The 69,473-nt window shown below is 44.8% G+C and overlaps 6 protein-coding genes across 12 annotated transcripts; 4 read left to right on the top strand and 2 right to left on the bottom strand.

Annotated features, from left to right (window-relative positions):
* Positions 1 to 22,766: 22,766 nt before the first annotated feature.
* On the top strand, positions 22,767 to 24,114 carry LOC100281889 (PRLI-interacting factor A). Its single transcript, NM_001154809.2, has one exon. The coding sequence runs from the start codon at positions 23,007 to 23,009 to the stop codon at positions 23,799 to 23,801; it is 795 nt and encodes a 264-aa protein (NP_001148281.2). The 5' UTR covers positions 22,767 to 23,006; the 3' UTR covers positions 23,802 to 24,114.
* Positions 24,115 to 24,943: 829 nt separating this feature from the next.
* LOC100382929 (uncharacterized) lies at positions 24,944 to 29,290 on the bottom strand. Of its 4 annotated transcripts, none has more exons than XM_020547868.3 (10): positions 28,835 to 29,279; positions 27,670 to 27,803; positions 27,496 to 27,559; positions 27,316 to 27,398; positions 26,682 to 26,765; positions 26,434 to 26,586; positions 26,058 to 26,234; positions 25,812 to 25,879; positions 25,512 to 25,645; positions 24,944 to 25,427 (listed from the first exon to the last, which is right to left on the bottom strand). In XM_020547868.3, exons 1-9 carry the CDS (start codon positions 29,100 to 29,102, stop codon positions 25,549 to 25,551), a joined length of 1,128 nt encoding a protein of 375 aa, XP_020403457.1. In that variant the 5' UTR covers positions 29,103 to 29,279; the 3' UTR covers positions 24,944 to 25,427; positions 25,512 to 25,548. The 4 variants fall into 4 exon arrangements, with proteins under 4 accessions (XP_020403457.1, NP_001169087.1, XP_008668368.1 ...); NM_001175616.1 differs by having other exon boundaries at positions 24,960 to 25,431; positions 28,835 to 29,205; XM_008670146.4 differs by having other exon boundaries at positions 24,974 to 25,431; positions 25,507 to 25,645; positions 28,835 to 29,290.
* Positions 29,291 to 30,138: 848 nt separating this feature from the next.
* Positions 30,139 to 33,238, top strand: LOC100272585 (Nudix hydrolase 23 chloroplastic). Its single transcript, NM_001147048.2, has 7 exons — positions 30,139 to 30,421; positions 30,893 to 31,024; positions 31,299 to 31,375; positions 31,785 to 31,920; positions 32,011 to 32,151; positions 32,254 to 32,312; positions 32,533 to 33,238. Exons 1-7 carry the CDS (start codon positions 30,233 to 30,235, stop codon positions 32,591 to 32,593), a joined length of 795 nt encoding a protein of 264 aa, NP_001140520.1. The 5' UTR covers positions 30,139 to 30,232; the 3' UTR covers positions 32,594 to 33,238.
* A 2,842-nt stretch (positions 33,239 to 36,080) lies between these two features.
* On the bottom strand, positions 36,081 to 41,950 carry LOC100191463 (UTP--glucose-1-phosphate uridylyltransferase 1). Its single transcript, NM_001136896.2, has 21 exons — positions 41,728 to 41,950; positions 41,586 to 41,633; positions 41,406 to 41,497; positions 41,188 to 41,278; positions 40,105 to 40,165; positions 39,940 to 40,017; positions 39,748 to 39,798; positions 39,571 to 39,644; positions 39,208 to 39,280; positions 38,656 to 38,713; positions 38,511 to 38,557; positions 38,373 to 38,438; positions 38,134 to 38,166; positions 37,968 to 38,020; positions 37,824 to 37,899; positions 37,642 to 37,698; positions 37,468 to 37,551; positions 37,262 to 37,360; positions 36,969 to 37,073; positions 36,694 to 36,765; positions 36,081 to 36,485 (listed from the first exon to the last, which is right to left on the bottom strand). The coding sequence occupies exons 1-21, from the start codon at positions 41,802 to 41,804 to the stop codon at positions 36,459 to 36,461; spliced, it is 1,422 nt and encodes a 473-aa protein (NP_001130368.1). The 5' UTR covers positions 41,805 to 41,950; the 3' UTR covers positions 36,081 to 36,458.
* A 362-nt stretch (positions 41,951 to 42,312) lies between these two features.
* Positions 42,313 to 46,045, top strand: LOC109944071 (uncharacterized). 2 transcript variants are annotated; one of them, XM_020548552.2, is made up of 3 exons: positions 42,313 to 42,805; positions 44,545 to 45,289; positions 45,380 to 46,045. In XM_020548552.2, exons 1-3 carry the CDS (start codon positions 42,423 to 42,425, stop codon positions 45,443 to 45,445), a joined length of 1,194 nt encoding a protein of 397 aa, XP_020404141.1. In that variant the 5' UTR covers positions 42,313 to 42,422; the 3' UTR covers positions 45,446 to 46,045. The 2 variants fall into 2 exon arrangements, 1 of the variants encoding a protein (XP_020404141.1); XR_002267331.1 differs by lacking the exons at positions 44,545 to 45,289; positions 45,380 to 46,045 and adding an exon at positions 43,832 to 44,492.
* Positions 46,046 to 60,230: 14,185 nt separating this feature from the next.
* Positions 60,231 to 63,625, top strand: LOC100274474 (putative protein kinase superfamily protein). Of its 3 annotated transcripts, none has more exons than XR_004855894.1 (4): positions 60,231 to 60,625; positions 61,145 to 61,933; positions 62,103 to 62,746; positions 62,880 to 63,625. XR_004855894.1 is itself a non-coding variant. In XM_008669393.3 (4 exons), the coding sequence occupies exons 1-4, from the start codon at positions 60,416 to 60,418 to the stop codon at positions 62,933 to 62,935; spliced, it is 1,155 nt and encodes a 384-aa protein (XP_008667615.1). In that variant the 5' UTR covers positions 60,231 to 60,415; the 3' UTR covers positions 62,936 to 63,625. The 3 variants fall into 3 exon arrangements, 2 of the variants coding, with proteins under 2 accessions (XP_008667615.1, NP_001142305.1); XM_008669393.3 differs by having other exon boundaries at positions 62,103 to 62,202; NM_001148833.1 differs by lacking the exon at positions 62,103 to 62,746 and having other exon boundaries at positions 60,322 to 60,625; positions 62,880 to 63,606.
* Positions 63,626 to 69,473: the final 5,848 nt, after the last annotated feature.

Below are 69,473 nucleotides of genomic sequence, written 5' to 3'. Positions count from 1 at the left end.
TGCGCCCAGACCAGAGGGCCTACGGTTGGCTATTTGCCCTTTTGTTGAACCCAACACTTGGTCATTTTATTGGCTATGTTGTGAACCTTTGACACCTGTATAACTTATACACTAGAACAAACTAGTTAGTCCAAAGATTTGTGTTGGGCAATTCAACCACCAAAATTATATAGGAACTAGGTGTAAGCCTAATTCCCTTTCACCTGCTGCTTCAGAAAGTAAAGCACAAAAGGTAGTGGCTGAGGTGCATGATGAAGCTGATGAGGGTCTGAGAGATTTGGAATTAGTTTACTATCTTTTACCTTTTCTCCATAATTGTCCTAGGCAGAGTAGTTTTTCTTTTCTTTTGTAGTCCTTGAAAAACTGCGACTTCTCTTTTCAGGATCTTACTCCTGTTGGAAGAGATGCTTTGTCACGAATTAGAGGTCGAGATTTTGACTCAGCATGTGGTCTTACTGAGGATACTGGGGCCTTGGTTGTATGGCAAGCACCACCCATCTGTTCATGTAATTTCTTTTGTATTATCTTGGGCTGACAGTAGTACTTTCTATGATTGAAGAAATGGATTCCTGTTAAGGAGAAATTGGTTGTCCTCAAGAAAAATGCGGAACCTTATGTACAGAAGGTATCGACAAGATCAGTGAAGTTTTATGAACGGAGGGAGGATTTTCTATCTCCGCTGTTTAGCCTGGAGTCAAAGGTAAATTTAATTTCGTCTAAACAGTACATTATCAATTTTCTACAATAGACTACTGTTGTCCCATTTTTTGTTTTTTGACTCACCACGTGGTGTAGTAATGCTTACTCCTTGGATACAAGCTTCTCATCATTTCGGAAAGTTTCAGTGGTGCAAACTTTTGCTGGCCTAGCCAGTTGGATATTTCAGGTTTTTATTTGCATCTTTAGTTGATGCCAGTAGCCTAATATCGAATACTATACTTCTATATTACTCCCTCTGATTTTTTATTTATTTGATGTTTGTTAGTGTAAAGTTGTACTTTCCAGCGTCAAATAATGTTCCAATCTCCTAATGCAAGAAGGTCGCTGCCCTTTTTTCAGGAGGCAGAAGGAGATGAAGACGAGTGAGATTGAGAGGATCAACGAAATGCTGCTGTCTAGGAAATGCTGCCTTTTTTAGAGAAAACTAGATGAGTGTCAGTTTATACGAATCACCAAGTTGGCTTTGTTGTTGAGTGTCCTTAATAAAGATTTTTGCCCCTGTTTCTAAGACAGCGACATTCTTAGATATAAAACACACTTTGTCACTGCACACTTTTATTTCACTGTAGCACAGGGTAGATTCAGTACTTAACTATTTCATGTTGTCATGATCAAATGTGTCAATGACATTTGATATTTATTCTAAGGTGGTCTTCAGGGTTTTATCCATCATATCTCATTTCAAACTTCACTTTTTAAACATTGCTATCTACAGTATCGCCACGTCGACCACCACGACGCCCTGCGATGGGAGGGCGGAGTCGCAGAGTAAATCTTGGTAGGGCGCCCGTAAGGGCGCCGCAATATTCTAGTAGAACTGCAAACAAGCCCCGAAACGTAGGTCGCCTGTCTTGCCAACGACATCGTCCATGAGATGAGCACGCATAGCGCCTCGGCACCACCGCGCAGGGAGGATTCCATGGTCGCGGAGAATGAACGGCTCGGAAAGTTCCATGGCGAGCTCCTTCTCCTCCACCGGGATGTCGAACGGGTTCGTGGCGGCCACGGCCAGGTAGCCTCCGTCCCTGGTCTGCGCGACGGGGCCGAGCCCCTTGCCGAGGTCGCCGGAGATGTAGCACGTGGCGTCGACGCCAGAGCAGGGCTTCGAGCCGGACTTGAGCGAGGGCACTGAGGAGCCTTGTTCCAGCAGCATCAAGAACTCTAAGGCTGTGTGCAGCGGCGTCCGCCAGACCGCTCCCTCCTCTCAATCTGGCGGCTACAGAAGTCCTCTACCACCGCAACGACATCCTCTAAAAGGCTCCCCACGCAGCAGATGTAAACAGCAACACGCTGCAGTGAGCGTGAGTTCGTCGTCCCCCTTCAACTGTGCATTTGTACGGTTGTTTTTTAATAGGTGAAGAAAAAATGGTAATAAATGATGAATATGATTGGATAATGATATTTTATAGTTATAGTGGGTATAGGGGGAGAATATAGGGGAAACCGCTGCGGGAGATGAAAAAGTAGGGGATGAAATGTTGATGATGTGACGCAAAAAAGTGATATAGAGGGAGAAATTTAGAGAAAACCGCTGCGGACAGTCTAAAACTCTCTAGTCACTTCCTCCTCGTCGGCGTCGAGCACCGCGACCTCGTTCTCCTACCGCTCCAACGACTCGGCGCCAGCACATGGCCGTGCCCCGTGCATCATATTCTCGAGGGCCACCCAGGCTTCCGATCAGGCCTGGTCGGTGTGCTCGGTCTCTGCCCGTCGGTGGCGGGGTGGGCCGTGGGCTAGTACTTGGCTCCCTGTCGCGGTGGGAGTTGGGACTTGGGACGAGGTCACGCTGAACCGACGCGTCCGTTTCTTTTAGTGTAAACACTATACATTATATAGTGACAAATAAAAAGAAATGGAGGGAGTAATAGAATGTGACGAAACTGGTGAGATGCGGAAGACTGGAATCGGCTTCAATTCTACGAAGAAAAGGTAGAATTCGTGTCACTGCCAAACGTAAAAACTGTGAGATGTTTCAGTCCTAAAACAATTAAGAAATCTTCTTTGAAACTCGAAACGTCGAAACAATCAAGTAATTTTTTTATTGAAGTTGTTCTTCAACTAAAAGAAATCAATGCTTTTTAAGAAAAAAATCATTTTCTATTTAAATATATTATTTTGTAAATCTGAATCCACACTAACATTCAAATACAATTATAGAATAACTCTAACTCTTTATCCGAAACATTTGCACAGATAATTTAGGTCCAAAACATGTGTACGAGAATTTGGATCCGTGTCAAACATATCCCCACTTGTTGCGGGTATTGAGCAGATCTGCAAACATTCAGTTTTGCTTTTGCGAGTATTTCGATCGCGTTGGCTATGCAAACCTGAAATGCATAGTTGTTGTGGTGCCAGTGTCTATGTCATATGCTTGTGTTTGAAGCAACACAATAAATTAAGTGTTGGATCTTTTATGGGCTTGGCCCATTTATTGAATAAACTCTATGGTGTGTAATGGTGGAGAATACCAATAGTACCACATTGGAAGTCCAAGGGTCTTTTGCCTTGACTTATATGGTGGGATTTATTCCACTTATCCAGAGAAGTCAAGAAATGGACAAGGGCGTGCCACACGCGCGCGCGCGCGCCGCCGCCGGCCGGGCCGGGCCGGGCGTGGCGAGGCGAGGCGAGGCGAGGCGGGCGTGGTGTGGTTGTGTTAATTTTTAGCACTCACTAACCGCGTACGTCAGCCGAGTGACTCTGACCTTGCACGGGGGATCGGCAATTAGGTTTTTGGGGAGCGTCTACGCGACTGCCCAACGTCTGTTGTTCTTGCTGTCTTCATCTCGATCGGATGACAAAAGAAATTGGACAAGGATCAGGATCCTCGGAGCGCATGGGAGGGTATGATCAATTCAGTTCATTACAGTTTTATATTCTGCATATTATATATGTCGTATGTAGTTTTGTTCTATCGTATTATAATATGTTATATCTGTCTGTCTTAATTTTACAGTCATCCTGTTTATATTATTATCTGTTTATTTCCAGTTGTTCCGCAATAATCCATGAACCATGTTTATATACTTATTTTATTTATATGATTTACATGCTTCATATGCTTTGTGTTCTCATGATCCATATTGTTATGGATATTTTTGAGATCATGTTATCTATGTTTGATTATCTATTATATGTCATCATCATAATGTTAATTTATGGAATTAAAATAATACGGAAAATGCCTATATTTCTAACAATCCAAAAACCTAATGTTAGGCATTTTTCTGTCAGAGGTTTTGCTGCTGTGCTAAAGCCTGATCCTTTTGATGGTAAAAACTTCTTGATATGGAAAGCTAAGATGGAATTGTGGCTAACTGCAATGTCTTGTTTTCATGCCGCTGAGGGCAAGCCTGCAAACTTACCTCCTGAGGATGAGGCTAAGTTTAAGGCTGAAGACAACCTCTTTCGAGGAGCAGTAATTAGCGCACTGGATACTAAATTCCAGAAAAGCTATATCATCCTTCCTACAGGGAAAGAGCTGTGGGATGCACTTGTTGGAAAGTTTGGAGTAACTGACGCTGGTAGCGAGCTGTATCTTATGGAGCAGCTGTATGACTACAAGATGGTTGAGAACCGATCTGTAGTGGAACAGGCTCATGAGTTTCAGGCACTAGCTAAGGAACTCGAACTTTTTCCTTGTCATTTGCCTGACAAGTTTGTGGCTGGCGGTATAATCGCCAAGTTACCACCTTCTTGGAAGGACTTTGCTACCTCTCTAAAACATAAGAGACAAGAGTTCAATGTGGAAGAGCTCATTGGTACTCTTGATGTTGAGGAAAGGGCTAGAACAAAGGACAATGGAAAAGGTGTGGGGACATCTACTGCTAATGTGGTGCAGAAGAGAAACTTCCGCAAGTTTAACAAGAAGAAAAACCAGAACAAACAAGAGAATGCAAATAAACCTGTTCAAACAGCACAATTTAAAAAGAAGAACAACAATAACAAGGGAAAGGGAGGATGTTTTGTCTGTGGCAGTGATCAACATTGGGCAAGAGAGTGCCCTGATCGCAAGTTCACTCAAGACAAGAAATCAACTCATGTTGTAACCACTGAAACTGAAGGAGGAACATCTGGGTATGGTAATTCCTTACCATTTGTTCTTTCAGTCTGTAATTCACCTGAGTGGTGGATGGACAGTGGTGCAAACATTCATGTGTGTGCTGATGCCTCTATGTTCACTTCCTACCAGGTCGGGAGGTCTGGCGCCTTGTTAATGGGAAATGGGTCGCGTGCTCATGTTCTTGGTGTTGGTACGGTCATTCTGAAGTTTACTTCGGGAAAGACGGTGCCATTGAAGAGCGTGCAACATGTGCCCTCTATCAAGAAGAATCTCGTTAGCGCGTCTATGCTATGTCGAGATGGATACAAAGTTGTTCTTGAGTCTAATAAATGTGTTGTGTCTAAACATGGTACTTTTGTTGGTAAAGGATATGACTGCGGAGGCCTGTTCCGCTTATCACTACATGATGTGTGTAATAAACTGGTGAATTCTGTTCATTTTTCTGATGAGTCAGATTTATGGCATTCACGTTTTTGTCATGCAAGCTTTGGCTGTCTTATGCGGTTAGCAAATATAAATTTAATTCCTAAATTTAACTTGGTCAAAAAGTCTAAGTGCCATGTGTGTGTTGAATCAAAACAACCCGCAAGCCTCACAAGGCTGCTGAGGCGAGGAGTTTGGCACCTCTAGAACTTGTTCATTCTGATCTATGCGAGATGAATGGAATTTTGACCAAAGGTGGTAAAAGATACTTTCTCACTTTTATAGATGACTCCACTAGATTTTGTTATGTGTATCTCTTAAAAACAAAAGATGAAGCGTTCAATTATTTTAAGGCCTATAAAGCTGAAGTTGAGAACCAACTTGAGAGGAAAATAAAACGTTTAAGGTCCGACCGAGGTGGAGAATATTTCTCTAATGTGTTCGATGAGTTCTGCGTGGAACATGGTATTATTCATGAGAGGACACCGCCATTCTCACCACAATCCAATGGGATTGCTGAAAGGAAAAACCGCACTCTAACAGATTTGGTGAATGCCATGTTGAGTACAGCGGGATTATCCAAGGCATGGTGGGGTGAGGCGATTTTGACAGCATGTCATGTCTGAATAGAGTTCCAACAAAGAACAAAGAGATCACTCCATTTGAGGAATGGGAAAAGAGAAGAGTAAATCTCTCGTATTTACGCACTTGGGGTTGCTTGGCTAAAGTGACTGTGCCAATCAACAAAAAGCGTAAACTTGGGCCTAAAACTGTTGATTGTGTATTCCTTGGGTACTCTTTTCACAGCACTGGGTATAGGTTCTTAATTATAAAATCTGATGTGCCTGATATGTATGTTGATACTATCATGGAATCAAGAGACGCAACATTTTTTGAGAATGAGTTTCCCATGAAGAATACACCTAGTGATACAAGTCATGAGACTATAATTCCCCATGAGCACGAACTGTCGATTCCTATAGATCATGCTGAGGATTCTCACGTGCACATCCCTGAGGAGGATGACACTATAGTCACTCGAAAGAGCAAGAGGCAGAGGGTTGCAAAATCCTTTGGTAATGACTTTATAGTGTACCTTGTGGAAGACACACCAACTACCATTAGTGAGGCATATTCCTCTCCTGATGCTGACTTATGGAAGGAAGCAGTAAGGAGTGAGATGGAATCTATTATGTCTAATGGAACTTGGGAGGTCGTTGACCGTCCTTATGGTTGTCAACCTATAGGTTGCAAATGGATCTTCAAGAAAAAGCTTAGGCCTGATGGTACAATTGAGAGGTACAAGGCAAGGCTTGTGGCCAAAGGATATACTCAAAAAGAGGGTGAAGATTTCTTTGACACCTACTCACCAGTGGCTCGATTGACTACAATTCGCACATTAATAGCCGTGGCAGCCTCTTATGGTCTTATCATTCATCAGATGGATGTTAAGACAGCTTTCCTTAATGGAGAGTTGGATGAGGAGATCTACATGGATCAGCCAGAAGGGTTCATTGCGGATGGTCAAGAGAACAAGGTGTGCAGGTTGATAAAATCATTGTATGGCCTAAAACAAGCACCTAAGCAATGACATGAAAAGTTTGATAATACTCTTACAGCAGCTGGCTTTGTTGTAAATGAATCTGACACGTGTGTATACTATCGGTATGGTGGGGGTGAGTCTGTTATGCTGTGCCTTTATGTTGATGACATTTTGATCTTTGGATCAAATCTCAATGTGATTGAGGAAGTTAAAAATCTTATATCGAGCAATTTCGAGATGAAAGATTTGGGAGAGGCTGATGTCATTCTAAACATCAAGCTTGTTAGAGAAGCTGATGGTGGGGTAACTTTGTTACAATCCCATTATGTGGAAAAGGTATTGAGTCGCTTTGGTTTTAGTGACTGTGATCCTGCTCCAACACCTTATGACCCCAGTGTGCTATTAAGAAAGAATCGGAGAATAGCAAGGGATCAATTGACATACTCCCAGATCATTGGCTCGCTCATGTACCTTGCAAGTGCAACAAGGCCAGACATCTCTTATGCTGTGAGTAAGCTAAGTCGGTTTGTGTCGAAACCAGGAGATGATCACTGGCGTGCTCTTGAGAGAGTGTTGCGGTATTTGAAAGGTACTATGACATACGGTATTCATTATACCGGAAACCCAAAAGTGCTGGAAGGCTATTGTGATGCCAACTGGATTTCTGATGCTGATGAGCTTTATGCCACAAGCGGATATGTGTTTCTGTTTGGAGGTGGCGCTGTTTCCTGGAAGTCTTGCAAGCAGACTATCTTAACGAAGTCTACAATGGAAGCAAAACTCGCAGCATTAGACACTGCTGGGGCTGAGGCCGAGTGGCTTCGTGAGTTCCTATTGGACTTACCGGTAGTTTGAAAGCATCTAGGCCCCTGGTTGGTTTTAGTGATTAATGACAACGTAATATTATATGTGACTAACGTGTGTTTTGCAGAGACAAATGGTAAGTTAGGTCGCATGACAGGTAAAAGCACTACAATGTGAAAGCAATCCCGGAGATAAGAACTCGAAGCGACGGCTAAAACGACGGAACAAAAGGTGAAGGTCTACGGAGTCCGAGTGTCAAGGAGATGTGGACACTCGCGATTTAGTTAGGTCGTTTATTCTCTTTTAGCCGTACTATAAAGAGGGGTTGTCGATGAGTAGTTTGACCAAGAGAGTTCTAGTGTAGTGTTGGTGCACAATCACACTCATATACAGTGCTAGGTGTCACTCTAGAACTCACACACAAGTTAGAGCGAAAACCGATTTGAAAATCAGCTGAAAAACAAGAGGTAGGGTTTCTGGCTTTGGGGCACCGGACTGTCCGGTGTGCACCGTACTGTCCGGTGCACCCTCTGCCAGGTGGGGCCAGGCTGGTCCTCAGCAGAGTTTTCCCAGTCGCAGAAACCCGAGAGCGCAGCCTTCGGAGATGAATTTTAGTGGCACACCGGACACCGCACCGGACTGTCCGGTGTGCACCGGACAGTGGACTGTTCACTGTCCGGTGCACCATGAGTCCAACGGCTAGCTGTCAGAACTAGCCGTTGGAAGTGACCGTTGGCGCACCGGTGGCGCACCGGACTGTCCGGTGCGCCATCGCGCAGCACATTGCCTGTAACGGCTAGTTGGTGGGTGAGGGCTATTTATACCCCCTCCACCCACCATATTCAATGTCTTGCACTCCACATTTATTCCAGCACCTTTGTAGAGTATTGCAAGCACCAAAAGCCTAGTGAGGAGATTAGAGAATCATAATCCGCGCTTGTTCCTCATTAGCGCTAGTGAGAGCCACCTAGAGCACACACCACTTGCATTAGGCTTCTCTTGGTCAAGCGAAAGTCTATGGCTTGTTACTCTTGGTGATCGGCATCACCTAGACGGCTTGGTGGCGTTGGGAGCTCGGTGATCACCGTGAAGATCTTGTTGGTGACCCGACTCAAGTTTGTAAGCGGTCTCGAGGGATCTACCGCGCCGGAGTGGCAAAGGATCATCTCATAGTGAGCACTTGGTTCTTGCGAGGACCAAGGGGGAGCGATACCCTTGCGCGGGTGCTCCAACGAGGACTAGTGGAGAGTGCCGACTCTTCGATACCTCGGGAAAAATTGGAGGAGTCTTCTAACCTTTGCTTTACATTCCGCACTTAATTCAAGCACTTTACATTGTGTATTTGTTTAGCAAGTATTTGAAGTATTATCTTAGCTTTGTTACATTTCTAGTATTATTTGCTTAGTGCTAGTTGTTGGGGTGAAGTTGGGCTCTTGTTTAGCTCTTGCTTAGGTTTTAATTAGTGTTGTGTTGATTTTTAGAAAAGCCCAATTCACCCCCCCTCTTGGGCATCGTGATCCTTTCAATTGGTATCAGAGCCTTGTTGCTCATAGATTAGCTTAACCGCTAGAGTTACGATGTCCGGTGGGGATGGACCTCCTCCCGTTTTTGATGGTGACGATTTTCCTTATTGGAAAATTCGTATGGAAGCATACTTAGAGGCTATAGACATTGGTGTCTATAAAGCCGCCACACAAGGGTTTCCCCAACCTAGAGATCCCACAAATCTTGTAGGTGATGAGTTCAATTTATGAGAAATGGAATGCGAAGGCCAAAAACACCCTTTTTAGAGGCCTTTGCAAAGATGTGTTCAATAGAGTTCGGAATCATAAAAATGCTCATGATTTGTGGATGGACATTTGTGCTCTACACGAAGGAACTAGAAGTGAACGTGAGGAAAGATATCACATAGCTATGCGAAAGTTAAATTCTTTTGAAATGCTTGCTAATGAAAATGCAAACGCTATGTACTCACGACTTAATATTCTTGTAGAGGAAGTCAATGGATTGGGGCTTACTCAAATCTCACAACCGGATGTTGTGAGGAAGATTCTCAGTGTCCTCCCAATAGACAAATATGGACACATTGTCACTGTGCTACATCAAATGGATCTTTCAGTTACCACACCTACACAAATTTTGGGAAAGATCAATGCCCATGAAATGTACATGCACATCAACAAAGAAGAATCATCTTCCAAAAGAAAGGATTTGGCTCTCAAAGCAAATCATGAAAGAAAAGGAAAAGCAAAAATACAAGTTGAGGAAGAGTCCTCAAGTGATGATGACCTTGATGCAAACATTGCCTTGATGGTAAGGAAGACCACCAAGATGTTGAAAAAGCTAAATAGAGAAGGTATCAAATTTGATTCAAGAAAGAAGAAGTTCTTTTCCAACAAAAGAAAGCCCATTTCTGAGATGGACTGCTACAACTGTGGAGAGCTTGGTCATCTTGCTCATCAATGCAACAAGCCCAAGAAGAACAAGTTCAAGGGCAAGAAGGAAGATGACAGCGATGATGAAAAGAAGGAAAAGAAATTTTTCAAGAGGAAGGATGGGAAGCAAAAGAGGTTCCACAAGAAGAAGAATGGAAAGGCCTATATTGTTGGCGATTGGCTCACCGACATCGAATCATCAAGTGGATCTTCTTCAAGTGAAGAAGAGGATGATGAAAAAGTTGCGGCCATCGTCGGGGACTTCTCTTCACCACCACCATCGCCATCATCCACTTCTCACCTATGCCTCATGGCTAGGGGTGAACGAAAGGTACAAAATGATATTAATATTGATGATGATAGTGATAGTGATAGTGATGAAGAATTTGCTTCACCTTCATATGATGAGTTAGCTGACTTACTTAAAGAATATACTCAAATCATTAGAAAGTCAAAAGCTAAATGTGATAGGCTGAAAAATGAAAATGAATCTTTAAATGCCAAGTATGACATAGTTATAAAGGCTAGTGATGAAATAAAAGAAGAAAATAAAACTATGTCATCAACGGTAAATGAGCTCACAAACTCCCTAAAAGATGCTAAGGAGAAATATGACAAATTAAATGAAGCTAATAGGGAGTTGCAAAATAGACTAGTTAAGATCAAGGAAGACTATACTCAAATTAAATTTGATCATGACAATCTTCTTGTTGAAAATGAACTTTTATCTTGCAAAACACATGAGGCTATTAACCCTGTTGTTAAGCTTGATGTAGCAACCTCATGTGATGATTTGATTCAAGAAGAGCAAACTAGTCTACATGCTGAATTGACTGAAAAAGTTGAAGTCCTGACTTTAGACAACCAAAAATTGAAGAATTATTTGACTGATGCAACTACTAGAGGAAAAGTTGCTATTGAGAACAATGATTTCAACAATGAGTTGGCAGTGGATAATCAAAGGCTTAAGAATGAGGTCAAGAAACTAAAAAGTGAAAATGAACATCTTGCAACAAGTGTGCAAAAGTTCAACAAGGGTCAATACCTCCAAAATGAGCTGCTTATGAACACTGTTATGAAAAATAACAAGAGTGGTATTGGATACAATGCTTTTGTGCAAAAGAAAGCCATCACTCAATACAAGCCAAAGCAGACTCACAAACCTATCAAATGCTTTGAGTGTGGAAATGAAGGTCATTTTGCCCACAACTGCAAAGCTAAACCACCAACTCCCTTGCCTAAGCACTCAAGACCATTTGCTTTCAATGCTCACTATGTTCTAAGAAAGGTTGCAAATGGAAAGATTAAGGTTACATTCCTAGGTCCACCAAATAAGAGTAGATCTAGACAAATCTGGGTGGCAAAGTCCTTAATTGAGAGAGTCACTGGTCCTATGCAATATAGGGCTCTCAAAACTCAAGCTTGAATTGTCTGTGAATGTAGGTGAACTACAAGACCGGTGGGAGCCATTGGGTTATTGACAGTGGATGCACACAACATATGACAGGCAACCCACAGATGTTCACCTCATTAGATGAGAATGTTGATGGTCAAGATAAAATCACATTTGGAGACAACTCAAAAGGAAAAGTACAAGGACTTGGCAAGGTGGCAATCTCAAATGACTTATCAATATCAAATATTCTCTTAGTTGCACCTTTGAGCTTCAATTTATTATCAGTGGGACAACTCTGTGATCTTGGACTTCAATGCTTATTCACTCCATCAGAGGTTATTGTAACAAAAATGAATGATGAATCAATGGTATTCAAGGGTTTTAGATACAACAACCTCTACTTAGTGGATTTCACTTCAGAAGATGCAGACTTAAGAACTTGCCTCTTCACCAAAGCTTCTCTTGGATGGCTTTGGCATAGGAGGCTTGCACATGTTGGGATGAGCACACTCAAGAAGGTATTAAAGAAAGATATGGTTAGAGGATTAAAGGATGTGGTATTTGAAAAGGACAAGCCATGCAGTGCATGTCAAGCTGGAAAGCAGGTTGCTAATACACATCCCACTAAAGCTTTCATGTCAACATCAAGGCCACTGGAACTACTTCATATGGATTTATTTGGACCTACAAATTATGTCAGTGCCGGTGGCAACCTCTACTGTCTAGTGATTGTTGATGACTTCTCAAGATACACTTGGGTGTTCTTTCTCCATGACAAATCTGAAGTTGCATCTATATTCAAGAAGTTTGCCAAGAAAGCACAAAATGAATTTGATTGCAAGATTAAGAAGATTAGAAGTGACAATGGCAAAGAATTTGACAACACCAACATTCATGAGTACTGTGATGAAATTGGGATCAAGCATGAAGTATCTGCCACATATACACCTCAACAAAATGGAGTTGTTGAAAGGAAAAATAGGACCTTGATCACTCTTGCAAGAACAATGATTGATGAGTATAACACACCGGAGAGGTTTTGGGCCGAAGCTGTCAACACTGCTTGCTATGTATCAAACAGGCTATTTCCTCACCGGCTACTTGCGAAGACTCCTTATGAACTGCTAAATGGAAAAAAGCCAGACGTCTCTTTCTTCCGGGTGTTTGGGTGCAAATGTTACATCTACAAAAAACGCCATCATCTAGGGAAGTTTCAAAGACGTTGTGATATTGGTTTTCTTTTGGGTTATTCATTAAAGTCCAAAGCATATCGAGTATTCAACCATGCCACTGGCGTGGTAGAAGAAACATATGATGTGGAATTTGATGAGACTAATGGCTCCCAAGGAGCACTTGAAAATCTTGATGATGTAGGTGATGAGCCACTTAGGGAAGCAATGAAGAAAATGCCTATTGGAGCTATCAAACCAAAAGAAGATGAAGAAGAGGTGCAAATCATTGACAGGCCTTCTTCATCAAATGTACCACAAGATGATGAAAAAGATGAGAGGCATGCAAATGAATATACATTTGTCTCTCATGAACAAGCAAGGGTACAAGCCGAAGATGTTGATGCTCCAGGATCTTCTTCCCAAGTGGTTGACAGGAGGAACTCATCACTACTTCAAGCTCATCCTCAAAACCAAATCATCGGGAGTCCTTCACAAGGGGTTATTACTCGATCACATAAACATGCTAATTTTATTGAACATCACTCTTTTGTTTCTTGTGTTGAGCCTACTTGTATAGATGAGGCGCTACAGGATCCGGACTGGGTGAATGCCATGCATGAAGAACTTAACAACTTCACCCGTAACGAAGTTTGGACCCTGGAGAAACCCCCACAAGATGCAAGAATCATTGGAACAAAGTGGGTGTTCAGAAACAAACAAGATGATCAAGGTGTGATCGTAAGAAACAAGGCAAGACTTGTCGCAAAGGGATTCTCTCAAGTTGAAGGCTTAGATTTTGGAGAGACCTTTGCACCGGTTGCTCGACTGGAAGCCATCCGTATCCTACTTGCATATGCATCATGCTATGATATAAAACTTTATCAAATGGATGTAAAAAGTGCATTTTTAAATGGCTTCATAAATGAACTTGTATATGTTGAGCAACCGCCTGGATTTGAAGACCCTAGATATCCTAACCATGCTTACAGGTTGTCCAAGGCGCTATATGGGCTAAAGCAAGCTCCAAGGGCTTGGTATGAGCGTCTTCGCGACTTCCTCATCGAAAAGGGCTTCAAAATCGGGACCGTCGACACAACTCTCTTCACAAAGAAACATAACGGTGATATTTTCATTTGTCAAGTATATGTTGATGATATAATCTTTGGCTCGACAAATGACTATCATTGCAAGGAATTTGGTGAGTTGATGTCGAAGGAGTTCGAGATGTCAATGATTGGTGAGCTAACATACTTCCTCGGCTTCCAAGTCAAGCAAATGAAAGATGGTAACTTTCTCTCTCAAGAGAAGTATACCAAAGACTTGTTGAAAAGATTCAACATGGAGAAGTGCAAACCAATCAAGACCCCCATGCCTACAAATGGACATCTCGACTTAGATGAGGGAGGTAACCCGGTTAATCAAACTCTACCGTTCTATGATTGGTAGTTTATTATACCTTACCGCATCTAGGCCCGATATTATGTTTAGTGTCTGCATGTGTGCTAGATTTCAATCTAATCCTAAGAAAGCTCATCTTCGCGCTGTTAAGAGAATTCTTAGGTATCTCAAGCACACCACAAGCGTTGGTCTGTGGTATCCCAAAGGAGCTACTTTTGATTTAATTGGCTATTCCGATTCGGATTATGCCGGTTGCAAGATTGATAGGAAAAGTACTTCTGGGGGATGCCATCTGCTTGGTAGATCACTAGTTTCATGGACATCCAAAAAGCAAAATAGTGTTGCCTTGTCAACTGCCGAAGCGGAATACATTGTCGCAGGTGCTTGTTGCACACAGATTTTATATATGAAGCAAACTCTTCTAGACTATGGCGTAGTTCTAGAAAAAGTTCCTTTGTTGTGTGATAATGAGAGTGCTGTTAAAATTGCTAATAATCCTGTACAACACTCTCGCACCAAGCACATTGATATCCGTCATCACTTCCTTAGAGATCATGTTGCTAAAGGAGATATCATTTTAGAAGGAGTGAGGTCGGAAGATCAATTAGCGGATATTTTCACTAAGCCACTTGATAAGACCCGCTTTTGCATGTTGAGGAATGAACTAAATATCCTTGATCTCAGAAATTTTATGTGAAATGTCAAATGGTGTTGTCACTTGCATTGCATATTTAAATTCCTTGTATTGCATCTAGGACTTGTCTAACCTAGTTGAGATAACCGCCAATAAAGCGAGTGAAAAAGCTTAACTCGGGTCAAACCTGACAAGTCTTAGTTTTTAAGCTTTTAGCACTTAAATTCTTACTTTTCATGCAATTATTGGTTCTTGAAATATGCATGAGGTACTGCACTTAGGGGGAGTATTCAAAACTCAAATCACTCTTGAAAACCCCTAGTGCAAGCACAAATGCAAATTTCACCATTTGCCTATTTTCTCTAAAAATTATCTAGCCTATGGCAAAATATTTTGAAAAGTATATGAGGGTGCCAATACCTATCCCAACAAGTGTTATTTTGTGTGATTATAAGTTGGGATTTGGTTTGGTTAGGAGTTAGATAGAAAAATTTAAAATTTTCCAAACTCCCCTCTGTCTGGGCTCACCGGACAGTCCGGTGTGCACCGGACACTGCACTGTGCAATGTCCGGTGCACCGGCAGCCGCGCGCTAAAAGTCATTTTCCTGTGCGCTGTCCGGTGTTTCACCGGACAGCTACTGTGCGCTGTCCGGTGTGCACCGGACAGCCACTGTAGACTGTCCGGTGTGCCCATCTCGCGTTTTAAAAAACCGCCCCCAGCCCGACCAAGCCGAGCCAGAGGCTTTGTTTCTTCTCCCAGCCGCCCAGCTCTCTGCGTCTGGCGATTTCCCCTCGCCGGCGATCTTCACCGGCGGCCATCCTCCCCGGCCGTGCTCCGGTGACCTTGGGCTCCCCTCCTCTTCCCCCTCGGTGAGCAGCCTCTCCTCTCCCCTTCTCTGTTGTTCTCTGTTCTTGGTGGGCAGTGGAGCTCTTCCCTCTCTCCCTTGGTGGTAAACTCAAATTTCTGTGAAATCCCTTGCATCCAGTTGGTGGATTGTGTTCCCCTGTCCCTATTTCATATCCCTGCAGGTCCTTGGCTCCTTCGGGAGGGTATTCCTACCTCAAATGGCCATATTCCTAAAACCCTAGCTCCCCGCACACCACGTGTTCGATGAAATGCCCAAACCAGTCAAACTTGCTCCAATTGAACCCAAATTTTTCAGGCACTTTCACCACACTTCCAGTAACCTACTTGCCAAATTTCACGTCAATCCAAGATCCCAGGCTTAAATTTCACCAAAATTCCCGTTTTGCGCGATCGTTTCCGAGCCGAGTGCCCAAAACCCTATTTCTTCGCCTAAATTCAAACCAAGCACACACTTCACTCATATTCACCTATATAAACCTATTCGTGAAGTATCGGCTCAATCCCATATCGTTTCGTGCCTCAATTCAAATTCCAATCATCCTATGTCTCTATTTGTCTGTCAAACGCCGTTTTCACGACGTTTGACTTTTTGATCGTCCCGTCTCGTGCCATATCTCTCTGTGTATGTATTTATTCACATTTCATATGCTTATGACTATGTGACTAATACGTGCTCACCTCTTCTGTCATTTCAGTGACCCTGTGTGACCGTGTGCCGTCTCCCGTCCTGCCTGGATCGTCACCTCTCGTGTGAGCTTTCCAGGTAGACATCTCACTATTTGCTAAATCTCTCGGTCACTTTTGCTCTGTGCTTAGTCTCTCTATCTCATTTGCAGACTTTAGTTCAGGATGCCGCGCACGAAGAATGCGTCGGCGTCAGGGGGTGGCGATGACGAGGACCCTCGTCGCCCCTTCAGGCAGGTGAAGGGCAAGACTGTCTTTTTGGAGCAGCAGGAAGGCCGCAAGAAGCGGCGTTCGGACAGAGAGGCTCGTGCAGCAGCAGCAGCTGCAGCAGCCGCTGCGCAGGCAGCACTTGGAGATCAGCCGGATGTTCCATCCGATCAGATTGCTTTCCGTGCTCGTCGTCTCGCCTCCCGGTCTCGCTCCTCCACTCACACCTCCGCTTCCACTCCGCCACCCACTCTGCCTGCTCCAGTCACTCCTATTGCTCCATCCACCTCCACCGCCATACCCACTACCAGCACTACGCCAGCTTCCACTGCTACCCCTGCTCCCGCTCCCGCTTCTGCTCCACCTGTCCCTCCACCTCGCTTCCGGGAGCGTGATGAGACTGAGGTCCGTCCTCTGGCTTCGGATCCTCGTCTGTTTGACCTTCAGCGTGCTACTGCAGCCCGGGTACGTCGATTCCGGTACGTACCCGTGGAGTCTTGGCTGCCAGCTCAGAGAGACCCAGCAGTAGGAGTTCTTTTCAGCACACGGATTCAGGAGTCATTCTTCAGGGCTCAGATGTCTGCTCAGATTGCGCTGCGAGTGCACCACCTATTGGATCTTCCAGCTTTTTTGCTAGCAGCCGGTGCTGAGTCTGAGGCGCATCTCACCTATTTGCCAGGCCTTCTGTCCTTTCTGACTATCAGCGGCAGATATGTTGAGGAGTGGGTCCGCGTCTTCTATGCCTCTGTTTGGATTGACCCGGATCATCATTGGATGAGGTTCCGCTTTGAGCGCGAGGATGTCACGATCACTGCCAGTCAGATCCGACAGCTATTTGGATTCCCTGAGTCGACGACTCGCCTTCACAGTCTCTGCTACGGCACTTCAGATCCTGCACGTCGCCCTCACGGCGGTGTGGCTCCAGGGACAGCTCACGTCGCGGCTCTGTTCCGCCCGCCTTTCACAGATGGGTCGCGACGTTCTCCAGCAGACTTCACTACTGCAGCGAAGTACTTATATGAGCTCGTCAGACGGACACTCCTGCCTAGGATGGGATACAGGGAGGCTACCACTCATATTCAGCTTTGGCTCCTTGGTGCCCTGGTATCCCACTCTGAGTTTGATGTTGTGGACTTTCTGATCTGTGAGATTGAGGACACCGTTCTGGATGGGATTCGTGCTCGTCGGCAGCTACCCTATGCTCACTACTTATGCCACATCTTTGCGCAGCTGATTCAGCCTCCTCGATTTCAGAGCACTCTTGAGGCCTCACGCCTTGTGTTTGGATCTTACCGCCCTGCTCCTGAGATTCCAGTGCCAGCTTCTGCTTCTGTGTTTGACTCTCAGGCCGAGGATGCAGCTCTACGACAGTTTGACACTCAGGGTACAGCTGCTGCTGCTGCTGATGATGATGATGATTTTGGGGTTCATCCTCCGCCTCCTATGCCTCCACGCTCACATGATCATGAGGCTGGGAGTTCTAGTGCTGCCCCTCCTCATCCTCAGGCTATGGACCCTGCCCTTGCTTCGATTCTTCAGACTCTCACCCAGCAGCAGCAGACTCTCACCCAGCAGCAGCAGACTCTCACCCAGCAGCAGGCTCTCCTGGCAGCCGAGCAGGCTCGTTTATCTGACAGGATGCTCTCGATGTTTCAGAGCATGCAGGACAGGCAGGATGCACTTCAGCAGTAGCTTATTCAGGATAGGGCAGAGAATAGGGCATTCATGGCTCTCATGCTTCAGCATTCTGGTATCTCAGCACCTCCGGTTCAGTCTGTTCCGCCTCCTCCGCTTCACGCTCCAGTGGTGCCTTCGATCTTGTCTGGACCCCCTGTTGGTACCTCTCCGCTCCGGCCGGTCACTTTGGCGTTCACCTCTCCGGTTCTCAGCTCTGTCTGTCCGCAGCCGCCAGTGCCACCAGCATCTGCTATAACCACTACCGCTGTGGCAGTATCTGTGACCGCTTCTGTTCCGGTAGCTCCTGCTGCGCGGCCGCAGTCTGAGTCAGTACCAGCTCCAGCTTCTACCACAGATCCTGGATCCGAGACTGACTCTGACCCTCCGTCGGCGTTTGCTCTGCTACCTCGACCTCGACCGGATGCGCCCCCGCCACCTCCTCCTGCTTCAGGTGTTTAGGTTCAGGTCCCTTTTGGTGTTTGACGCCAAAGGGGGAGAGATATGAGTTGTGAGAGCTAGGGGGAGTTAGAGAGTTAGTAGAGAGGCAGAGTCATCTTGGTGTAATATATGTGCTTGCTACTCTCTGTACTAGCTTGATGTTTTTGGCTCACAAACTCGTCATATACTCTCGTTGCATATGATTGACTGTGTGTACTATGTTTTCACCTTATATTATATCACCAGTCTTCTAGCTCTTGTTTCATTAATTTAACTTCACGGTTACATGAACAAGAATCTTATGATGTGTATGCGCTCACTCTTATTATTATGGTACACATTCTTTCTGTCAAAGATTACTGAGTATAACTAACCATTCTTTCTATTGACAGAATCTTCAAAACAAACTACTCTCACAAAACTTGTAGGGTTGTCATCAATCACCAAAAAGGGGGAGATTGAAAGCATCTAGGCCCATGGTTGGTTTTAGTGATTAATGACAACGTAATATTATATGTGACTAACGTGTGTTTTGCAGAGACAAATGGTAAGTTAGGTCGCATGACAGGTAAAAGCACTACAATGTGAAAGCAATCCCGGAGATAAGAACTCGAAGCGACGGCTAAAACGACGGAACAAAAGGTGAAGGTCTACGGAGTCCGAGTGTCAAGGAGATGTGGACACTCGCGATTTAGTTAGGTCGTTTATTCTCTTTTAGCCGTACTATAAAGAGGGGTTGTCGATGAGTAGTTTGACCAAGAGAGTTCTAGTGTAGTGTTGGTGCACAATCACACTCATATACAGTGCTAGGTGTCACTCTAGAACTCACACACAAGTTAGAGCGAAAACCGATTTGAAAATCAGCTGAAAAACAAGAGGTAGGGTTTCTGGCTTTGGGGCACCGGACTGTCCGGTGTGCACCGGACTGTCCGGTGCACCCTCTGCCAGGTGGGGCCAGGCTGGTCCTCAGTAGAGTTTTCCCAGTCGCAGAAACCCGAGAGCGCAGCCTTCGGAGATGAATTTTAGTGGCACACCGGACACCGCACCGGACTGTCCGGTGTGCACCGGACAGTGGACTGTTCACTGTCCGGTGCACCATGAGTCCAACGGCTAGCTGTCAGAACTAGCCGTTGGAAGTGACCGTTGGCGCACCGGTGGCGCACCGTTGGCGCACCGGTGGCGCACCGGACTGTCCGGTGCGCCATCGCGCAGCACATTGCCTGTAACGGCTAGTTGGTGGGTGAGGGCTATTTATACCCCCTCCACCCACCATATTCAATGTCTTGCACTCCACATTTATTCCAGCACCTTTGTAGAGTATTGCAAGCACCAAAAGCCTAGTGAGGAGATTAGAGAATCATAATCCGCGCTTGTTCCTCATTAGCGCTAGTGAGAGCCACCTAGAGCACACACCACTTGCATTAGGCTTCTCTTGGTCAAGCGAAAGTCTATGGCTTGTTACTCTTGGTGATCGGCATCACCTAGACGGCTTGGTGGCGTTGGGAGCTCGGTGATCACCGTGAAGATCTTGTTGGTGACCCGACTCAAGTTTGTAAGCGGTCTCGAGGGATCTACCGCGCCGGAGTGGCAAAGGATCATCTCATAGTGAGCACTTGGTTCTTGCGAGGACCAAGGGGGAGCGATACCCTTGCGCGGGTGCTCCAACGAGGACTAGTGGAGAGTGCCGACTCTTCGATACCTCGGGAAAAATTGGAGGAGTCTTCTAACCTTTGCTTTACATTCCGCACTTAATTCAAGCACTTTACATTGTGTATTTGTTTAGCAAGTATTTGAAGTATTATCTTAGCTTTGTTACATTTCTAGTATTATTTGCTTAGTGCTAGTTGTTGGGGTGAAGTTGGGCTCTTGTTTAGCTCTTGCTTAGGTTTTAATTAGTGTTGTGTTGATTTTTAGAAAAGCCCAATTCACCCCCCTCTTGGGCATCGTGATCCTTTCATAGTTGAAAAACCGATATCGTCTATTTCCATGAACTGTGACAACCAAACGGTGATTACAAAGGTTAACAGTTCTAGGAATAACATGAAGTCTACAAGGCATGTTAAGAGGAGATTGAAATCTGTCAGAAAGTTGAAAAACTCCGGAGTTATTACTGTGGATTATGTCCACACATCGAATAATCTGGCAGATCAATTCACTAAGGGTCTATCACGCAATGTGATAGAAAGTGCATCGAGGGAAATGGGTATGAGACCCATGTGAGATCTACTCTAGTGGTAACCTGCTCTATGTGATCGGAGATCCCGTGAAGTAGAGTGGAGAAACAAGCTAGGAGTAGATTGTGAGGAAAGATCCCTTCTTTAACTCATTTCTGATGCACATCTTTCCTATCTGTAAGGCAGGATGGTTTTTACCTTAATGTATTCCAAGAGTCTTATAAAGGTGAGATGTTGTCCTACAGAACATCTTCTGAGGAATACACCTATATGAGTCAGACTGTTAGTCACAGTCTATGGGACTTGGGTAATCCCTAAATACTCATGAAAGGCACTGAAGTGTGACTTATATGCTTCTAAACAGCGGGAATACCCTTTTGCAGCCTAGTATCAGCAAAGGATTTGAGTGAATCTTATTTCGCACAAAACTGTCAATTCAAGGCATAGTCCATTGTTCAGTTGTGAATGAGTGAAACTCTTATTCTAGATGGATGTTCAACTTAACAGTCTCCATCGAAACACTGGTATATCAAAGGATTGTGATTCTGATACTTCATCGTTACAAACCCTAGAGTTTGGTGGGGATTGTTGGATCTTTTATGGGCTTGGCCCATTTATTGAATAAACTCTATGGTGTGTAATGGTGGAGAATACCAATAGTACCACATTGGAAGTCCAAGGGTCTTTTGCCTTGACTTATATGGTGGGATTTATTCCACTTATCCAGAGAAGTCAAGAAATGGACAAGGGCGTGCCACACGCGCGCGCGCGCGCGCCGCCGCCGCCGCCGGCCGGGCCGGGCCGGGCGTGGCGTGGCGAGGCAGGCGAGCGGGCGTGGTGTGGTTGTGTTAATTTTTAGCACTCACTAACCGCGTACGTCAGCCGAGTGACTCTGTCTCTTCGTCTGCCGAGTGACCCTGTCTCTTCGTCAGCCAGCCGAGTGACCCTTCTCCTTCAGCTGCCGACTCATGGCGTGACTCGGCGAGAGCTGGCCGACTCATGGCATAACTCGGCTAGAGCTGGTCGACTCTTGGCGTGACTCGGCGACCTTTCTCCTTCAGCTTCCCTCTGCGAGAGGTTAAATAGAGGAGCACCCCTGTCACTCGGTACACGCGAGAAACACTTTCAGTCTCACAGTCCAGCCACCGAGTGAGGGTATTTCCATCTCGTGACTCTGCGCGCACAGAGAAGCGAGAGGGCAGGTGCCTCCGAAGCCGGTGCCGTTCGAGACCTTGCACGGGGGATCGACAATTAGGTTTTTGGGGAGCGTCTACGCGACTGCCCAACGTCTGTTGTTCTTGCTGTCTTCATCTCGATCGGATGACAAAAGAAATTGGACAAGGATCAGGATCCTCGGAGCGCATGGGAGGGTATGATCAATTCAGTTCATTACAGTTTTATATTCTGCATATTATATATGTCGTATGTAGTTTTGTTCTATCGTATTATAATATGTTATATCTGTCTGTCTTAATTTTACAGTCATCCTGTTTATATTATTATCTGTTTATTTCCAGTTGTTCCGCAATAATCCATGAACCATGTTTATATACTTATTTTATTTATATGATTTACATGCTTCATATGCTTTGTGTTCTCATGATCCATATTGTTATGGATATTTTTGAGATTATGTTATCTATGTTTGATTATCTATTATATGTCATCATCATAATGTTAATTTATGGAATTAAAATAATACGGAAAATGCCTATATTTCTAACATTAAGACATGTAATAACTTAGTAAAGCGAACAAATTGCACTAGTGCACTAGTTAAACAACAAGCTGTCGTCACATTGAGAACGCAACAAAATCGAAACGAAAGCATTTTTTATAAATCAATTAAACGGCAGTTCTCCCCATAAAAAACCGATACAAATGGAAAACCGTGCGCCTTTTGCCGTTTGCTTCGTAGCGCCCAGAAAGTTGTCGTCCCATGGCGGCACAGCCCGTGCTGTCCATCCACGACACGCAACCGCTCGGACGCCTCCCTGCTAGTGCTAGCCGTCCGTAGTCCGCGACTCCGGATCCAGCCGACGGCCTCCCTCCCACCTCTCTCCTCTTTATATACCCGCGTACCCGCGTGTGGGCGTGGCCCTTTCTTCCTACGATACGCTGTTTCTTTTCTTTCTTCCTTCTCTCCACCTCTTCCCCCCTCCCCAAATTCGCGTCGAACGAATTCGTTAAATAATCTCAGAAAACACACGATTGACTGGATCGAAGGGATTAAAACGAGAACGTTCAGATCCTGTGATCAGGTCTCGGGGCTAATCGTGTGATACTTCGGCGTGCTTTGGCTTGTGATTCAGTGATATAGGGTTTCGGATCTGGAGAATTAGTTCTCCCGACTTCCGAGTCAGACCATGAATGAGCAGATGATGCGACCTACGGCGCCGCTGCCGTTCCACCAGATGTGGGCGGCGGTGCCGGCGATGGAGCCTCCGGTGGCCGCGTTCAAGCCGGCGCGGCAGGCGTGGAAGCGGGCGGCGCGGACGCCCTGGAAGCGCAAGGCGCAGCCGCCGGCGCCGCCGGCGTCGGTCGGCGGCAGGTGGGGCGGCGCGGCGGCCCCGCGCAACACGACGTCGTTCCTCATCCGTGCGAAGCGGGCGGGGGGCGTGGCGTCGCTGGTGTCGCCGTGCCCCGTGACGCCGGCGGTGCTTCCGACCCCCGTGCTGTCGCCGGCGCGGGAGGTGCTGGTGGAGATGGCCAAGGAGGCGTGGGGCGTGGACGGGTACGGGTCCATGAAGGGCCTCATCCGCCTGCGCGCCGACGCCGGGGACGCCGGCGGCGACGACTCGGGCTCCGGCGAGAGCGAGGTGGAGGAGCACGTCGAGGTGGAGCGCCGCCTGGACCACGACCTCAGCCGCTTCGAGATGGTCCACCTCCCGGCCGCGGCCGCGGCCTCGGCCGCCCTGGGCGAGGAGGACGACGAGGCGCGCGCCGCGAGGCTGGAGGAGGAGAACCTGACCCTCCGGGAGCGCCTCTTCCTGATGGAGCGCGACATGGCCGACCTCCGCCGGCGGCTCGTTGCCGTGGAGGAGCTCTGCCTGGTGGACACCGCCGACGAGCTAGTGCCCTCTGAGAGCGCGGCCGCCGTCGCATGCCCCGGTGCCCGCGACGAGACCTACACGGGGGACGCCATGGTCATGGAGAAGTAAAGCTTACAGCACTGAAACTGTACATACGGTTTCCATTTCCCTGTGTAGTCATGGAGCAGCAGCAGTAGCAGCTTCTTTAGAGTTACTCATCTGGTTAGTTTGACATCGTCTAGCTTGATTCCGTTTCATGTCCCTTGTAGAAAGAACCATCAGTCAGGAAAGCCCGTGGTCGACGATGGAATGTGCGGGGAGGAGCACGAGATCCTGGTGTCCTCCTCCTGCTCGTCCAGATCCTCAACCACTTGTAGTCCCGAACTCTTACCAGCCCTTTTTAGTGCAGTCAGTAACCTGTTGTTTTTGTTGTTAAGAAAAATGTTATTCCGACAACATGTTCTTTGTTTCGTGCTTAGTATTCCATTCTGTGCTGTGCTGATTGTTCGGATTGTGATCCCTGCATCACTTCTACTAGGCCTTTCAAGGTGCTGCGGTTGGGTGATGGATGTCTTTAATGCCGTCCATCCAGACGTCCAGTTGCCCGCTTCTTCTCTGTTCTCCTCCCATCTCCTTGGCTCCTTGCTCAGTCCTGCGACTCCTGCCGTGCAGACTGGCAGCTTGCAGGCCGCCACCGGAAGCGAGAGGGAGGCGACCGCGAGGGAGAGAATATTGCATAGGGAAAGCGGTTGGCTGGAGGAAGATGCTGAAAGCTCTGGCTCGCCTTGGAGTTCGTGTTTTCTTTTAAAGGAAAAACCTTTGAATATTCGCCGGGCTTTCAATTTATTTTCCTTTTCCTTCTCTCAGATCTGCCAAGACTTGACGCTAAGACGAGCTTCACCGACTTCGTTTATTTTGTGTTTAGTAAGACACCGTGCCCAGTATTTTGGTTCTGTTCGCCGGGTCCTGGTCAGAACTCAGGACACACTCACCTTGACAACCCCGAAACGACTTGACCAGTCCAAATGGAATGATCGCCGTAGAACGGCACAAAGCATGAGCCAATGTGCTAGCAGCCCAGATCAGAGCACAGCGTGCTCTACAGTCAACACCACCGACAAGGACTGGACCTGCATCTGGACGAACGACAGCTCTGCTCTGACGCGACGAATCCAAGCTCCAAACAAAAAAAAAAAACCAATAATAATGCCGTTAGTGTGCCCGCGCGCGTGGCCGTTGATGCGATGCAAACTCCAAACGGTTCGATCGTGTGTGGCTCTTTCTCTTCCAAAGAGCGAGCAAACCGGTCGTATACACTGTATACAAATGGATTCTGGAAGTGATGATGGAACGATACAATAAATAATAGATGTGAGTTGACGTTGCTTTTATCACCAATGGCAGTAAGATAAGCATCTTATCTCCACCTTTTGTTATTTTGTCTTTGGTATTGCGAGTTCAGTGCGACATCCCCCGTTTACAGTAGACCTACCTGGTACCTGCTGTCGAGCTGTGGCTGGGCCCAGGAGGAGGTACACCTACCTGGCCTGCCTATCTGCCGCAGAACGCAAGCTCCCAAACTTGGTGCTAGAACAAAACCTGTATGTCCTGCCAATTATTCTGATCCGATCAATATTGCGGTCGTTTGTGCATGAAACTGAAGAATGAATCCCACGTAGTTGCAGTCAGAGGCCTCAGCGCCAAGTTATTATTAAGCTATTTAAGCTGGTTTGCCACGCTGGTCCCTCTGTCATCCTGCCTGCCGACACAAGCAAAAGGGCTGGCTTAGAGAGGGAGGGAGGGAATAGAAGCCAAGCTATACAAGGAGGCAGACCTTACTTGCGTGCGTTGCGTCCACAACGTAATGCTGTGGGAGTCAAGCACGATTTGTGCGTCTTCCAACCTGAAGAGCCAGCTCGGTGTCTATCTTGAGAGAGATGTCAAGCGCCGTCACAGAGTGCGTTAATGCTCCACTGGAAACAAATCAAACAAGTCGTTGAACTAGATTTATAGTGATTCCGGTTGTAGTTGTGCATTAATTCGAAATACATCATATCATATAGACCTAAACACCAGACAAGCTCTGTCCCATTTAAATACAGGTCTCAATCAGTCCGAACCCTGAAAAAGAAACGGTACCTTGAAATATAGGTGACTCCCGTTTCTCCGATTTTCTTCACTGTATCAACTGTCACATTTCCAGACGCCTGCGGAAAAGGAATATTATTACTACCCTACCCCCTCTTAAAATTTTTTTGCTACTACCGTTCAGCGCCCAAATCTGACAATAACGGAGAGAACCAGTCGCTTTCAACTAAACAAAACATTACCACTAGCACTACATCATATGAGAAATGTAAGCTTTGCAAAGTTGAGTTTGCATACCTCAGTCTCAAATCTACCGTTTATCAACCGAACTGCATCTTTAAGCATTGAAACGTCTAAATCTCCATTTCCAAGAGGAACAACCATATTGTCCAACATTATACGGGTCAATGAAGTTTTGTTCTCAGCAGCGTACTTCAACAAATCTTTCACTTCTTCGATTGTCCTTGTCTCGACCTAATTTATTAAAAAAAAGGGCATAAGTAAAGGCTTGTGGTTTTCTGTCTTTTTCTATGGGAACATGTGGACATATAGTTCAATAAAACATCAAAGAAACCAAACCGGTCTAAACAAAGAAGGCGAAACGCAAAAATATTGATACATAGACACATAGGCCTGTCCTTTTCAACATGCGTGTCAGTAAAAAAGTACCTACCTCGACAGGAATTGTGAGTTTTTCCTTCTGCAGGAATTGATCAACAGATCTCATTGCATTTGCAATCCCACCGGCAACAGAAATATGATTATCTTTTATCATAACCATATCAAATAAACCAAGCCTGTGGTTCTTTCCGCCACCAATCAGTACCTACATGACACGAAGGACAAGAAAAAATGCAATATGAGACCTAAGGGAGCAGCCTGAAGACATGAACAATAACAACAACAAAAAGGTGTGCTTACTGCCCACTTGTCAATCAGACGTAAACCTGGAGCAGTTTTCCTTGTTTCCAATATGCATGCTGGACGGGCAGCATCAGACATAGCCTGGACAGAACAACAACAGAAGCTTTACGAGAAATTTGCTGTTTTGCCACTCTCAAATTTGGCTGTCTGTTATTATGCCATCCCGTGTCTATGACTGGTGGGACCGTCTGTGTCTATGATTTGTGGGTCCGATGGCATACTGGCGAAGCCCACAAATGATAATGGCAAAATTGCCAATGGCTCGAAGCTTTACTGACATCTCAAATGACAATGATGTAATCTAAAAGGATAGGAGGATTGTGAAATATAAAATCTGAAGAACTAGCATTTGACAGCTAGTGTGGCAATAAAAAAGAAACAATATCAGGTGTATGTTCCGAGACAACAACAAAAAAAACCCTTTATGGCTGGAAGCCTGGAAGTATCCAAATAGATGGGAATTGAATAATATGCTTTTGCTGAACATAGCAAGAAAAAAAACGAGGAACACATAGTGACTTTCAAACTGCAGGATAGAAAAAGGCTCTAGGAGTCTAGGATAAACAAGGAGAAACATTACAGTTTTTCATCAAAGGAGCAGCTTAATCATGTAAATAAGGGCAGAAATAACCTTTGTTAGGGTCGCAATGCCACTCATCCGCTGCATGAAATTTAGCACAACCCTTTCAGCAACGATGATGCTGCGGGCACACCCTTGATACAAAGATAGCATTGGGGAAAATGGTTTCACTTAAAAGCATTAACAAGTTCAAATTTTATGTAGGCTGACAACATTTTACATGCATTTTACCATATACTCTTCCAAACTGCAGTCCTTTGTGGACAAAATTGCCATCACTTTCAAACCATTCGACCTGCAAATTTGGTCAGCAAAGAACAGTTGGTATAGTTAACACTGCCTGCAATACCTAGAGAACCAGATCTTTCCCAAAACTCAACGGGAGAAAAGATGCAAAGTAGATACCTTCAAAGATGGATCAACCTGGTTAAATATCATATCTGCTAGGCTTATTCCAGCAATGACACCATCTGCTTTAGCAATAAATGTGGCTTCGGCTTCGACATCAGAAGGTATGGTGGCTAAACAGGATACATCCCCTGAAGGTGTTGACAAACAGACCAGATGTACAAACATTAAAAAATGCAAATAGTTTCACATAAAAAATATGAAAAATAGCATGCTGCATAGCAATTTGAGGAATGGATTAAGTGGACAGACTAGTGGGATTGATCTTTTAGTTATGATACCCATCATCTAAAGTCTCAGGAGGATGAAACTGAGTGGTTAAGAAAACAAGAACTAAGAACCACATGTGTTTGAATAAAAAATAGGGGGGCATATTAACATATGATACAAGCACTTAGAGCTTCTAGTAATTTGAAGGGCAGAGACTAGGCAATGCAGACCATGGACACAGAATATAACTTGACTATCCACAGATCCTTAACCATTCTCTTCATTCTGCCTTTATTTATGTATAATTTTTCTACAGTACATACAGCACAAGTAATCACGAAGAAACCTGAACTGTGCATCCCATTCATAACAAATTGAACAAGAATCGCAGCTCACATAACCTAATGGCATCCTACAGAAGTGTGCTGATTATAAAATGTGGTAGTGCTAATGTGCACAGTAATAAAGGGTTTAAGAACACAGATTGCATTCGTACTTTCTTTTACTACTTGCAACCACTTGTAGCCTAAAGTGACTGGACAGCATCATTTCAGGATTTGAAAAACTATCTTGCCTGGTACTCCTTCCTAAGACCCCAGCTCCGCCAGATTGCCACTGCGCTCATTGACAACGAGATGAGCACACAGCGGTACAGGATCAGATTTTTGCAACAATCGCCAGCAGTACGGTCGGTGGTTATTGTTGAAATATAATATAAGTGAATTGTGCATCTCTTCCTATCCTATCAGCTTAAACCACGACACTCCCGAGCCGAATTGCGATAACATCACTGGAATGCAGGTGACTTTGCGCTCCACCCCAAGGAACACCGTGGTGCTGGAGAGCAGTCACAAACAGCTAGGTAGTGCCGTAGTGTTCTTGTGGGTTCCGAATCGCAAGGGGGCGAACAGTACGCTCGCGTGAGTGACGCACCACGTAGCAAGCTGCGTACCTCGGTCGCCGGCGTCCTCTGCGAGGGCGAGCGCGATGACGGCCCTGAGGTCGTAAGTGGGGTGCGCCGGCGGCGCCACCGGAGACGCGGGTGCCCGCGCCTCGGCCGACATGGGAGCGGCCCGGGGGCGAGCGGGCAGGCGCAGGAGGCGGGGCGGGAGCCGCTGGTGGTTAGAGCAAGGCGACGGGTAGGAGATGTGGAGGCTGTGGCGGCGGGCGAGGAGGAAGCGCACGGGGCAGGGGGCGGGGGCCGTTGGGATCGCGGGCATCGCTCGCAGCCGGCGCGTGGTGTACTGGTGTTGGGAGCTGGGACGCGAGCAAGAGGTGGGGGAGGAAGAAAGGCCGAAAGGGGTGCGGCGAGGCGGAGTGGGGAGCCGCCCTTTCTTGGGGTGTGCGCGTCGCTTTCGTGATCTTTGGCGGCTGATGGTGGGTGATGGTGATGACGGCGCGGTGGCGGACTAGCGGAGGCGGGACTCGCTGATCAAGAGCTGGTGGTAAGGCCAAACTCTATTTTTCAAAATGATTTCTATTTAAAAAAATAAACTAATTTTTCTTATAAAAATGAAAATCTCTTAAAAAATAGTGTTTCTAAACTAGACCTACATGTTTTAATTTCTCCATCCTGCATTTCATTCGTATAAAGGAATTTTTTCCAGCAGTTTAAACTACATGTTTTATTTTCTCCATCCTCCACTTTCTTGCCGAAAAACTCCCCTTCCTCCATTTCAAACACCAGGTAATGTAAGTAAAACTTAGAAATTAGATATTTTTTCTTGAAAAAATTCGACACAGACCCTCTAATCCAAACAAGTCCTTAGAAAAACCAAACTGCTAATTAATATTATCCTCTGTTCTAATTTATAATTTGTTTTACTTTTTTATATCAAATTTGACAAGCTTGTCTTATTCAGAAATTTTAATAAGACAAACCAATTAATATTAATATTAATATTAATAGTGGATATATGGTACATGTTCAAGTTAATAATATTATTATATGATAAACAATATTACAGTAATAATAATTATTATTAAAAAATAATAAGACAAACCGATTAAATTGGTGTAAAAAATCAAACAAATTATAAATTAGAATACAATAGTATTTTTTTGTTTAGTAAAATAATAGTAGATGGATGATACATGTTCATAGATAAACCTGACACGACATATCAACTAATCTTTCTCCCAACCGTACCACATAAACAGGCCGGCGTCGACCAATCCCGCGGCGGAACGTGTTAGGCGGCCGACCTCAGGCCTCACCCCTTCCCACGGAGGCCCCCGAGTCGCCATTGCTTGCCCTCGCTCGGCTCGATCCCCACTCTACCGTGCCAGCCACCAACCCCGCCCGCGCCTCCGCTACTAAAGCCGAGGCCTCACCCACCAGGCCACCGCCATGCTCCTCCCCTTCCTCAGATCCCACCCGCTCCTCCACCACGCCGCTCGCCTGTCCTCCCCGCGCACTCGCCTGATCCTCCGCCGCGACTTGCTCCCGCTCGCGCGCTCCCGGCCTATCCGCATGGCGGCCCATTCCGGCTCCGGCTCCGGCGCCAGCTCCCCTGCCCCAGCGCCGCCTGCTGCCGTGGTGAGTTCCCCGTCCCCCTTCGGCGCTGTTCCTTGTGCCACTCTAATGTGCTGCGCTGCGGTCAGGCGGTTGATCGTACGCTCGTATCTGTAATATCTTAGACGCGTGCTTGCTGAATCGGCTAGGACGTTGACTCAATCCAGTGACCGTGCCAATTGCCTAATGGGATTGGCTTCCCATGCAGCCCAAAACGGCTGGTGTGCTCCCTAGCAAAATCGCAGCGATCTCTGCGCTACAATACAATCACCTGCTCTGTCTAAAGTTGTGGCATCCAGACCGCGGCAAAGTTCTGTGTCAGCTTTTCTAGACTGAAGATGAAATATGTATTAGTCTGAGTGCTAACTGCTAAGTGATCAGTATTAATCCACATAAATGTCATGACTCTGAAATGCTTATTTCTTGAGACATACAATGATTTAGTTGTTGTGATTTTTTTTAAGGATCAATCTCAGCAAACCATTATTTCTGCAGGTGCAAAAGTCAAAGATCAAATTTTGCCCTGCTTGTGGAAGTCCAACGAAATTGGCCATACCTGATGGTGATGAGAAGATGAGGGCTGTTTGTTCTTCTTGTGGAGGAGTTCACTACGAAAACCCAAAAATGGTACATGCTGAACAAATAAAATAAAAATAAAAGGATTCAAATGCATTTGTATTTGTACTTTAAATTAAGACACTGTGAAATTCTTGATTAATAGAGCCTGTATTTTTCAGTCAAGTATGAAGTGCTTTTGATGAACATAACTGACCCATTTCTTCTTTGTTTAACCTATTGGTGAAACAAGGGACTACAACTAGCAATAATTTTTTTGGTTATATGTGTGTAATACATGTTGGCTTCTATTTTCTGCCATTTATAATATATATCATCTGGATAGGTTGTTGGTTGCCTTGTGGAGCACGATAATAAGGTTCTCCTTTGCAGAAGAAAGATTGAACCGGCTTATGGTCTTTGGTAAGTTCCCTTTGATGTTTTCCTTACGATTTTTTGTTCTGATTCTAGCACTATAATTGTTAATGGCATAGCTGTACTATGTTTTGATATTCTCATAATCTCATGCAACTATTTTTAACTATGTACGGCAGATGCAAATTTGCAGTATTTGTTAGCCGGAACTCTTTGCCTTTACTGTCCAGAATTGCATTGTTTTTATGTTAGAAATAGCTCTCTTCTGTTTCCACAAACTCCCTATCCAGTGACATTATCTTTTAATGCAGTGACAATCATTACAGTGCCAAATTCCATGTTCTTTCTGTCAAAACTTTTCTTGGTTTTTTGTGACATGAACAAACTTCCTTTTCATTTGTTGAGCATATCAATCATGTACTGCTGTCCTCCAATTTGACCAAGGTTACATTAACAGGACACTTCCTGCTGGTTATTTAGAGGTGGGGGAGTCTGCTGCTGAAGGAGCCTCTAGAGAAACATTAGAAGAAGCATGTGCAGATGTAGAGATAATCTCACCTTTTGCTCAGTTGGATATTCCACTGATTGGTCAAGTGAGTGAAAATTTGGCATAGTCACAAAGTTATAGGTTATTTTGTCCACTACTAAGTTGATTATCTTTGTATTACAATGAGATGCAGTAGAGTTACATTATTTTCCGAGCAAGACTGAAGACCCCCAATTTTTCACCTGGAGCAGAGTCGCTGGAATGTGCACTTTTTGCTCTCGATGATATACCATTCGATTCTCTAGCATTTTCTTCAATCGTTGTCACCTTGAGGATGGTATTTCCCCCTCCCTAACATCTCCCTGCCTGCTCCACATTTGGTCTCGCCATTCATAGGTTTTACACTAAATGCTTTAAACATGTCTACTATTTGTCACAGTATACTGAAGATGTGAGGTCTGGAAACATCAAATATCACTATTGCATTATAAACAAAAGGTAAATCGTCCCTTTTTGTAGTAACTGATCATTGTTGTCGTTCGTAACTCTGATTGCTTTTACAAAGTAAGTTTATGAATCTTGCTCTAGTTTCCTTGTCTCACTGCAAATTTTCTGCAGCACTCACCTATATGACAATCTTGCAGCATGTTCAAGTTTACGAATACTACTCTAGTTTCCTATATGGTCTATAACTTGTTTTGTGCAACTTGATTTACAGATTAGGAGCCAGCCCGTCAGACCTTCGGAGTTTCGATATTGATAACCATATAGCTGTGTGAGGTTTTAAAGGTTCTAAAACCCTTGGCGATTGAGGGGAATGGTTTTGGCATACAACAGGCACACGGCCACACAACAAAAACATCGCCATCAGATAGACCAGTGTTGAATGCTGAATCCCCATGGGAGCCTTTTTTGGCGCCTCTCTGCGGATTGGAACAGATTTAGAGGGTGGAACAGATTTAGAGGGTGTTTGATTTTTATGGACTAATTTTTAGTTTCTCTATTTTATTCTATTTTAGACTCTAAATTGACAAATACGGAAACTAAAATAGGATTTTAGTTTCTGTATTTGGTAATTTAGTATTCAGTAATTTAGAGACTAAAATGAAATAAAATGAAGAAACTAAAAATTAGTACTTAGAAGCCAAACACTCCCTTAAAGTAGGTGCTGGAACTGTAAATGGTTCGTATCCTAAAGCCTGGTTTAGCCCTTTTAGGAGATTCTGCGTTTGGATGGGAGTTGGGAGGACTGAGAATTGTATCATAGTGCAGCAAATCTTGGTTGTAGGATTGAGCTATCCTGCATGCCATACTTGTGGCGCTTCTTCAGCGACCGCATGCTGTGATCTGGTTACAATTGAATTATGTGAGCTCTTTTTTAACCATTTATTTCAGTTGTAAAGCTTGTGTTGCATTATTTTTTTATCATAACTGAGTGCTGAATACACCTTCAGGCTTGCTCGTTCGTGGTTATTTGCACCCTCAAAACAGGTTTCGATTGTAAATATAGATGTAAACCTCGTGTTGCCAATATAAAATTTATTCATGGTAAATTAGGAAAGCACTCCCAACAAAAGAACATGCAATTTAGGGGGTGTTTGGTTAGAGGGACTAAAGATTAGTCTTTAGTTTTTAGTCTCATTTAGTCCTTTTTTTGCCAAACACTAAGACTAAAATATGGACTAAAATGATTTAGTCTTTAGTCCTTCACATATGTGCTAAAAGGACTAAATCATATTAATTTCATATTTACCCCTCATTTAGTTCAATTGTACTAATAGCAGGAGAATGTTAAAGGTCATTTTAGTCTTCTTATGAGTTATTTAGTATATTTTTACTATTTTTAGCCCCTAGAACCAAACATGTTAGGGACTAAACTTTAGTCCCCTAACTAAACTTTAGTTCCTAGGCTAAAGAAACCAAACATGGCCTTGAGGTGTTCTGTCTTGTTTCAAAAAAAAAACCAACATAATGTCCCTTCACGAATATATATATATATATATATATATATATATATATATATATATATATATATATATATATATATATATATATATATATATATATATATACTGTATTTATATATTACACCTGGGTGCATTCAATATAGAGAATGCACCCAGGCCGAACCTATGTGCCAGGTCCGAGCCAACCGTCCCACCTAGGCCGGTTTCGTCCCTCCCGCACGCTCCGGACAGAACCTTTTCATTTTCCCGCCCCCGTCCCTCTTTCTCCGTGAACGGCTCAACCTCTTCACATAAGTTGCAATCACACCAGACTTACAGTTGCAATTATGCCAGACAGCAGTTGCAATCATTGTTTTGTTTAACAGATTTTTGGACATAGTTATATAGAAGTTGCAATCACACCAGATCAGCAGTTGCAATTACACCAGACACAGTTGCAATCATTGTTTTGTTTAACAGATTTTTGGACATAGTTATATAGGAGTTGCAATCACACCAGACCAGCAGTTGCAATTACACCAGACAGCAGTTGCAATCATTGTTTGTTTAACAGATTTTTGGACATAGTTATATAGAAGTTGCAATCACACCAGATCAGAAGTTGCAATTACACCAGACAACAGTTGCAATTATTGTTTGTTTAACATATTTTTGAACATAGTTATATAGAAGTTGCAATCACAACAGACCAACAGTTGTAATTACACCAGACTAGTAGTTGCAATCTTGTTTGTTTAACAGATTTTTGGACATAGTTATATAGAAGTTGCAATCACACCAGACCAGCAGTTGCAATTACACCAGACCAGCAGTTGCAATCATATTTTTTAACAAAATTTCTCAGAGTTATTCAGTACTTGCAATCACATAAGAGCAACTCAGCAGTTGCATCCACACTACACCAGCAGTTGCAATTACAACACACCATCGGTTGCAATCATTTTGTTTACATTTTTTAACAGATATTTGAGTAAAATTATACAACAGTTGCAATCACACATAATGCGGGCTTGCAATCCCACCTAATGCGGGGGACAGGGAGGCACGCAGACAGAGAGGCGCGCGGCGGCGCGGGGACAGGGAGGCGCGCGGCGGCGCGAGGACAGGGAGGCGCTCGACGACGGTGGGATCTAGGTTTAGAGGATCGGAGGAAGAAGGAGGAGACGGCGGCGGCGCGGGGATAGGGATGCGCGCGGCGGCGGCGGGGGCGGGGAGGCGCGCGAAACAGGACTTACGCCTGGGTGCATTCAATATAGAGAATGCACCCAGGTGCATTTTAGCAGCGCCGTATATATATATATATATATATATATATATATATATATATATATATATATATATATATATATATATATATATATATATATATATAATGTCAATTTGTGCTGACAATCTGTACAAAATTTTGGATATTCATTGTTAGAATCTAGATGGGTTTATAAGCATGGTACAAGTGCAGCCAATTTACCCTGCTATAGGGGGCAGGGGCACGAGGGTTTAGACTGACCGCAGCGCAGCACGCTACCGCGCGCGCTCCCCTTGTATGGAGGCTACAGCCGCACGCTAAAGCCCGCAGCGCCGCACGCTACCGCGCACCACACGCCGCGGTACTCCTCTCTCTCCCCCCAGCTGCAGCGCGCTCGCTCTCCCCCTACCACTGTTCCTGTGGGTCCGCCTTCAATTAATAGTAGAAGAAAAATTGATAGTAGATGAAAAGTAGATATAGAAAATGATATTTTATATTGTAGTGGGGTATAGGGGGAGTATTTAGGGGAAACCACTGCGGGAGATGAAAAAGTAGGGGATACACTATTGATGATGTGACCCAGAAAAGTGATATAGAGGGAAAAATTTAGAGGGAACCGCTGCGGATAGCCTTAGACGTTTACTGAAAACATGGCCAAGTCACTGGCTCACTGCAGTTAATTCAGGTCACCCAGGTGAAACGCAGTAATTCAGGTCACCGAGGTGAAACGCAGAATGGGGATAACGGGATTGCTGGCTGGTACACTATCCGTGATGGATCCTGCTTTTATCTAGCACATTCGATTCGAACAAGCAGGCGTGGAACCTATTCGCAGAGTCCATTCCCACATGATGGCGTTTATCACCTTGGAATATGGCCTTCCACAACAATATTCTCGAGCACCAGGCATGTGGATGTGGCAACCTGGGTGGAGAGATCCCCCTTATCATATAGCATACCACCCGGTGAGATAGTGCGTTTAGTTGCGGGTGCGTTTAGTTGCGGGACAGTTAGGACAGAAATGTCCCATGGTGTCCTCTCTCGTCCCTCCAATTTTAAAGGACAACATGAAACAATACTAGGATATTCTTGTCTCAATCTTTGACCCAGAACCAAACAACCTAATTTGAGGGTCTCATCTCATCCCGTCCTATCATTGCAACCAAACGCACAGAAACACCACATAGCACCTCCGGCACGCAAAGCTATGGTAGTATCATTTCAGCAAAATATACGTCCCTGGCGCACAAAAACAGAAGGGCAGACGCACCAAAGAAGATTACAGTCATATTCTCTAGCGGGCTCACAGGACCCTCACAGCGGGAGCGGAATGGCACGAGAATTACAAAAGGTAGAGCTCAGTGGGAGTGATTTGGGTTGGCTGCTCCTATTGACAAATCCTTGGGAAAAACTGGTGACGGCAAGCATAGCTTAAAGATCCTCAGGGCCATTGACATCCTGGAGCAAGCAGAAACTGTGTCAGCGAACACTAAAGCACAGCAGTTGGGAATGGCATATCGATATGACATGTTGCTTATGTTGTCTTCGGTCGATTGTGTAAAATAGAGGAACATGAAACTGTAGATACACTGTTTGCAGAGTGAAGTTTGAAATAAGGGATGAGATACGGGATAGTACAGAGAAGCTGCTGGAGACGGCCTTATACCTTGTTTTCAAATACAGCTCCATCTGGAACCTCCAACTTCACTCCAGACTTGGCGGTGATTGTCACCTTGCCCTAGACATAGCACCAACGATATGAATCAGGCACTATTCAGCAACACAGATGCCACAACTCAACGAGGCTATGGAGCAGAATGAGCAGATACAAGACCAGATCAGACAGAAACAGCTGACACAATTTGCACCAGGTATTCATATAGTACCTAAGCAGCACAGATGGCAACAAAGAAGAAAGAACTATCCAATCACAAAGTTTACCTTGAGCGTAATTCCAGAACCAAACCAGACATCACCAGAAACCTTCAAGCTGTCAAGCTCGACGATGCTGGGGATGGACTTGAACCGAGCAAGGAAATTGGCAACCTGCATTAGGGGGGAAATATTTCATCAGTGCTTGCTGTGATTTGACACCAGTTGAAAGGAGTGCAGACGTGCAGTATTTACTGATCAATGGTTTCATCAACACATTATTTTGTGAAGGAACATTCTCAGTGCTGATGGAACTCTATTATGGAAGGTATCTTCATTATCTTGGAAACAAACTGCTTTACCTTCTTGAACTCAGGTCCAAGCTCAATCGAAGGGTTAGCTGGATTCGCTCTGGATGGATTGCGGATGACAAAGCCATCAACCAAGGTGTAAAGATCAGACTGGAAACAAAAATGAGCATAGCATTGAGCCATCAACAAAATTGAGCTTAGAACCAGGCTTATTACAATATCAGGCTAACAAAACATTGAGATGCATCGAGAAATACCTGCACAAGCAATAAATCAGATGTAGCCTTCACCGGGAGAAATCTTGAGCGGGGAACATTAATTCCAATCGCTTTGTCAAAGAACTAGTTAAAGGTAACAAAAGCATTAGAGTGCGAATATTAGGAAAAAATGGGGGGAAAACTGAGTACTGGAGCAGGGAGTTGTTTGCATACACGAATAGCTGCACCAGCTGCAGTTTCAAGTTGAAGGACTTTCACACCATCAACTTCCTGTAAATGCCAACTTCTTAGTAGAACCCAACATTTATAATAGCACTCAACAAAGAATCTGATTGATGCACTACATATAAATGCTATGCAAAGGATATCATAAAAGATTCATACAGGTGAGGTACCTTGGGGTTTGGAATAATTTCCATCTTAAGTGCCTCAGCCTCTACTAGTCTCTTGACAGCTTTAAGGTTCACCCACCTGTTGGGCAAGAACTGTTAGAGAAAAGAGAGACCCCCCTTAAAACGCAGATAGGTCAGGTTTCTTACAAGTTGTTAGTGTTGAATATCTTAAACTTCTCGATTGATTTAAACTCATTCACCTGGATAGAGATACACGAGAAATAGAAAGAGTTGTGTTAGCTCTTACTACAAAAGGCTGATGAAATCACAGCAAAGATTATGAAACTTAAGTATCGCAGAAACAGCAACATACATGCTCATCAGGTACTTGGGCAATCTCCAAAAGCTGCATAAATATCATAAAATGAATCAGTACCATATTATGCTAGAATGCCAGAATGAACAGGAAGCATAATTTCTGTCATAAATACAAAGTTATAACTTTGAGTACTATTAAAGGCTCAAAACCTCTCTTTGATGCTGAAACCAGATGGGCAATAAACTAGCAGTGTGCAGAGAAATTATTCAAAGTTGAGCAATGGACAAGTGTACCTGAACTCTTCCTTCGTAAGAGATGAGAGTACCGCCTTTAACATCAGCCAATGTTTTTGGAGTAACCTAGAACAAATACAGTTCGAGTTTTATGATGCACAAACTCAACAGCAGTATAAACAAGACATTCTTGCATACCTCCATGCAGTATTCATTCTGGTTATTGATCAGATGGTTCAGGATCTCTGTGCTGATTAAGGATACAATTTTCAATTCAAAGCAAACAGGAAAAGTATTAAAACAGGAAAGAAATTATGCAAATCTGATCGTCCTATTTGGATACTGATGTCGACTATAGCACCCAAGTTGTCTGAGTTAGCAACGAAGACATACTCCTTGCCCTGATATAGGATTAGGAAACAGATTAGCAAAGTTACTGCAACAAAGCAACAAGATAGAAGCTCAGTTAGAGCTATCAGTGTACTATTGTGGTTTCATTTATCAGTCCATAAAAAGGTTTTGGAAGCTGCATAGTTATTTCGGTTTATATTTCTTAGGAAGAAAAGAGAAACAACCTCAATAGTCAACTGCCTGCAGAAACAAACTTGCCTTTTATTTTGACCAAAACATGCACTTTTTTACATAGAAAGCATTGAAGGGCCTCAAACAGTGAAATATGATTTACAAATAACGCATAGCAATAGTACATTGTAAAGGAATATAACTTATTTTCCTTTCATGAAGTGACCCTTCATAATGTAGAAGACTACAGCAATTAATATTTAAGTGCAATCTTAACCTAAAAAGATTAATATCTGGAAACCATAGAGTACAAAATCAGTCTCCAGATCACTTATGATTACCAACTAAAAAGACTAGTGTGACTTCTGCTTACCTGAGCCAATAAGATGTCGAGTTTTCCACTGTTATTCAAAGAGGGGAACACATCACCATGGCCTGGAGGATACCTTTCACATAAAAAATCACAACAATCAGATGGGGCATTGCATTTGTGCAGATATGCTATAAGGGCTAGTTTGGCAACCCCATTTTTCTAAGGGATTTTTATTTTCCCAAGGGAATTTAGTTCATTTTCCCTTGGGGAAATGGAGTTGCCAAACTATCCTTTAATGAGGTATGGTTCAAATTATATCTAAAAGCCTTCACCATAAATAATCCAACAAGGAAGGTAACATTCCATTGGGAGTAGTCATTGGAAGAACATTTTGACTTTTGTAATAGCAAAGAGAGAACTAACCAGCCATCCTTCCCAGATTTCCCTTTGCTTGGAAGTGGCAAGAAGTCCTCGGTAACAATGCGAGGATACTGGCTCTGTACAAGACAATGCAAATTTATCAGCTAACATTGTTTGCCACTCCAAAATGCTATATAATTGAACTGTGTAATTGAGATATAACAAAAACAGGCCACAAACCTGATTGAAAGTATGAATTTCAATGTTGGAGTTGGAATACTTCTCAACGATCTTCACAGAAGACAAAAAGGTAAGTGGCAAGCAAGTTAGTACGAGTCTAGGAACTCATCATCTAATGAACACAAAAGCATGTTAGTACAAGTCCGAGAACTTGTCAATTTAATGAAGACAAAAACAAATGGAAGACGGAACCTTCTGTGTGTCATCATGGGTATTGAAAGAGTTCATCAGAAGTAAAGGGACATTACATCCATACTTCTTGTTCAGGGACTGCAGAGACATATAAATAATAAGGCATAGACTGATAATGTCATATCCAAACAATAAGAAAAAAATGTTCAGGTTAATGAAGAATACCTCGATTTGAATCACAATAAGGTCAAGGAATGTGAACCCATTGCGGACTTCAATGACAGACCTACAGGACATAGGAATCTTAGTTGTGCTAACTGCTCAAAGATGAAACAAGAGCCATAAGTCCATAACATCTCAAGGATCATGCATAGCAGCACAAATAACTATTTAATTAATTAAAAAATGCATCGGCTGACTATGTGCGGCTAAGTGAACATATTGAAGAGTTGTAGCACTGGATCTAGCTCAACAAACAATGATATGCCAGGAAGCTTTATGACACCTAATTAACCAACAATTCGATTACAAATGTGCCAGCGTGTCCATGCACCACTAGTTGAGGCATTAAGAACACTCCATAAGAAAGTAATACAGGCAGCTGCAGCACATTAGGAGTTGGGCAGATAAACAATTTGATCACCTTATCACATCAAACAACATATGCACACGCCCACTCATCAATTCACTCATTTTGAAGAAGGGGAGGAGGTTTAAACCTAATGGAACCGCAAAACAGTGATAAGGCACAACTGTATGAGCACTTGAAAGTGACAGGTATTCCATTTTTCACATTCTTCCAGATCAGACATTGAAAGCTCCACTGCTTGGGCCAAACAGCATCAATAGGACAAGTCATACTATAACGATGATACAGTGCACTATGACATTTGAGCATGCACACCAAACCCAAAGAACAACGCAATTGGGGTACTTGTTTAATCATTTGCGTCCATTAGAAAAAGCAACCATTGCACCTACTACAAAACTATCAACCAAGAAACTAACGAATAAAAGTAAATAGCCCAGAAACAGACAGCTTGAATAACAAATACTACATTATTAGTGCTCCACCAAAAACCATGTGGAGGAAGATCAACATCTAGTTTTCTGTGTTGCTCAGAACACGTTATGTAATGAACAAAGACACAATCCACGTATTTACAAGCTAGCTCAAGAAAAATACACTTCCTAGACTCCTAGTCCCTTCGTAATTCAAACATACCTCACACAAACATAATGAACAAAGCTATATACATGATCCAACATATGAGAGCTGATAAAATTCGAGGATGGAGGTGCACTCACTTGGGTCCGGTGCAGCCCATGGTCGTCCCGAGCCCTCCGTTGAGCTTGAGCACAACGAGCTTGTCCAGCAGCTTCTTCGTCTCCTCGAGATCTACCCCACAGACACACGATCCAATCAGCGTTCACAAACAGAACAGAAGATTCCCGAATGGATCCACTCACAACCACCACCACACTACACTTGCTAAGTAAGATCAAATCGGGACGGGCGATCATACCTTCAGGAGGCGACGTGAGGGTATCGTACGGCACCACTACCTCATCGGTCGGGGTCTGGATCTTGCTCCACTCGATCTGCTCCGCCTCCCCACTGCAAAACGCGACAGCACACATAGCTCGAGTGACGAGTCGATGCGCACAAAGCAATCATACAGAGCGAATCTGCAGGATCTACTTGCCTGAGGTAGCGTGACACGAGGCTGATGAACCCGGCCTTCTCGTTCTCGCTGCGCGGAAAACCCCATCCAGAAATCAGCAAAAATGACACGCGAAGCGATCGGTAGGCGATATTTCGTTCAGAGTGGAGTGTGGGGGACTCGCCTGATCTGGCTGAGTTTGGCGACCTCGGCGCGAAGCTTGTCGAGCTTCTCGTCGACCGACACCGCGGTTGCGGCCATTGTCGGGGTTCGCGAGCCTCAGAAAGGAAAGGACGGGAGGAGATGTCAGACGAACGGAGTGCGAGCGAGGAGGGGGTGCTGTTAGACTGCCCGCAGCGCCTCAGACTGTCTTCAGCGCATGCCGCGCCCTTCCCCCTCCCCTTGCACTGTGCACGTTTAGGGTAACGAGATGGGTGCAGCGGCCACCTCTAAACCTTCCCCTACAAGCAACAGTGATAGCGCTGGGAGCAGTGCTCCGCTAGATGTGGAGGGCTGTGGCAAGCCCTCTAAACACTGTGCTTGTACTGTTGAATTAATTGTTAGTAGAATAAAAATTGATAGGAGGTGAAAAGTAGGTATAGAAAATGATATTTTTATGGTTGTAGTGGGGTGTAGGGGAAGAATTTAGAGGGAACCGCTGTACAGGGTGGAGATATAGGGAGAAAGAGAACGCTGACGTGGCACGTGAGTGAGATATAGGGGGCCAAATTTAGGGGCAACCGCTGAAGACAGTCTCACCCTACTCGTCCCCTACGCTATTACTGTTCATGTTGTAGAGGCTACAGTTATCCCCTATCTCCCGCAGCGGCGAGCGCTACACTCTCCCCTTCCTCGTCGCACTCTTCTCTCTCACGCCACATGCAGGGGATGACTGTAGCCGCCCCCTCGCCTCCTTCGCGCGGACGGAGCCGACCGCGGAAGACAACGGAAACTTCCCGCTCCACCTCGCTTCGCCTCGAATCGTCCGCGGAAGAGAGATTTTGCGCGGCGACGCGGCGGCGGATCTCCCGTCGGGCTGTGGAGTCGGCCCCGGCCCCGCTCAGTTGCGCAGAAGACGAACTCGACTTCGTCTCCACGCAGTTCCGTTCGCGACCGAAGACAAAGCGGGGTCAAATCCGCTTCGCACGAGGTACCCCGCTTTCGATTCGTTGCCTTCCGTATCCGACCTTGGACGGCTCCATCAGATCCACACGGAGACGCTACGATTCGGCGTGGTGCGGCCGAGATCTCCCCTTCTTAAGGTAATACCTTGTTCAACCTCGTCAAATCCATACTTATTTGACGATTCATTTCGAACAGCACTCGTTTTTTTCTTCGATTCGCCGTGTACCGGGCGAGATCCTCCCGTGTTGAGGTATACCATCTTGTACCCCGTCATATGAATACTTCATTCAACAATGATTTACAACACCAATGGTTTTGTTCAACAATCCTAGTTTATTTTCCCCAGCCCTTACGACTTTACCAGATCCACACTTGTAGTTTAAGCTGTCACCTTGTTACATTGTTCATCCTCCCATTTAGGTACCTGGTGCAACAAACTTTGTACCCTTGTTTCGGTTTAGGATTTGTAGTCGATGCAGACGCCCCCTCCAAATTTTGAGTTCACCCTTACTTGCCAATGCAAGCAAGGTTTGCAACCTCGTATCCTAACATTAGCCATGCCGGTGTACTGCATTTGCCCAGTCAAGATGAATCCAATGAAGCAGATATTTATTAAGTGAACAACTTGTATTTGTGGTGTTTATGTCCAATGTTACCATATCAAAGCATTGTAGTCTTGAGCAATAAATGTCATAGGACTGACAACCCGATTAGTTCACGAAAACACGTATTTTCATTAATTGTTCAGTACAATTCATGACATGTTCATTTACCTTTGACTATGATTAGCTGCCTCATCATGTGTGTGCCTGAACATGTGTTTGACCCACAAACATATGTAATGTTCAAGACTTCATCTTGTGTTTCATGCATAACACTTGTTGCTGCCAACAAATATTTTACTGATAAGTAGTTTCTACATATCTGTTATTTTCCCCAGCCCTTAGGAAAGTGATGGTACATATGAGTTACGATTTTGAATCTCTAGTTTCTACATCCCTTATATTTGGTACTAGTTTGTAATGTTGTTGCATGTTTTTATGACACCCTTGTGGTTGAAACAAAATTAGTATGTAATTTTATATGCAAACTTTTCTCATTACAAGAATGCATATGCTTTTAAAGTGTTTAAACATGTTACTTCATAAATTAAATGTTTGCAGCCCATTTGTGAATGGCATCCTCCCAAGAAGATAAGATGAAGGCTTTGATGAAAGTCCTTGTCGACTGTACAGAGGATGCCACAAAATCCCTGGGGGGTTTAGTTGATCATGCATTAGACCACATGCATGACGAAGAAATCCTAGCTAGGACATTGTTTGCTATCAAAGATAAACTAGAGTTGCTTCAGCAGGATGCCTTAGAGGCAAAAGTCCAAGCGTTTCCAAAACTAGCTAAGTACGACTGGGATGACATCAGTGTTGATCCTCCCTCTCCGTCACCCCCTCCAACAGTTACTGATCCTTCTGTTGACGAAGAGGAGTTCTACTGCCCCGACGTGAGTGACGAATGGTATTTCAGTGATTCAGATAGGTCTACCCGTAATAGCTACTGGAATATGTTTTAGGGTTATGTTGGCAGTGAAAGGTACATGACATCCTTTTGAACACCCATATGTCATGTATGTCTATGTCTAAGCAGTAGACTGTCCGAAGAAGTACTTAGTTCGATGTAAGGAATAATTGTAGTCTGGGAACTTTGCTCAGTATCAACTCTAATGTGTTTGGTTTAGTACTGTAACCGTTAATGCGAACCTTTTATTATAATTGTTACTGCTTATTATGTTTGATTTCTAAATCATTAGTTCAAATGCATATGCTGAAATGTTACTCTTATTACCATCTCACTTAATCTGTCCCCTGTCCACCCTTACTAGAATGGACCCATCAAACAATGCGACTTCTTCTCAGTCCATGTCAAACTCATCTATTGGCCAGCAGTTTCTTCCTCCACCCCCTATGTGGCCCACGGCTTACATGCAGCAGAGTGCTATGGATTGTAACCTCGTGGGAAACCTGAATTTTCCAAACCCTGCTCAAGGTCCGACAACAATGTGGGCACCCATGCATACAGGGAATACTTCTTCCCAATCTTCCATGATTCCGGCCTCTCAATCAGCTATGTACTGGAATCATTATTTGAATTTTGTGAGGAATCCTCTTGGGCCACCAGAAGTTAACCCATTTCCTGATTGCATTCCACCATCCAATACCAGTACACCATTGCAGGGTTCCAATACTATACCTTCCATACCTGTGAATTTGGACTCAGATGCAGAACATAGTGTTCAAGACATCAATAGTCCTGAAAAGAATGCACCTCCAATACAAAAACCCAAAAAGGCTAAGGAACAAAACTTTACTAGCCCTGAAGATCTTCTACTTTGCACAACCTGGTTGCAAATTAGCAGTGACCCTGTTGTGCACACTGGGCAACGTAGGGAGGGCCTTTGGGCTAGAATTGAAAAAAGAAACAACGAACAGAGGGGGAACTTTCCTTGCCGAGTTAACAGAGCGCTTAGCAGCAGATGGGATAAGATAAGAGCAGATGTAAGTAAGTTTGCTGGCTACTATGCAAGAGTTCTTAGAGAGAAACAAAGTGGGTTAACTGATGACGACAAGGTAACCCAAATTTTCATGACTTTAAATCATTTACAAATGATTCTATATACATGTTAACACATTTGTAAAATTAAACCATAATTTGTACAGACTTCGAAGGCCGCAACATTATTTGCACACGAGGAGAACAAAAATTTCCAGTACATGCATTGCTGACACCAACTAAAGGGAGAACCGAAATGGGAGAGCATTTGTAGTGGCCAATCGTTCCGCGGATTGAATGCAAATCCAGTTGGGTCAACAGGTACTCCGTCTGCTCCGACAACTGAAAATGATAGTTCATCAGTAGGGTTGACAGGAAAACGGCCGCGTGGTCGTGATTTCAGTAAATCAGAGAGAAACAAACCTGCATCATCTTCATCTCCAGAGTACCTTAGCCGTTTGCAAGAAATAACTGAAAAACAAATTCAGAGGTCCATTGAAAAGGGTGCAAAAAAAGAGAAGTGCACAGAAGAAGACAGGGAAATGGAGAAAAAGAGGTTAGAATTGGAAGCCGAAAAGGTCATCATACGAAAAAGGGAATTGAAACTTCAAGAACTAGAATCTGCTGAAAAAAGATTACAAAGGCTGGAGGCAACGAATGAAGAAGATGTCCAACCCCATGTTTGGATTATGATACAAAAACAAAAACAGAAGTTGCAAGAATTCATATTTGGTTACGAGTGAAACATTTATTCGGTTACTGGTAACTTGCACTTGTTTTACTGAACCTGTTTGTATTATTTGTTTATGTGACAACGTTACATTTGTTTGACAGACCATTATAATATTTGTACGAACCATAAGTCGTCAACGACAGTCGTGCAGTGCTGTTTGTTGTATGGTGGTGTAATCGACAATAATTATTTCCAGTTCATGTGAACATGTTTGCTTTCATTTTCATATATTTGCTGCGTGTTGAGCTTGGAATCGCTTGTGATGTGTACAAATCGTTTACAGTGTTCCTGTTATTTTGTTGAACGAACAAGTACAGGTTTGCACTGAAATACTACTTTATTTCTGAAATACGTTGGACTTGCGAATGGAAATTACACATAGTAGAATCTAGTTTCAATAAACTTGAGCATACGAATGCTGAAGTTTACATGCTTCCACGCCGAGCCCACAAATGCTCGACAAGGTCATTTTGGAGGGAGCACGATCTTTCTTGGCGACGAAGATCGAAGTGGTTAATCACCCATTCTGCCCTTCCTTCAGCAATTAGATGTGGTGCTTGGCTCGTTGAAGTGTTATCTCCAAAATCAGTATTAGCTGCAAATGGCCCTTCGTCTTCAACAATCATGTTGTGCATTATGATGCAAGCAGTTATAATTTCAGTTAAACGATTACGATCCCAACCATATGCTGGACCTCGCAGCACCGCCCACCTAGCTTGAAGAACTCCAAATGCACGCTCAATATTGAAGTTGGTTAAAGTTAGTTATATGGAAATGGTTTTTTAATGAGTAGAGGGATATATAGGGGAAAGTATAGGGGGAACGGTTGCAGAACGAGTGAATATAGGGGATGGAATCTTGCTGACGTGGCTGCATAGTAACATTTAGGGGGAAAAATTTAGGGGGCACGGTTGCGGACAGTCTTAGCCTGTTACTGCTCTGTGCCGTGCGGGTTTTCTTTATAGCGGTCGCAGTTTCCGTCAGGCACCGTGACTGAATGTGCGGCGGGGGTGCCGGATGCGCCGCGCGTGGTGACGGCGTCTGCCAGGTGGCGCTACGGGAAGGGCCCGGCCGTGCTGCAGAACCTCGGGGTGTCGTCATGTCAACGCTCCGGTTGGCGTAGGGGCCGCGTGATCCATCGGCGCCGCGAACGAGATCGGAGATGGCGCGGCGGCGCTGAGCTGGCCGCCGGATTCGCGTGGGCTGGACGGAACCGGACGGCGTGTCGCCGTGTCATTAGGGTCCGTGCTTAAGAAACCAGTCTCTTTCAGCAGCTATACCATCATGATTACGTTATCTTTCCCTGATGCCGCCATGGAGATGTGAAGTAAAATTTGATTCTGTTAACTGAATTATCCTGGGCGCCGTGGTCTGGTGATAATGCTGTGTGACAAGTGCGGAAACATTGAACGCGACACGGTTTATTATTGCTACTAGCAGCGCTATGATAATTGTAGTAATGCAGTCCAGTCTAGCTAAAAAGATATACTTCCTCCGTACTAAATTAAAATTTTATTTTAGATTTTAATAGATTTATATATCAAAAAATATGTACCCATTAGGATTCAAATTATGGACTCCAGAAACAAAGCACTTATGTTTAATCACTACAGCTAATGTTGATTTATAATACAAAGAAAATATATATGATATATAGATATATAAAAACCATAGGAGTGTACGGATAACTAGCTAGTAATAGTTGATGTATATGTTTTACGCATGTGTCTAAATTCATCATGTGAATATAGACATAAAAACTAAGAGCTAAAGTGAATACTAATTAGGGGGTGTTTGTTTCGTAGAAACTATTTTTAATCCCCATTTTATTTCCGTATTTGTTACCAGTTTTAGTTTCTGTATTTGCCAATTTAGATAATAAAATGGAATAAAATGAAGAGACTAAAAGTTAGTCTCTACATAAATGAAACATGCACAAGTATGAAAATTAGAAAGTACTCCACGAAGACACCGATGCTCAAGACATCAGTGACTCCATTCACATTAGACATCTCGTGTGTATGTTCGATGTAGTCATACAAACTCGATGCAGGCAGGTGTACTCAGCGCAGTCCCTCGAACGGCGCTGACGACGAAGAACCGGATAAAGACGAAGCGATGCTGGTCGAGCGGATGAAGCGAGCAGTCGCGAGTACGCTCCCCAAACACCTGATCGCCCGCACACCCGTGCAAGTGTACCTCTGCGGACGACGATTTTGGAGGCCTGCTATCCCACTCTCTCCGTGCTCGCAGAAGGTGGGATGGAGATGTGCTGGTTGCAACGCGTCTGAGAGATTGATCGTCTAACCGGAAGAGCGTCCTCCTCCTCCGTACTTATACACAGACAGAGGGAGGAAAGAAGGGCAACGGACAATAACGGTCGCGCAAATAGAGCCAGAAAACGGTCGGTCATTAGTTCAGTCAAAATGTGCAACCATTTGTAAGGAATATTCGGACCAAGGTCCGATCTAACACGAACCTCGACCTAGTCCGACCGGCGGCGGCGCTCGCGCGTGTGGCAGTCCTTTATTTTTTTCTTAATTTCTCAATAGATATATCAGTAGTCTACCTATTAAAGTTGATTGATTTGTCCCTTGAACTTACAATATAATACTAAATTATTCGTGCACCATAGCATTAACTATTATCAAATATTAATTTGGGCCAAGTCCACGTTAATTCAACAGACATCACTTTTTTACTCTAGGATATATGTCTCAGGGTGCATAACTTTGATTATCTTCCCCTGTAATAGATATGATCTATTCCTTTCTTTCTTCAAATTAAAGATTTTATAAATGATTATCATAGTCTCAACCAATGTAGCTGAGATTTTATTCGAATTTCAACCTTGGGTGGGGAACAAATCGTTCTGTCCGTCCTGTTGTAACTCACCGTTTTCTTCTTAACTTCCCCAACTCTACAATGACAACATGCATTTAAAGAGAGGCCTCCAACTATAATATTGCCCAATTCTATGCAAAAGATATGCAACCCTTTCAGCTGCATGTGGTCTAAAGCAAATTTTGCAGATAAATGTAGATTTGAAAATTGCTTTTGCAGTTGATATGCCTGTTGAAATGGTGGATCAGTTCAAAGTTGGTTCCAAGGTGTTGTGTTGACATCAAGAGGGCACTTTGAACTGACATCAAGAGGGCACTCTGAACGCAGAGGCAACACGCTTGCAACAAATTTCTTGATGAAGATGCTGGTAAGGTAGACCGCTGAACTTCAGTTTTGCCCGATGCTTGTAGACATGACAGAATACAACACTATAATTTTGCTAAAATTTCCAGAAAAGTATTCTTCAGCATATTGGTTATCTTAAATATGCTATCGTGGTACTTCTCGGAGGGTAGTTTGATGTGACATGTTGGAAAATGAATTCCAAGAGGTAGGAGGGTCCAAACTCCAAAGCATCTCTGTTTATGCCCCCAAACTGAAAGGGCTTCTGATTGACATTCCAGAAAGGACTGCAGCAAGAGCACTAAAAAGCGAGAGCAATTTTTATAATACACAGAAGAATTCACAAATACTAGCTTCATCGGTTTTAACTCTGGCTCTAGCACTTTAATGTAGGTGTTGACGCCTTTTCGGAGCGCCAAATACTCAAGAAGAACCGGCGGCGGTGCTCTCTGCACAGGGGCGGACGGTCCGCGCGCGGGGCCGGACGGTCCGCGGCCTGGTGCGAGGCGCGGTGGTACTCTCTGCGCAGGGGCGGACTGTCCGCGGCCTGGGGCCGGACGGTCCGCGGCCTGGTGCGCGGCTAGGGCTTCTCTGCCTGACGGCCGGACGGTCCGCGCCCTAGGGGCCGGACGGTCCGCGCGTACGCAGAGGCGGCGGAAGTCGCCGGCGGCGCCTGGATCTCGCTCCCGGGAGGGACCCCGTCGGGGAGGAGAGATCCTAGGTGGTGTCTAGGCTCGGGCCGGCCGACCTAGACTCCTCTAATCGACGTAGAGTCGAGGAGAGGCGAAGAATTTGGGGATTGGGAGGCTAAACCTAAACTAGACTAGAACTACTCCTAGGATAAAATGCGAATAAAAGTTGTATTGATTCGATTGTTGATGATTACAAATCGGCCGTAGACCTCTCTTTATATAGAGGAGGGGGGCTGGACCCTTTACACGACTGGATTCTGTGTTAATTCCGCAAATCTAGCCAACAAACATAGCACAAAACTCGGAACCCTAAACTGCTCTGCGCATGCGCGGACCGTCCGGCCCACAGGCGCGGACTGTCCGGACCGCGGACCATCCGGCCTCAGGGCCGAACCGTCCGGCCGCTCAATACGGCGCTCAACATATGCCCCCCTGCCTTTTGGTGGAGCTGAGCAAACCAAAAGCAACTAACTCGATGTGATTACATCGGTTTTCTTAGGCATCCTGCCACATACTAGGATGGTACTGTTTGAGGAAACGCCCATTCAAAGCCTTAGGCAAGTCCTTACCTTGTAATGTTTGCAGCAAATAGGCGTTGCCAGACATCACCTGTTTTACTTTATAAGGGCCTTCCCAGCTTGGTGACCATTTCCCGAACTTCCGGTCTTTACTCCTTAGGGGCAGAATGGTCTTCCACACCAGGTCCCCTACTTGAAATGATTTTGCTTTGACCTTCTTGTTGTAGGCCCTGGCTACCATGATCTTGTCTTTCTCTATTGCTCCCAAAGCTATCATCCTCTTGTCGGTCACCTCATCAATATTATCCATCATTGAATTATAATAATCAGTAGCATTTAAATCATTTTGTCTGGCGAACCTGACAGCATTCAAACTTATCTCCACAGGTAACACTGCTTCCTGCCCATAGACAAGCTCAAAAGGAGACACTTGAGTAGCCCTATGTTTAGATATCCTATGAGCCCATAAAGCTTCAGATAAAATCTTATGCCAATGTTTAGGATTATCAGATATCTTCTTTTTTATCAAATTAATCAATGTCCTATTACTAGACTCGGCCTGTCCATTGGCCTGAGCATAATATGGAGATGAATTAAGCAGCTTAATTCTGTATAATTCAGCAAATTCACGTACCTCCTTTGACATAAAAGAAGTACCTTGATCTGTAGTTAAGGTTTGGGGAATGCCGAATCTATGAATAATATGCTCAGTTATAAACTCAATTACCTCCTTGTGTGTCATGTTCTTTAGAGCAACGGCTTCAGTCCATTTGGTGAAGTAGTCAGTGGCAACTAACACAAACCGATGCCCCTTTGATGATGAAGGATGAATTTCTCCAATAAAGTCTAATCCCCATCCTCTGAACGGCCAAGGTTTGATGATAGGATGTAATTCGGCTGCAGGGACTAACTGTAGGTCGCCGAATTTTTGACACACTTGGCAACCCTTGTAGTACTTGAAACAATCAGCTATCATACTAGGCCAATAAAAACCAGACCTTCGCAACAACCACTTCATCTTTGGAGCTGATTGATGAGTACCACAAATTCCTTCATGTACTTCGGCCATGGCTAATATAGCATCATCTGGGCCCAAGCACTTAAGCAGGATATCATTGACTGTTCGGCGGTAAAGTTCATCACTCATCAAAACATACTTGAAAGCTGTTCGCCGAATGTTCTTATCTGTCCTTATATTGGGATTTCGTAGATAATTAAGTATAGGTGTCCTCCAATCACTTGCATCGGCCTCACTGTCGGCCGAATTGATCAAAAGAACATTTCTGGTAACCCCGGACGGTCCGGCGTCATCACGCGGACGGTCCGCGACCTGGGAATTTGGCTTTGCACCGGTTATCAGATTTTCAGTTTTGTGAAACTTTCCTCTCTTTATCCGATAACCTGATGCATCTTGTGCCAAATCGTTAGCTCTGTGATTCTCAACTCTAGAGATATGCCGAATACTGAATTCGTCAAAAGAATGAATTATGCTCCAACATTTCTCAAGGTAACTATTTAGAGTACCATCAAAACATTGATATTCTTCTAACACTTGTTGGACAATCAGCTGAGAATCACCAAATACCTTCACATGTTTTACTCCCATACCATTTAAAAGTTCTAAGCCGAATAGGAGGGCCTCATATTCAGCTTGATTATTAGTGCAATAAGTTTTCAATCGGCTAGAGAAGTCAAAGGAGACATTACTTGGTGAAACAAGCACAATGCCAATTCCTTGCCCTTCATTGCAAACCGATCCATCAAAATATAAAGTCCAAGGAGTAATAGTGAGGTATGACATGTCTAGTTCATGAATATCATTAACCTGATGTTCTACAATGAAATCCGCTATGACTTGGCCTTTCATAGATTTCAATGGTTCATAGGCCAAGTCATATTCTACGAGTGCATAAGCCCACTTACCAATTCTACCACTCATAATTGGGTTATGCAACATGTATTTGATCACATCGGCTTGACCAGAAACAGTACAATGACTAGACAGTAAATAACATCTACATTTGGTGCATGCAAAAAACAAGCATAAGCATAACTTTTCAATAAAAGTGTACCTTGTTTCAGCATCCACCAACCTTCGGCTTAGATATGTCACCACATGCTCCTTCCCCTCGGTTTCTTGTGTCAGAACAGCCCCAATGACCTTATCCTCAGCTGCAATGTATAATCGGAATGGTACTCCTGCTCGTGGTGCTTTTAATACGGGAGCCGAAGATAAGTATTTTTTGATGAGATCAAATGCTTCTTGCTGTTCTGCCCCCCAAGCGAATTCGGCATCATTCTTAAGCCGAAGAATAGGGGTGAACGCATCAATCTTCCCGGCTAGGTTAGAAATAAACCTTCCTAAATAATTCACCTTGCCGAGAAACCTCTGTACCTCGACCTTACAGGTCGGAGGTCCCACATTCCGAATAGACTTGATTCGGTCAGGGTCTATTTCTATACCATGTTCATGTATGACAAATCCTAAAAACTTACCAGTCGACACTCCAAAAGCACATTTACGTGGGTTCATTTTCAAACCATACTGACGCATTTTATCAAAGGCTTTACGCAAATCAGCTATATGAGAACTAAACTCAGTCGATTTGACTACAATATCATCAATGTAAACTTCCACAGTGTTTCCTAACAATTCATGGAAGATCAAATTCATAGCCCTCTGATAAGTAGCACCAGCATTTTTCAGACCAAATGTCATGACAACCCACTCAAATAAACCAATGAAGCCTGGACATATAAAGGCCGTTTTAGACGTATCTTCTTCGGCCATGAAAATCTGATTATATCCGGCATTACCATCAAGGAAGCTAATAATTCTATTTCCTGATGCATTATTGATTAATGTGTCGGCTATGGGCATAGGATATTCGTCTTTAGGAGTTGCTCTATTTAAATTGCGAAAATCAATGCATACTCTAAGTTTACCTGTCTCCTTCTTCTCCACCGGCACAATATTGGAGACCCACTCTGCGTATCTGCAAGGTCTGATAAAATCAGCTTCTAGCAGCCGGTGGATTTCGTCCTTGATGCGTGGGAGAAGATCCGGACGAAATGTTCTAGCTCTTTGCTTGAAAGGTCTGAAACCAGATTTAATAGGCAACCGATGCTCTACGATCTCTCGGCTTAATCCAGGCATCTCAGTATAATTCCAAGCAAAGCAATCTGAATATTCTTTCAATAGACCGATCATCTCATTTCTAGAATCGGTCTCCAGGGTCTTGTTTACAAAAGTCGGCCTTGGAATTTTACCATCTCCTATGTCAATCTCCTCCAAAGGATCGGCCGATGTAAACCCCTGTCCTAGTTTATCAAGATCTCTGAATTCCTCTATCATGTCCCCCACAGAGGAATCAGATGATCTTTGTGTGATGGCGGAATTTCCGGTCTCGGGGACCGGATCATCCGTAATACTGTCTTTTCGCTGTGGTAGATGCTCGGTCTTAAAGTCCGAACTCTTTTGTGAAAGACCAGACCATCCGGCCTTGGCGGCCGAACTGTCTGTGACCAAAGACTCATGAACTTTGTGTGTATTCATCATTTTAACTTTATTTAGGATTTAGCCGATTCTCCATCGGCTCTAGCATTACAGGAATGAAACCTTTCTTATCTATACTTATGAATTGATAATCAGAAAAGTCTACTCCTGTGAGACATGTAGCAGTCTCATAAGTCCAGAGTACAGGGGCATCGGCCACAGCGATGCAGGCCGATACATCAGCATGTACTTGTTCTATGTCATCGCCTACCCATTGTATCAGCATTTGATGTAATGTAGAAGGTATACATTGATTGGCGTGAATCCAATCTCTGCCTAGGATTAAACTGTAATTCCCTTCTACATCAGCGACGAAGAATGCAGCAGCAAGGGTCTTAGTCCCGATGGTTAATTCAACGGACGTGACTCCCCTGGCTTTGATCGAACTATCAGTTCCAACACCGCTGAGGGTCATGTTGGTCTTGACAAGTTCGTCATCTTGTTTACCTAATTTTCTGTATAATGAATAAGGCATCAGATTTACAGCCGCCCCTCCATCTACCAACATCTTAGCAATCGGTATCCCATCAATGTGGCCGCGCATGAAGAACGGCTTTAAATGATTTACCGATTCTTTTGGTTTAGTAAAGGCGGCTTCTTTAGGACCAAAATCGAACTGGGCAACAACAGGTTCATCGTCGCCGATAATAGTACAATCGGCAGAAAATGTAATAATATTTACATCCATACCTGGGCGTTCTGGAGAAGCCTCGTAGTCGACCAGGTCTTCTCCCAGCAGATCGTCCTCTTCCATTGATGTTGTCGTATCGTTGGAGGCTTCCTGGTGAACGGCGGACGGTCCGCGTGCGGGGGCCGGACGGTCCGCGCCTGGTGCAGGTCGTCCAGAGACTTCCTGGTGAACGGCGAACGGTCCGTGCGCAGGGGCCGGACGGTCCGCGCCTGGTGCAGATTGACTTTCTATTTCTGTGGCCGTTTGTTTTTTCTCAACGGCCTTCGGTCTCCATTTCTTTTGCGGTGGCGGGTATAGTGGATGTGTGTCATTAAATGTCTTTTCCGCCTCCTTCTCCTGGCTCTCCTTTGCTCTTAGGCGCTGTAATTTTCTCTTTTGGGATCGTGTCAATCCCGCTGGGCACCATCGAGGCATGGAGTATTTTGGATCGACTGTTTTGATGGTAGCCGTATCCTTTTCGGTTGTGTTGGCCGATTCGCCGAAAATCATCGGCCCTTTATTATCTTCTTGTATGACAACATCTGCAGTGCCTATTTTGATGATGTCCTTTTTTGTTGCAGGCATATGCCCCCCTGCCGGATTGGTCGGCCTAGGAGGCCGAGTAGTCCGGCAATCTTGTTGGGCCTGTGCCTGGTGACCAGATGCAGCAGCGCTCAATCGGTCTTGCACTGGCGGCGCCAACCTATCAAAAACGGATGTTTGGGGTGCCCCCCAGGCGGGGTACTGTGGCATCCCAAATGGATATGGTGGCATGCCCCACATTTGATTTGGGACATATGGTGGAGGTAAGTATGTGTATGGATATGGCATAGATGGATAAGGGGGTGGAGGGGTCCATGTCGGCATGTTAGGTCTCAATTGTACAATAGGACCTTTCATTTCTTCCGATTGGTGAAGTGGTCCAATCGGCCTGACCTGACGTTGCTCATGAATGGGTGAGCGGGGTCGCTTCGGTGGCCGGTCACTGGGGTCGGCCTTCTTTTTCACATATTTAGACAACAATTGATCGAAAGTCGGGCCAGGCTTGATCAGCCGACCAGCTGCTTTAAATGTATTTGTTTTCCACGTACCTATCTCTGGTCGTCGTGGTTTGAAGGTACGTGGTCGCTGCGAGTCCTGAGCATGGCCGGACCGTCCGCCCGAGTCGTCCGGACCGTCCGGGGAAGCGTCGGACCGTCCGCGTCGGGACGGCGGACTGTCCGTGATGCGCAGCACGGGTTCCCGCAACTGTCTCCCTGTCTGCGCTTGCCCCCTAGTGTTAGAGGCTGTGATGGTCACCTTCAGTGTCTCCCCTCCATCGGGAGTCTTCTCGGCCACCACCTTCCTGCAAGCAACTTTACAATCTCCATCGGCCCTTTTAGCATTGCCGATGATTATTTCCTTGTCTTTGCCTTTATCGGCTGTATTTGGCCGAACCAAGACTTTCTTGCCCTCGAAGTCAATCATGTTCATCGGAAAGGGTTCTGTATCCACCTGCATTTCCTGAAATTTCAATCGTCCTTCGTTAATGGCCGATTGAATCTGTCGCCGAAATACATTACAATCATTAGTGGCATGAGAAAATGAGTTATGCCACTTGCAGTACGCACGACGTTTTAGCTCGTCGGCGGATGGAACAATGTGATTTATTTTAATATTGCCATTTTTAAGTAACTCATCAAATATTTTATCACATTTACCAACATTAAATGTAAACTTTACCTCCTCTTGCCGTTTCTTTTGAACCGGCTGTAAGGAAGCACAAGCCGAAGATTTGGCCTGCTTTGGCCAAACCATTTCAGCAGCGTACACTTCTGCTGATTCGTCATCTGAGCTACTTTGGTCGCATTCTACTATGTGTACGTTGTGACGCATTGTTTTAGCAGTTTCTTTGCTCCGGCTTTCGCAAGCCAAAGCTCTCTGGTGTAACTGTGCTAGTGTAAAAAATTGGATGCCTTCTAATCTTTCTTTTAAATAATATCGCAGACCATTAAAGGCTAATCCTACTAGCTGTTTCTCTGCTAAATGAATTTGAAAGCATCGGTTTCTTGTATCTCGGAATCTCCGGATGTAATCATTAACCGATTCATCTTTTGTCTGTCGCAACGACGCTAAATCTACCAAATCCAACTCATAGTCACCGGAGAAAAAATGATCATGAAATTTTTGTTCTAAATCCCCCCATGATGAAATGGAATTAGGAGGTAAAGTGGCGTACCATGCAAACGCAGTTCCTGTTAAAGATAATGAAAATAAACGTACGCGAAATGCCTCTGTGTCGGCCAACTCTCCTAATTGTGCTAAAAATTGGCCTATGTGTTCACGTGTGTTCTTTCCTTGATCACCCGAAAATTTTGTGAATTCGGGTATCCTGGTTCCCTGTGGGTATGGGTGGTGATCAAATCGGCTGTCATAAGGTTTCCGATATGATTGCCCCCTAGGGACCATGCTTACTCCGAGCTTATCTCGGAATGCCCCGGCTATTTCTTCTCTCACTATATCAATGGCAGCCGGTGCAAGACCACCGGCTCTCTGGTCAAACATAGGTGGAGTTGGTTGTATATTAGTATGTTGTCGTTCCCCCCATTGGTATGAGCTACGTGGTGCATTTCCATTTGCCCTATATGGCTCATAGGTTTGATCGTTTCTTTCCGGCCTTCTAGGTGGGGCCGAAAAGCTTTCCTGGGCTCTGGATCCTGAATTAATGGGCTGGTGCATTGCATAGTGTGATGGGAAGTGTTGCTGGGGCGGGCGAGGATTCAAGTAATAATCCTCCTCAAAAGACTCATGTGCGGACTGTCCGGTCATTGGCCCGGACCGTCCGTGATTATGTGCGGCCCGTCCGTCGTTGCACGCGGACAGTCCGCCTGGGTAGTTTAGATTCTGTGTTGTGTGTGGTGGTTCGGGCGCATATCTAGGTAACTCATTAAAAATCGGCCCGACTGTTGTTGGTCCGGACGGTCCGCGCTCACGTGCGGACGGTCCGGTCATGCGCAAATCGGCTGATTTGCTGCCGATTTGCGGTTGCTCAGGGTATGTGTCCATCGGCATCCCATAAAGGGGTTGTGACTGGTCGTGACAACCTGTAGCCGATGTGTTACGCGTGTTACCTCCTAACTCAACCTCGTGCGACGGAAAATTTGTGATACTAGATTTATCAAATGCACGCACTAGTCTCTTAAGATCGCTTTGCATACCCCCTATGATGTTCTGCATTTGTTCACGCTGATCTTCTACATAATTTCTAAGAGAGTGCAGATCGTTGGTATTACTTACATTGGGGATATCTGGCGTGGGTTGGAGCGAAGCCGGATCCGTCGCCCGATGTCGGACGACCTTGTTGTTCCTGTCCACTTTGAAGTTGGCCAAGAACTTTGCTTTCGCCTCCTGGATCATCCGCTCCTTGTGCTCCTCGAACTGGAGCTGCTCGTCAGCCGACAAGGTTTCCCAAGTCGGCTCTATGATGTTGCTTGGAGAAATATCAGAGCTTTCCCTTGAACCGGCCATTGAGGGCCGATTTGATGAGCTTAGGTGTTTTGTTCCCCAGCGGAATCGCCAAAAAGTATGTTGACGCCTTTTCGGAGCGCCAAATACTCAAGAAGAACCGGCGGCGGTGCTCTCTGCACAGGGGCGGACGGTTCGCGGCCTGGTGCGAGGCGCGGTGGTACTCTCTGCGCAGGGGCGGACTGTCAGCGGCCTGGGGCCGGACGGTCCGCGGCCTGGTGCGCGGCTAGGGCTTCTCTGCCTGACGGCCGGACGGTCCGCGCCCTGGGGGCCGGACGGTCCACGCCCTGGGGGCCGGACGGTCCGCGCCCTGGGGGCCGGACGGTCCGCGCGTACGCAGAGGCGGCGGAAGTCGCCGGCGGCGCCTGGATCTCGCTCCCGGGAGGGACCCCGTCGGGGAGGAGAGATCCTAGGTGGTGTCTAGGCTCGGGCCGGCCGACCTAGACTCCTCTAATCGACGTAGAGTCGAGGAGAGGCGAAGAATTTGGGGATTGGGAGGCTAAACCTAAACTAGACTAGAACTACTCCTAGGATAAAATGCGAATAAAAGTTGTATTGATTCGATTGTTGATGATTACAAATCGGTCGTAGACCTCTCTTTATATAGAGGAGGGGGGCTGGACCCTTTACACGACTGGATTCCGTGTTAATTCCGCAAATCTAGCCAACAAACATAGCACAAAACTCGGAACCCTAAACTGCTCTGCGCATGCGCGGACCGTCCGGCCCACAGGCGCGGACTGTCCGGACCGCGGACCGTCCGGCCTCAGGGCCGGACCGTCCGGCCGCTCAATACGGCGCTCAACAGTAGGGAAATGGCTCTAGCTCTAGAATAAGTCGTTTCTGCCAAACGATTTGCGAAATGACTTAAACTCTACAAAAACTGTTTTTTTAAGAAAGGTAAGAACTATTTTTGGACAAGTCATAGTTTTACCAAAAGGCCTCCTCCTTAATTGAGTCTAGCAGCTGCCACCTGTGTCGTTTGTTGTAAAAAATCATCGCATTCTTTTCCTTCCAAATGGTCCAATTAAAGGCTTGTTCGTTTCACTGTTAATCCATATGGATTAAGTGGTATTGAGTCGGTTTAAATCCATAGCAAGTCAAATTTTATTTCAATCCATTCTAATACACTCCAATGCACATGTAATTGGAATAACCGAACAAGGTCTAAGGGCTTGTTCGATTAGCTCTTAATCTATATGGATTAAGTATTATTGGGTAGGTTTAAATCTTAAGCAAGTCAAATTTCTTCTAATTTTTTCTTAATCCTATCTAATTCTTATATAATGGGAATAACCGAAAAGGCCTAACAAGAATTAGGAGAGAAGTACGTCAAGAATTAGGAGAGAAGTACGTCAGTACTTATGGCTGCACGGTTAAATCCCGACAGTGTGAAGTACAAGCCAAACCTTTGTGTGGCTCTGTGAGCTGTTTCTTGACACAACACAACGTACGAGTCGCGCCTTTATTTACACCGATAGCTACGTTTCTCAACGTAATTACCTATTTACCTGTGCCGTCTGCTTGTTCCATGTACAAGTTTGTATGGTTCTGTTTGATTTCACTTATGTAATTACTAATTAGTATCCAATAAACTTTAAATTTTAGCTAACTTAAAACTAAACAGTCCAGCTTTTAAATAAATGTTAGCTAAAATATAAATTTCATTATCTCATTGTTTTCTCAAACTCAGCTGATGACAGTTTATACTAAACGATCGACCTGTTTATCTACGGTTTTTACCATTATCTAGAAACCAATCACTTTTAACCCAACTTGCTACCACCAACACCTGGTCACGGAGCGCGTGCATTGTGACGCACACACGTGCCGGGCCTCTGCACCATTGACCGGCGGCGACAAATGCCGTGTCGTCAACTGCTCCTAGTCCCAGCGCCACCGGCCCATCACTATCGAACGACCCAGCCCAAAACCACAGCTCATCAACCCACGCAGATACTACCTCGAAAGACAACCCGCCATCAACTGACATATTGCCCCCACATATGACCGGCCCCATCTTTCAGCGACATAGAAATTCAAACGCGAACCACAGCCACGCACGGTAATGGCGGAAAAAGCAATTAGGACCGTGATTTAAAATTAATTAAAGCGTGCTAGTCACAATTAAGCAGGGGCCTTTCCTTTCCCGGTGGTGGCGGAACGGTCACTTCTCCGGTCTGCAGCCTGCCCGACCGAATGAGCGCGTGCAAATTGCTAAAGGCACCCCACGTTTATAAAGCGGAGGCCCAGCCTGTCTTCTGCCCGCACGAATTCGAATCCGCCGGAGGCGGAGGAGACAGCAGCCGGGTGATTGGGTTGGGTACGCCTCTCGTCTCGGCCGATGGCGTCGCTGTTCGGCAACGGCGGCTACATCTACTCCTCGGGGTCGGAGGGGGAGGACGAGGACGAGGGCACGGAGGGGTACCGGAAAGGCGGGTACCACGCCGCTCGCCCCGGGGATCGCTTCGCCGGTGGGCGGTTCGTCGCGCAGCGGAAGATCGGCTGGGGCAACTTCTCCACCGTCTGGCTAGCCTACGACACCCTCCACAGCGTACGCAACCGCGCGCCCCTGTTTTTTTTATTTCCCATCACTCTCGTTCCTGGTTGATATAGATAATTATTTCTTTTACCATTTGCGTGTTCTTTGGGCAACCATCTGCACTTGCTCGGTTGTTCCGGTGCCTTTGGGATTGTGGACAGTTCGGTGGGCGTTGCTTGGAAGGTTCCTGTTTTGTGAATCCAGAAAACTGCAGCTCATATTCAGCCCTGTTTCATTGCTAATATTAGTGTTTAATTTCTGCCCTCGGCAAGACTTTTCGGGCATATGAACACGTATTCAAGGGAACAGTGGTGCTTTTGATCCAAAGATTGTAGTTTTCCATCACAGCGATAACTGATGCCCGTGTTCAATTCCGATTTGCGACAGACTTCGTTATTTCTCTTATATGTGACTGTAGTTTTCGCTCACATCGTTTACTGACGCCCATGTTCAATTACAATACATGACAATGGCATGTCCAAAGATTGTAGTAATTGTCTAACTGATGCACCGCGATTACAAAATTTGCAGAGATTTGTCGCCCTGAAGATCCAGAAGAGCGCAAGGGATTACGCGCACGCGGCTCTCCACGAAATCGAGCTACTGTCGGCTGTGGCCAAAGGAGACCCGACGAATTCAAAGTGCGTGCTTCGGTTGTTGGACCATTTCAAGCACGCTGGCCCCAACGGGCAGCACGTTTGCCTGGTCACCGAGTTCCTCGGTGATAGCCTGCTCCGGCTGATACGGTACAATCGGAACAAGGGCATTGGGCTGAGCAGAGTGAAGGAAATCTGCCGATCAGTCATGGTCGGCCTTGATTACCTGCACAGCGAGCTCGGCATCATCCACACGGATTTGAAACCAGAGAACGTTCTTCTGGAATCAACAATTAACCCGGCCAAGGACCCAGTGCGCTCTGGGTTCACACCGATCCTCGACCGGCCTGTGGGGAACCAGTACGGTGGCACAGTGATCAGTTTCAGTGAGAAGATGCTCAAGATGAGAGCAAGGCGTGCAGTGGCTAAGATTTCGCAGAGACGGGTTTCCCTTGGTGGGGTTGGGGCAGAACTGGAGAAAGAGAGGTGCCTGGATGGGATCAGTTTGAAGTGTAAGATTGTCGATTTTGGGAATGCCTGCTGGGCCGATCAGCAGCACGCTGGTGAAATACAGACAAGGCAGTACAGAGCTCCTGAGGTTATCATTGGTTCTGGGTACTCATATTCCGCTGACATCTGGTCGTTTGCTTGCATTGCCTTTGAGCTTGCCACCGGTGACTTGTTGTTTGCTCCCATGAATCGCCAGGGATGCAGCGAAGATGAGGTACGGTAAAAGAACATTTTGTTGTTTGTTTGTAGCATAAATTTTCTTATTAACTGCTTAGGAATCAACAGTTGCCGTACATGTTCAAAATATACCTGTGGTATTCTTGATGTTGCCAAATTTCATGGCAGCAGGATGCACTAATTTTCTTCATCCCTTATATTTGCAGACAGCACGATATTTGGTGTATTCATCCACTAAACTTTCAAACACTCCCTTGCAATTATTCGGACATTTAAAAATTGCACTGACACAAATATATATATCAGGTAGTGGGGGCACTTCAGAATTTAAAACGATATATTCAATCCTGTAATGTACCCAACCTGTGACAGCTTTCAATCTAGCTAACGGAGAGCTTTATGGAAATGAAATTAGAACTAACTGGTCCACTATGGCAGTATTTAAATAAACTTACCAACTTTGATGATGCTGCTATCGCTGGCAGTTTTTTATCGTGATAATATGCTTCCGGGTCCCTTTCTATTTGTATAGCAACTGTAGATTCAAATAGCCTAAACTACCATGTAGATTCAAATCATTTTGTATAGTAACTGTAAGCAGAAACTGCACTTTGTCAATTCTACTGAAGGTCACAGAAAAGGGGGATGACTTGTCAGCTGTTCCCTTTGTAGTGACATTTTCTTTCTAGAAAAGCAAGATCAAGCTATATGATTATGGTTGCCGGAAGTAATAATGCCTTGCAAAAATTGAAGTACCAGTGGACTGACAAACAATTAGTTGCATGTACAACTTTTCTGTTCTGTTACCCGGTCGAATGCTCTGTTACTGAGAATATGATGCCATGCCTATGTAAGAATCTATGTCAATTGTGCTCCTAAATCAATCAACTCCAGATGTTGACTCCTGCTTGTCAACCCTACTGCTACCTGTTTGTTATAATCATTTAACCAATTGATCGGTTTGTTTGTTACCTGTTTTACAGGACCACTTGGCTTTGATGATGGAAACTCTTGGGAAGATGCCTCGGAAGATTGCTAGCTCAGGAACTCGTTCCAAGGATTACTTTGATCGGTATGGAGATTTGAAAAGGGTCAGGAGACTGAAGTTCTGGCCCCTAGACCGTGTGCTCGTAGAAAGGTACAGTTTCAGCGAACCCGACGCCAAAGGGTTCGCTGACTTTCTTCGGCCAATGTTAGATTTCGCTCCGGAGGACAGGCCATCTGCCGCGCAGTGCTTGAAACACTCTTGGCTTAATTGATCCAACGCGACACGAAAGTCTGACCAATAGATGTTTACATACATCCTACGTGCAAATTCGCTGCCGAAGACTCTTTGTGACTGTGATTGCAGATATCCACGGACTTTGATTTGATGTAACCAAGGCTGAGAATCAGGAGCCACTTTTTAGGCGCAGCCTGATGAGAACGGGACATGAGATTCAGCTCGGATGTAGCAAGCGTTTCGCTGGTGTGTTTGGGGGTGCAGACTGCAGAGCTAATGTGATGTTAACCTGCATGTGTGTTAGTAGGGCCAAAATATTGATGTATTATTATTTTTTGGTAATGTGATCTGGCCAACAACCTTTTCCTTTAGCTGAGAAGATGAACTGCTACAGCACTGCAGTGTAGTGGTTCAGCTAGTTATCCAATGGATTGTGTGCTGTAACCTGTAACATTTGTTTGAAATTGACCTTATGGATATCGGAAACCAACCACTTGGTGGTGCAAATGGGACAAAACCAGGGGCGGTAATAGGCTCTAAATTTGGCATTATATAAAAATTTAAGAATAAGCTATATTTCTATTCATTTTAACTAAAATTAATTAAGATATTAAACGAATCGTGCAGAAACATTTGGATTATGATTCATTACCATATCTAGCCAAATCAACGTGCTGGTGGAGGTGTAAAACTGTATTTGAAAATCTCTACTACTTATTAAGGCTGGAATAATAGTCTGTTATTCCGTGTTCTATCTTTCCCATTTTCTCCTCCCGTACAGTCTATTCCTATGTTCTATCATTCTCATTCCCCCTCTTCATAAAGCCTATTCTTATTCTCACGTACAGTCCACGTTTAGCTAAAATTAAAAAACACAAATGACCCCAAGAGAATTCAAACCCACGACCTATCAAGTAAATGCAAGTAGTAGCTACCGCTACACCATATGTGTGTTTATATCTACATATATGACAGGAAAAACATCTACTGCATTTTTCCCCAAGTCCACTTACTACCCTTGCACAATGCGTAGTAGTAGATAAGTATCACTGAGATTCTTGAATTATATTTTTGGATGGAGGGAGTAGTATTTAAAGAAGAACTTTAAATGCAATTTCTTTTGTTTGAATAATGTTTTCAACTTAAATTCCTTTTTTTGCATGCGTGGCATTTATTCTTCGTAATATTTTTTCATGGATCTGACTTGTGAGTCATTTTTATAAACTATCGCCAAGGATGAATCCATGTTTCTTGCTTGGAAACCCCGAACAAACACCACTAGCAGGAGGCGCTCACGTTGACATCACTTATCGACGACGAGAAGAAGCTTGATGACTGTCAGTTCGACCTCTGGAAGCAGTCCTATGTGGTCGTATGAGCCGATGTGTATGACAAGCTCTGACGCAGCCACCGCTTGGACGCGGTCCAAAGCGGTTGCACCGCATTGTCCATCGTCAAGTAGGGGGACCTCATGGTCGTTGCCAACGTCGGCGACTCTCTGGTTGTTCTGGGCACCACATCCAACGACGACGCCATCACGCCATCCAGCTCATTGTCTATCTGAAGCTCAACCTGCCATGTAAGTCACTACTGACCGGCCATGAATTCTTGTACGCTGGGACGACGGTCGTTGCTGACGTTGTGTGAGTGTCCTCGAATATAATGTATGTAGAGGAGTAACGCATCTGGTGGTGCAACGGTCAGGTGTACTACTTTGTTGATGAGCTCGAGGTGCACTTTGTCTGGCAGCCCAGCCAAGAGTCATCGGTACTCGTCATATCGCGTACGTTCGACGACTACTATATCATGGACTGTGGCGTCATCTCAGCGCCGGAGGTGACGTAGAGGAGGACCGACATCAATGATCAGTTCGTCATCCTCGTCACTGTCGAGATAGCTTTTGTGTTGGCCTGCCTTTAATTATCTTCGCAAACACACACACTTGCTTTTTTGTTTGAGCAATCGCGTATGGTGATGCGTGCCTGATGACTAACGATGTACGAGAGAACTTCTCCTGGCAGGCGTGGGACGTGCTCTCCAATGATGAGACCATGAAAATCATGGCATATATCGAAATCTGTATGATATTGATGGTTGCAATGTAGTGGTGAAACAACTAGATTAAAATAACAAAATTTATGTATGGTCAGGATCACAAATGGATTATGAAATCTTTTCTCATAACAATATAACACACATTTTGTATATAAGTTACCGTGATATTATATGTCTCCGTTGCAACGCACGTGCACTCGCCTAGTATACCAAGAAAAGTGGAAGAGTTGTTTTGAAAGTCAATGCACGGTTGGAATGTTGTTTTGAAAAATTATCACGAATATTTGTATGGTTTGCACGAGTGCTTCGTTTGCACATGATATGTTCCCTAACTAACTACTGAAAAGAAGAATTATTAGAGGAGTGGGGTACGAGCGAGTGGGGTTTTTAAACCTAGACACAACCGACAATTAGCACACGAGTAGTTTAGTCATGTTTGAATTGTAGTGTACGTAATACCTTATGTTCTCTTGATACTTATGTTTTGTAACCATAGAGGTGAAGAAAATTACAGGCTCACTGTAAGGAAAATGGACCTCGGGCCATTTGGCTAATTGAGTTTTGGTGTTTGATGAACAACACAATCCGTGAACTAATAAGTTTTTAAGTGTTTATGTTTGTAGTTCATATGATGTAAGATTTACTTGGACTAAGGAATTGAGGAAAGCAACACCTCAAAAGAAGACATTAAGAAGATCCAAGAAAAGTCCAAGTGTGTTGCTGTGGACTGTCTGTGCGAGGAGCACCGGACTGTCCGGTAGCACACCGGACTATCCGGTGCCCACACGCCGGACTGTCCGGTGCACCAGGGAATCTCAGCCCAACGGCTAGTTCTAGGTGGCACCCGGAGAGAAGACCATCAGACTGTTCGGTGTGAGCACCAGACTGTCCGGTGTGGAAAGCCTGTGGCGCCAATGGTCACCTGCTCTGATAGGGCAACGGCTAGGCGCACTGGACAGGCTACAGTGCGCTGTTCGGTGCACCACCGGACTGTCCGGTGTGCCGCAGAGAACTGCAGCTTTTCTCAACGGCTATTTTGGAGTTGGGGCCTATATATACTTCACCCAACCGGCCATTTGAAGGTGTGGGAGCCCAAGCAACATACCAAGTGCTTAATAGAATCACTCGGTGATTAGCGTAGGTGCTTTGTGAAGTGCTTAGGTTAGTTAGACCGCATTAGCGCTTGCTCTAGGTGAATCCTAGTTAGTTGAGTGAGTTTAGACAAACCACACAACCCCTCAGCTCTTGTGCGAGTCATTGTAATTGTACCGAGTGGGGCGAGAGTCTTGCGAGACCGTGACAACCGCGTTTGTGTCACGGCCGCCACCATGTACCGAAGGGAACGAGGCCCGCGACATTTCGGCCAGAAGCTCGATAGTGGAGACGGCGGGGAGCGTCCGAGAGGAGCCGGAAGTGGAGCACCACTTGCGCGTGGAGAAGGCCCGCGGCTCTCTACGGAGTTACTCGACCGTGGTGCTTGGCCCTCGCGTGGGCTTCCCTTTGCGTAGGGGCACCAACGAGGATTAGTCGGGACCTTGCGTGGTTCCGGATACCTCGGTAAAAATACCGGCGTCATCCATGAGAGTTTGCTTCTCTACTTTGCACTTTAAGTTTGCGCATTTATATTAAGCATTTAAGTTTCAATCTTGTATTCATACTTATTTAGTGTAGATTGAAACTTAGCCTTTGTGGTAGAGATAGCAACACTTAGACAAAACCTAGTTTGCACATTCTAGTTTGATTATTTGCATAGGTTTTGCTCTAGGGATTTAATTGTGGCCTAGTTTAGTAAAAGTTTTAGAAGTCCTAATTCACCTCCCCCTCTTAGGCGTCACCCGTTTCCTACAAGTGGTATTAGAGCCTGGTTTGGCTCATTTGAAACGCTTTAGCTTCACCGCTAAAAGAGCCGACACTTTTTAGAGGAAGGGATGGATACCCATAGGCCACCACACTTCGACGGCACTAACTTCCCATATTATAGTGCTAGAATGGCTTGTTACCTAGAGGCCATTGATCTAGGTATTTGGAGAGTCACTCGTGACAGGATGAAACCCCTCAAGAATCCCGAGAAACCCACCACGAGTGAGGAAAAAGAAATTCATTTAAATGCTAGAGCCAAAAATTGCTTGTATGAATCTCTTAGCATGGATATTTTTAATCAAGTATTTACCTTGAAAACTGCTAATGAGATTTGGCTAAAATTGCATGAGCTCCATGACAGCACATCAAATGTCCGTGAGCAAAGACATTGCCTAGTCTTAAATGAGTATAATTCTTTTGCTATGAAAGATGATGAGCTTGTTAGAGACATGTATTCTTGTTTGAATCTAATAATCAATGAGCTCAATTCTATTGGCATTAATAAGCTAGGTGATGCGGACATTGTGAGGAAGATTATCTCCCTGCTACCACAACAAAGATATGGGAGCATCATCACCATCCTTCACAACATGGAGGACTTGAGCAACATGACCCCGACCATTGTGATTGGGAAAATCGCGGCTTTTGAGATGTTGCGAAAAATGTGTCGGGGAGAGGAGCCAACTTCCTCAAGACCATATGCTTTTGCATGTGATGAAAGGAAGGGCAAAAAGAAGGCTCCCACTCCAAGTTCCTCAAGTGAAGAAGAGGAAGAAGAAGAAGAAAGTGATGATGATGAAGATAATCAACCATGCACATCATCCTCCAAGGACGAAGAAACAATCCGACGCGTCAGAAAGGTAATGAGGATGATCCGCAAGATTAATCTAATGGGTGTGCCCCTGCAGGTCGAAGATCTTGTCTTTAACATTGACAGGAAAAAGCAAAAGAAGTGAGGATGCTTCGCATGTGGGGAGAAGGGCCACTTCAGGGACAACTGTCCAAATATGGCCAAACCCAAAAAGGAGAGGAGCAAAGGCAAGGCGCTAACAAGTGTTAGAACTTGGGATGATTCTTCAAGTGAAGATAAACCTCCAAGGACGCGCAGCCACCAGTCCTCATCACGTTCATCACGGTCATCACACAAATGCCTTATGGCAAGAGGTAACAAAAGCATTCCATCCTCTAGTGATGAAAGTAGTAGTGATGATGAAGGTGAGGGAAAGCCCTCTGTAGATGAGCTTGCGGAAGCCGTAGAATTTTTCCTGGATGTTTGCACTAAGCAAAAAGCTCAACTTAAAACTTTGAAAAATAAGTTGATTAGCTCCCAAAATGATTATAAAGTTTTGCTAGAAAAATTTGAAACTTTTGCAAACTTAAATAGTGAGCTGTTAACTAAAATTGAGCTATTAGAATCTAGTGCTTCATCCACTGCTACGGATGATGGTCTCATTAAAAAGAATGAAAAACTTAAGGCTAAGTTAGCTAGCTCCCAAGAAGTTATTGAAAAATTGCTAGAGAAAATGGAAATTCTTAGCATACACAATAATGATCTAACTACTAAGCTAGAAAACATTGGTAGCACTCCAGTAGCATCTTTAGTTGAAATACCTGAAATAATTAAGAAAGATGCTTCTACTTCCTGCTTTGATTTAATTGATGATTCTAACCCCTGCAACCAAGTCGTTGTTGAGAATATTGTTGTAGAGACATGTTCGGATGAGGTTGCAAAGGAAAATGAAGAATTAAAGCAAGAAGTAGCTCGCCTTGGCAAGGCTTTGTATGACAAGAAAGGCAAAGCCAAACAAATCCGACCTCCACAGGATAACACCACTGCGAGAGTGAACACGCATGTAGAGGGAGAAACTGTTATTTGTAGGCTATGCCACATGGAAGGTGAAAGTCGCCTAGAGGGGGGGTGAATTGGGCGAAACTGAAATTTACAAAGTTAATCACAACTACAAGCCGGGTTAGCTTTAGAAATATAAACGAGTCCGAGGGAGAGGGTGGAAAACAAATTGCAAGCAAATGAAGAGTGAGACACAAGGATTTGTTTTACCGAGGTTCGGTTCTTTCAAAACTACTCCCCGTTGAGGTGGTCACAAAGACCGAGTCTCTTTCAACCCTTTCCCTCTCTCAAACGGTCACTTAGATCGAGTGAGCTTCTCTTCTCAATCACACGGGACACAAAGTCCCCGCAAGGACCACCACACAATTTGTGTCTCTTGCCTTGGTTACAAGTGAGTGATTCACAAGAAAGAATGAGAAAGAAAAGAAGCAATCCAAGCGCAAGAGCTCAAATGAACACAAGTCACTCTCTCACTAGTCACTATTCATTGGAATTGAACTAGAGACTTGGGAGAGGATTTGATCTCTTTGGTGTGTCTTGTATTAAATGCTATAGCTCTTGTAAGGTGTAGAAGTGTGAAAACTTGGATGC

The sequence above is a fragment of the Zea mays genome, chromosome 2, assembly GCF_902167145.1.
Source record: "Zea mays cultivar B73 chromosome 2, Zm-B73-REFERENCE-NAM-5.0, whole genome shotgun sequence".
Lineage (NCBI taxonomy): Eukaryota > Viridiplantae > Streptophyta > Magnoliopsida > Poales > Poaceae > Zea > Zea mays.
Note: the sequence above shows the minus strand (reverse complement) of the source record. Positions and strands in the feature narration are given on the sequence as shown.

Bases quoted from the DNA above. Each gene is read 5' to 3' on its own strand.
- LOC100281889 (NM_001154809.2), top strand. From the start codon at position 23,007: ATGAATGAGCAGATGATGCGACCTACGGCGCCGCTGCCGTTCCACCAG.
- LOC100382929 (XM_008670146.4), bottom strand. From the start codon at position 29,102: ATGCCCGCGATCCCAACGGCCCCCGCCCCCTGCCCCGTGCGCTTCCTC. The intron at 26,235-26,433 runs GTAGGTACTTTT...TTAATAAATTAG, and splicing joins AACTCACAATTCCTGTCGAG to GTCGAGACAAGGACAATCGA. The intron at 25,646-25,811 runs GTACCGTTTCTT...ATTTGTTTCCAG, and splicing joins GGAGTCACCTATATTTCAAG to TGGAGCATTAACGCACTCTG.
- LOC100272585 (NM_001147048.2), top strand. From the start codon at position 30,233: ATGCTCCTCCCCTTCCTCAGATCCCACCCGCTCCTCCACCACGCCGCT. The intron at 30,422-30,892 runs GTGAGTTCCCCG...TTATTTCTGCAG, and splicing joins CAGCGCCGCCTGCTGCCGTG to GTGCAAAAGTCAAAGATCAA. The intron at 31,376-31,784 runs GTAAGTTCCCTT...TTACATTAACAG, and splicing joins GAACCGGCTTATGGTCTTTG to GACACTTCCTGCTGGTTATT.
- LOC100191463 (NM_001136896.2), bottom strand. From the start codon at position 41,804: ATGGCCGCAACCGCGGTGTCGGTCGACGAGAAGCTCGACAAGCTTCGC. The intron at 38,558-38,655 runs GTATCCAAATAG...TAATCAGCACAG, and splicing joins GGGTGCTATAGTCGACATCA to AGATCCTGAACCATCTGATC. The intron at 36,766-36,968 runs GTAAACTTTGTG...TGCTATGTCTAG, and splicing joins GTTCTGGAATTACGCTCAAG to GGCAAGGTGACAATCACCGC.
- LOC109944071 (XM_020548552.2), top strand. From the start codon at position 42,423: ATGCAGGGGATGACTGTAGCCGCCCCCTCGCCTCCTTCGCGCGGACGG. The intron at 42,806-44,544 runs GTAATACCTTGT...CACCCTTACTAG, and splicing joins CGAGATCTCCCCTTCTTAAG to AATGGACCCATCAAACAATG. The intron at 45,290-45,379 runs GTAACCCAAATT...TAATTTGTACAG, and splicing joins GGTTAACTGATGACGACAAG to ACTTCGAAGGCCGCAACATT.
- LOC100274474 (NM_001148833.1), top strand. From the start codon at position 60,416: ATGGCGTCGCTGTTCGGCAACGGCGGCTACATCTACTCCTCGGGGTCG. The intron at 60,626-61,144 runs GTACGCAACCGC...CAAAATTTGCAG, and splicing joins CCTACGACACCCTCCACAGC to AGATTTGTCGCCCTGAAGAT. The intron at 61,934-62,879 runs GTACGGTAAAAG...CCTGTTTTACAG, and splicing joins AGGGATGCAGCGAAGATGAG to GACCACTTGGCTTTGATGAT.